This window comes from Calonectris borealis, chromosome 20 (assembly GCF_964195595.1).
Source record: "Calonectris borealis chromosome 20, bCalBor7.hap1.2, whole genome shotgun sequence".
In the NCBI taxonomy this organism is placed as follows: domain Eukaryota; kingdom Metazoa; phylum Chordata; class Aves; order Procellariiformes; family Procellariidae; genus Calonectris; species Calonectris borealis.
Genome location: NC_134331.1, coordinates 8,488,522 through 8,559,738, shown reverse-complemented (window position 1 = coordinate 8,559,738; position 71,217 = coordinate 8,488,522). Strand labels below are relative to the sequence as shown.

The following is a 71,217-nucleotide window of genomic DNA, read 5'->3' as shown; positions in this document are numbered from 1 at the left end:
TCTCTCTCTTTATCCTGTTTTGCATGCTAGAGGATGAATAAGACCTTTCCATTTTCTTTAATGACATTTCTACAAGTACTCAATATTATTTTTCAAACAGAAACTATAAAATCTCTACATTTATTGTTCAGAAAGACATTGGCAGCCTCATAAAAGAATACTTGTTATCAGATGTTTCAGTTGTACATGCAGTGTTGGAAACATACAGAAGTTCTTTAAAGCAGTGAGTTGAGAAGACTGGTGATCCTCTCTGACCCTTCTCACAGTGCTTCACCTCCCAGACATTTGAGGGAGAGCGTGAGCCTTCAGATTATGGTACAGAATTACAGCACCTCATCCTAACTCCATGGAAGAACTTCAAATAGCAGATCATACCTAACTCTTCGCAAAGGACGTGACAGCTCTGCAGGACCCGGAAGGTATTCACAGACACCTCACGAATCTCAAACTTTTATTATATAAAGCAGCTAGAGTGTTCTACTTATGTCTTTTTCCCCTACACCCTTCCCACAAGATATGTTACAAATTTTCTGCTGTCTGATGTGTATTTGTAGCACCAGAGGATATGGCCACACCACATTCCCTAGAGTGGCCATATCCTTAAAATTCTCTATGAATTGTTAAAAGCTGTGTGAGTGGCTTTTTTTTCCAATTACTTAATGCATCTCTTCCCAGGTTTACCTGATGTTCACCTTCACTGAGAACTATCATGCTTACTTTAAAAGCTATCTACACAACTAAGTTTGTTTGTACATGGATAAACAACGTGCCTGTCTTAAGATGCAAGGCATTGTCATTGATGTATCAGAACAAGTCAAGTGCTCTTCTTCCTCTATGTAAACAGCATCCAAAACCTTTGAGAATTTTGATTAAACTAATGATTTTTGTTTGTTTGTTTTAGAAATGACAAGGCATTTTAAGATTAAGAAAAAACTTCCTTCTTGATCTAGATCTGTATTCTTAGGGTGAGGTTTAGGTTACTTTTGTTAATACTTCCTGTTGAACAAGGCTTCTGGCAGAATAAATCTACCTAGAATACCTAGGATTTGCACTGGATTGCTATGGAAAAAATAAAAGTTGTGTCTACATCCACAGGTTAGACATGTCAAGACCCAGAGTCTCCCAGGAGTTCTCTAAATTTCTGTGGAGTTTGTGTTTGTGCTTGGGAAGGTTGGAGGAGGTGTGTTTATGATCTAAACCGCATTCTTGCATTTGGTAACTATAACCACTATCCAAGGTCTCTACAATAGCAGCAAATTGGTGAGCTAAAACTGCCAATAATCCTAAAAGACGAAGGATGCAAAATGCCAGTAACCACTGCTAATCTGACCTTACCGAAATTTCTGCTAGACATATGTCTGAGCAAATCAGCACAGCCAGATAGGGAGAACAGCAAAACAATACCTTTAAAATCCAATTTTAAATAGTAGCCAATTGGCAATACTTCAGAAGAAGGTAAAAGATGTAATTAAATGTATGAATCAAGGGGCATAAACAGTCTTCTCTCATCTTTTGAAAGTAGCCGGCAAAAAGATAAGGAGTTGTAAATAAGTGCAGTAACATAAACATGATACGGTTATCCAAACTTTTGGAATTAGACTATACTAGATTGTTCCTACTCTTTATTTCCAGAATATTTCAGAATAGAATCTCCCCAAAGCTCTTTGTAATAGTAATCCTTCTCACTACTGCTGAGTCCTGAGACACACAAATCTTATATGTCAAACCGCAATTCAGAGACAGGAGGAGAGAAGCCAACAATTCCAAGTCCCAGTGTCCTGCTCTATTTGCTGGACAGCACTTCCTCCTTTCAGATTCCTAGTCAAAATATTTATAGGAGATTTATTCACATAGCTAGTAAGATTTCAAATAATTCTAAATATATCCATGAGCACAAATGGGAGTCATGCACTCAGTCAAGTTTGCCAAACAATGCTTTGCCAAAAATTTTTTGCCCTAAGAAAGAGGAGGAGGGAGTTGTATGTGCAGACCGGAACCTATAAAAGTGCTGGTAGGACCAGTCTGTTCTGTCTCCACGGAAAACTTCAAGGTAAGAGTATGGAGGGCTGGATGCTGGCAGAACCCCACTGCATTCCTGCTGCCAGTGGAACTGCTTCCCTCAAAGGACTATCTGCACCAATAAAGATTTTCTTTCTGCTTTCAAGTCACTGGCATATTTTTGCCCTGTGACTTATCCTTGGGATTCTCTGCAAAAATAAGTAGGAAGTTGTCATTTCTGTTTTTCAGTATTGACCTGCTTCCAGCCTGAGAGCCAGCTGGTATCACAAGAGGTAAGACTCTGATTTACCTACTCCATAGGAATAAACTCTCCAAGATGTTTTTTTTATGCAGCTGTATGGGTACTTCCCATATCCCTTTACATTTGTGTGTACTAATGCAGTGCAATTCTACCTGAGCTGTGGGGTCGAAACCAGCAAATTTCCTTTCATCACTGGTTGGGCACATTTGTTCAGTACCTGCTGAGAAATAGTTGACCTCTTATCACACAGAACTGTTAACAGAAGATTGCCTGTAAAGAGAAATCCAGGAAAGAGAGGATGAATGAACAGCACACATATAGTTAAGATTTTGTCAAATCCCTCTGAGTGTTTTTTATTGAGAAGTTTTCCTCTTTTGGTACAAATTAATCTTGAAGGGCAGCTTGAACTGTAAAAGGCAGAACAACTGGAGAAGCTAAAACTCTGATTTCTAACTGAGGAAAAAGCTTTGCATAGACAATTCACACCTGTGCTTCTGCTTACTCCACACCTTTTTTCTTTTGTTGCTCCATCTTTATAGTCAATACAAATTACACAGCCTAAAATGTGCAAGAGAGAAAGGATATAAGTGGGCTTTCATAATTTCAATAATATGACTTCCCTTGGTATCTCTGCTGCATCGTATAGAAAATTTTTATATTGTGCCAATCAATCCAATTTTTCTATATAGCCTACTGAAACACTACAAGATCTAAAGAACTGAACGTGTAAACCAGAATAAGGGAGCGAATGTTAAAATAATCTAAATCAAAGACACCTATCTTCTTTAGGATCTAAATAAATTAAAGGATATCTAGGGTGGAAAGCAGATAAGACAAGAGAGGAAGACCGTAAGAATAGGCAAAGCAGAACACTACAGGGAGTCATGTGTGTGGTACAAAGGCATTTCTTCCTTTACTCAGCACTGTAGTATGTCTCTCTACTTCAGCCTTGTGCTGTGCTGCGCTCAATAAACTGCAGCCATGTCATCAGACTCTGAGATGGCCATCTTTGGGGAGGCAGCTCCTTACCTCCGGAAGTCAGAAAAGGAGAGAATCGAGGCCCAGAACAAGCCTTTTGATGCCAAGACTTCAGTCTTTGTGGTACATGCAAAGGAATCCTATGTGAAAAGCACAATCCAGAGCAAAGAATCAGGGAAAGTCACCGTCAAGACTGAAGCTGGAGAGGTGGGTAAAACGCAAGATTTACAAACAGCATTTAGTTCTCACTGTGGCCTCTTAGCTGACATGCATGTACCTTTCTTTCCTCTGACAGACTCTGACTGTGAAGGAAGATCAAATCTTCTCCATGAATCCTCCCAAGTATGATAAAATTGAGGACATGGCCATGATGACCCACCTCCACGAACCCGCTGTGCTGTACAACCTCAAAGAGCGTTATGCAGCCTGGATGATCTACGTAAGTACCAGCAGCAGTCTTCCTTTGGGAAGCTCGGAGGAACTGCTCTGCCAGGCTAGGTGGAAGCCAACATGCTGTCTCCCTTCCTCGCAGACCTACTCGGGTCTCTTCTGTGTCACTGTCAACCCCTACAAGTGGCTGCCGGTGTACAACCCAGAGGTGGTGTTGGCCTACCGAGGCAAGAAGCGCCAGGAGGCCCCTCCACACATCTTCTCCATCTCTGACAATGCCTATCAGTTCATGCTAACTGGTGAGTGGCTCTCACAGTGATTCTATCAAAAAGACATTTTAAAAGTAATCACAGAGTTCCCCTGATAAATATGCTGATATTTTCTTAACACATCATTAGAGTTTTATTTCAGTCATAACATTAATCACTGCTAATTTAAACAGGATTTTTTCATGTCAGTATTTCTCAAAAAGAAGTATAGTACTACAGATAGTGTGTCAGGAAACATGATTAAGCCAAATGGACTAGGTGGAGCAAGGAATATAATTATGTCTGTAATGAAAGAGTAAAAGTGAACAGCGTGTGAAATCCATATGTGATGTGAAAATTCTGTCTAATGATGTGAAGTTAATTCACCAAAGGGCTACAGGAAACATCAATATCACAAATGTTCAGATCTGTCTTGATAAAACCATGACATGAAAAAATGAAGTGGAATTACATATTGCTGCTAGTTTTGCTTCCACCTTTTCATTCTTTTTTTTCTCTGTGCTCTTGAGTTCAGAACTATCACCCATGCTCAGGATTCCTTTGTCATGGCTCCTTACTCTCCCTTTTTCTACTTCTGCTCTAAATACAGTCTGTGTAGCAGAAAATTAAAACAACAAAATCAGAAAAAATTTACTGTATGCAGGAGAAAAAAGACCATGCAGTAGGGAAGAAGCATATGACCCTTCAAGGGTTTCAATGTTTATGGAAAAGCATTATAGAATCGTAGAATCATAGAACGATTTGGGCTGGAAGGGACCTTTAAAAATCATGTAGTCCTTCTCTCCAGCATTGGGAGAGACATCTTCCACTAGATTAGGTTGCTCAAAGCTCTGTCCAACCTGACCTGGAGCACTTCTAATGATGGGTCATCCACAACTTTTCTGGGCAACATATTCCAGTGGCTCACCACCCTCATCATAAAACATTTTTTCTTTATATCCAATCTAAATCTACCCTTTTTCAATTTAAAACTGTTGCCCCTTGTCTGTCACTACAGGCCCGGGTAAAAAGTCTTTCTCTGTCTTTCTTATAAGCCCCCTTTAAGTATTGAAAGGCTGCAATAAGGTGTCCCTTGAGCCTTCTCTTCTCCAGGCTGAACAACCCCAACTCTCTCAGCCTTTCTTCATAGAAGAGGTGTTCCAGGCCTCTTTTCATGGCCCTCTTCTGGACCTGCTCTAAAAGGTCCATGACTTTCTTGTACTGGAGACCCCAGAGCTGAAGGGAGTATTCCAGGTGGGGGTCTCACAAGAGTGGAGTAGAGGGGCAGAATCACCTACCTTGCCCTGCTGGCCGCACATCTTTTCATGCAGCCCAGGATCTGATTGGCTTTCTGGGCTGCAAGTGCACATTGACAGCTCATATCCAATTTTATATCCACCAGTACCTCCAGGTCCTTCTCTGCAAGGCTGCTCTTAAGCCAGTCATCCCCTGGTCTGGACTAATATTTTGGACTGCCCTGATCTGGGTACAGGACTTTGCATTTGGCCTTGTTGAACTTCATGATGTTCACATGGGTCCACTCCTCAAGCCTGTCAAGGTCCCTCTGGAAGGCAGCCCTTCCCACTGGTGTATCAACTGCATCACTCAGTTTGGTGTCATCTGCAAACTTGCTGAGGGTGCACTCAATCCCACTACGCATGTCATTAATGGAGATATTAAATAGTGTCGATCCCAGCACAAACCCTTGAAGAACACCACTCATTAACAATTTGGACATTGAGCCTTTGATATAACTCTTTGGATGGGGCCATCCAGCCAATTCCTTATCCATCTAACAGTCTACCCATCAAATCCATCTCTCTCTAATTTAGAGGCAAGAGTGTTGCGGGTGTTTTTAGAGGTAACGATGTGGTGCAAATTGCTTTGCAAGGAATTGAAATTGAAAAAAATATTATTAGGAGTAAAAAAAGAAAAAAACACGGAGAATTTTTTTCGTGTCATAGCTTACATTTACTGCATTAATTTTCAGTCTTTTTGTGTTCTTCATTTACAAAGTCTATTCATTTCTGACTCTTTCACAGATCGCGAGAACCAGTCAATCCTGATCACGTATGTACACCCCCTGCTTGGGTCCCTGCGGGGCTGCCCAGTGCCAGGGGGACCTCCTGCCTGACCACACGCTCTCTGCTTCTCTCTGTGGTTTCACAGCGGAGAATCCGGTGCAGGAAAGACTGTGAACACAAAGCGTGTCATCCAGTACTTTGCAACAATTGCAGCGAGCGGAGATAAGAAGAAGGAAGAGCAGCAGCCGGCAGGCAAAATGCAGGTGAGGTCCTAGGGGTAGGAACCTGCAACTATCAAATTTATTTATGAGCTATATCATGACAATAAGATTTCTATTTTAGGGGACACTTGAGGATCAAATCATCAGTGCCAACCCACTGCTAGAGGCTTTTGGTAATGCCAAGACTGTGAGGAACGACAATTCCTCACGCTTTGTAAGTTGTTGCCTGGGACAAAATTACTTTTTTCCTATCAGCACACTGACTCAAATATTCTTGCAGTCTGGATTGGTAAAATAGATCTTGATTGACTTTTCTGCTTCTTTCAGGGTAAATTCATCAGAATCCATTTTGGTGCCACAGGGAAACTGGCTTCTGCTGACATTGAAACATGTAAGTGATCCTCCTGGCCTGATCCCTTTCCTTCCAGCCTACCTCAGTTCTTGTGCTAACTCTGTCCTACTGTCCTTGCTAGATCTGCTGGAGAAGTCCAGAGTCACTTTCCAGCTCAAGGCAGAGAGAAGCTACCATATATTTTATCAGATCATGTCCAACAAGAAGCCAGAGTTAATTGGTAGGAAAGATCACTAACTTCTCCAGACAAAGGTCATGCAACAACATTTAATTCCTTCATGTGCAATTACATTTGATCTATATGTGTTTTGTCCCTCTTTTCAGAGATGTTACTGATCACCACTAACCCGTATGACTATCAGTATGTGAGTCAAGGTGAGATCACGGTTCCCAGCATTAATGACCAGGAAGAGCTGATGGCCACGGACGTAAGTAACGCATGGAAGTTTTCTTAGGTGGACGCTGACCTTTAACAGGCACGGTACTTACTCCAGCGATTCTTTTGTTAGAGTGCCATTGACATCCTGGGCTTCACTCCTGATGAGAAGACAGCCATTTACAAGCTAACGGGGGCTGTCATGCACTATGGCAACCTGAAGTTTAAGCAGAAGCAGCGTGAGGAGCAGGCAGAGCCAGACGGCACAGAAGGTACCAGCACAATATATACCGGAGCACAGTTTATATGGGAACACTCACTAATACAGGCAGTAATTCAGGGTCAGAATCATTGACTGAGCCTGCTAGTATTGTAGAATATAAGCGTGTCCTATCCGGAGGACTTTCCTGGAAGAACACAACTCAGTGGAAGGCGAAGATTATTTTGAACTATGCAAAGTAGAAGGTCCAGTGAATCCTAAAGCACACTTCCATTGGCTGACACAGTAGGAGTCGGGCCGAAGAAAAGCAAGCTTTGCTGCTATACTGAATGGCAGCTGCCCAGTCCTGGCACAGAACCAGGAGCCTCTCTGCTCACTGACTTAAGTTTATGTATCCAGGTAGCTACTATCATTTACCATCAGCTGTAGTCACCTCCTCATGGTATTGTTTCCAAGTGACAAGAAGCCAGAATCCTGAAGCTGCTCTCTTTCAAAGCCCGTATGCTGGAGACAACTCACTCTCAGCCTGAACTGAGAGCTTTGTGCTACTTCATTTTACATGGGGGGTTAAAAAGGAACATCAGTTAATACTGCAGCTGTGGCTCATATGTTCTACATTTTATGTGGAGTCTCAGCATGTCTCCAGGAGTTCTGTTAGAAAAATAGACATCTAAGATATGTCTATCGCCTTTGCTTTGCCTAGAATTGTTCAAAAGTGCATTTCATTAAAGGTTCATGGAAGTATTCCCATGAAACCAGAGTTATTTGCATATATGCTTAACAGGTACTATTAAGGTGGGGGGGGAGGCGTTGAGTTGTTTTTAGTGTTTGCGGTTTGGGATTTTTTTAGGAAAGTTAAGACATAAGTGAAAATGACTGCAAGGAATACAATAGCAATGAATCTGATAATGTTTAATAGTAATAGTAGAATAGGCTACAAATAATAGCCATAATTTTACTTAAGTAATGGTATTTTGCTGACCAAATCTTGGAAATGTTTGGAGCAGTGTACATAACACTGATTCCATTGAAATCAGTTCTGTTGCACAAACACTGTAATCCTCTTCTGAGGAGTACTCTGAACCTGTGAATAAATTTCTTAGTGTGGCAAAGCCATCTTTTTTTTTGCTAGTTTTATTTGCTCATAAAGCTGGGAGAGGACTGTGACAGTTCACCTTCACCACCTCCTGTGGACTCCATTTACTGTGCAATCTTTCTTTCTTTGTCTGCTTTTGAAAACATTGAGGAAAACATGCAATCTATTCCAGTATGTCACTATCCTTACTCGCTAGAAATTTTCCCCCAATTTCTAGCCTAAATATCTCTTGACACAATTCCAGACTGTTAGATCATGTCCAATATTCATGCAGCAATCTGCTATACTGTTTTATCGTGATGTCGTATGAATTATATACGCATTGTTGAACAAACCATTTTACATACTCTGCCTGCTGGCAGAGTTTGAATTAAATAATAAAAGACATAGAAGAAGCCAAATTTTTTTTCTAGGATGCACTTCTAAAAATAGCCCTTCATCTAATATGTTTAGCTGTAGATTTGTAAAGGCATAATTGACACTCATGCACTGTGCTCTCTTGAGTATTAATTCTTTAAAGTTACCCTACCACAAGTCACTGAAACAAATTGCACTTTATTTGCTTCTGAGAGCATCTGCAATTGTCTGCAACCTGATCATCATCCCAGGCTTATCTTCCTTTTTTCTTTTTCAGCATTTATTATTGAGGGGTCTGCCTGCCTAAATGTCTCTAAACTCATCTTTCATTCAAAATTCAAAATAAACTAAGAATAGTGAAGAAAAAATAGCCAACATAAATGCTCCATAATTACTGGGGAATGTTGCTTATGATTAAATACAAATACGTTACTTTTTTATCTTAACTGATATTTTTATCTTTACTAGACTGCTTTTTTATACTTGTTTTAAAAGAACACTAATGTCCGCTGGTACCTTAACAACTGGTTTTTTTGGTCTTTAGTTGCTGACAAGGCTGCCTACCTGATGGGTCTGAACTCAGCTGACCTGCTTAAGGCCCTCTGCTATCCCCGAGTCAAGGTTGGGAATGAATATGTGACCAAGGGTCAAACCGTGCAGCAGGTAACAAAAATCCCTGTTTTATTGACAAATCCTCTGGACTTCCTCTTTTGCTCTGCATGATAACTGCAAGCCTTCTGTTTTTTATTTTAGGTATACAATTCAGTAGGTGCCTTGGCAAAGGCTGTGTTTGAGAAGATGTTCTTGTGGATGGTTATTCGCATCAACCAACAGCTGGATACCAAGCAACCGAGACAGTACTTCATTGGTGTCCTGGACATTGCTGGCTTTGAGATATTTGATGTAAGAACAGTGTTTTATTACCATGCTTTTAGAAGTAACACTTTAGAAGTGTGCCAAAGTACTTAAGAAGGAATTATGCCTTTTTTCTTTTTTTTTTTGCAGGAATGGTTTGATCATTTCAGATTACATCTAAAGCATCATGATTCCCACAGGTTTTTAATTGGGAATAGATTTTTATGTTGCACATATGCCAATGGAAATCCATAAATGCAGTGTTTTGACTGATTACAAACAGTAGACTAACATGGCGTTTGGTACCTAATGCAGAAATGCCAGTTCCATAGACGCAATTTGTGCTTAGAAGTCTTGGGACATGCTTTGAAATCAGCACTTGGAAACTTTGGATAAACTGTTGCACTGTGGACTTTCCCGTAAATGAATTAGCCCAGTCTAGTAGAAATCAGAACTGACAAGTCTGAAATATTAAAGTGGCTTAAGCTTCTAGGGGTCATAAACATATGGATAAAGTTTAGCTTGACAAAAAGGCGTAATGGCAGAAGTTCCAAACTCCTGGCTGAGGAAAGAAGGAACACTTGCAGATCCTCCTGTAATTTGGTACAAAAAGCCAGCACTGTTCTTTATCCCTAGCTTTCTAAATTTACATTAATAATAATCTCTCTTTGTAATTGTGCAGTTCAACAGCCTGGAGCAGCTGTGCATCAACTTCACCAATGAGAAACTGCAACAGTTTTTCAACCACCACATGTTCGTGCTGGAGCAGGAGGAGTACAAGAAGGAAGGAATTGAATGGGAGTTCATTGACTTTGGGATGGACCTGGCTGCCTGCATTGAACTCATTGAGAAGGTATTTGTGTAATTCATGATGTCTACTATTTTCAGAAATGCATTAATTTTTATGTATTTATAAATGTATCTTGAAAGGGTAAATGTTATATTATAAATACATAAGATTAGATTATTTTACAGTTCGCTCTGCTGAGCAGAAGAACAATCCCTGAGAGTGTTAATATTGTCCCACTCAGGAAGCTATTTCTTTCTGCCTTTTCACCTTTTCCTCCTTCCTTCTGCTTCTTCCAGCCCATGGGCATCTTCTCCATCCTGGAAGAGGAGTGCATGTTCCCCAAGGCAACTGACACCTCTTTCAAGAACAAGCTCTACGACCAACATCTGGGCAAGTCCAACAACTTCCAGAAGCCCAAGCCTGCCAAAGGCAAGGCTGAGGCCCACTTCTCCCTGGTGCACTACGCTGGCACAGTGGACTACAACATCTCTGGCTGGCTTGACAAGAACAAGGACCCCCTGAATGAAACTGTTGTGGGGCTGTACCAGAAATCATCAATGAAGACACTGGCCTTACTCTTTGCCTCTGTTGGAGGAGAGGCAGGTCAGTTCTGCGAAATTCATATTTTAATTTTTATTTAATGACTCTACAAGAGCCATGAATATCAGCTAAATTGTTCTAAAGAAACTGCATGTGGTACAGAGTCTCCCATGACTTGAATTTATTAATAAAGGAATAGATCAAATGTATTTCAGGCCTTCCACTCAGCCATGATAATCCCTTGGATTATCACACACCTTTGGTCCTGTGTTCCTATAGGTTGAGTGTTGACTCTGTTTCCCACTGCGTCCTATGTTCCTTTCTTAGCATGACTGATACATATGAACAAACTTCTTGCAGTCTCATAGACAAAAATTTCAAAAGTCAAAGTTGTAAACCCATCTTTTTTTGGTGTTCTTCAGAGAGTGGTGGTGGTGGCAAGAAGGGAGGCAAGAAGAAGGGTTCTTCTTTCCAGACTGTATCAGCTCTTTTCAGAGTAAGTACAGAAGTCATTCTCTCTTTTCTTTTTTCCTCCTTTTTTTTTTAGTTGAAGACTCTGAAATCTCACATTAACTCCAACAAGGCCATTTTACTGCACCTATCAACATTTTTCTGCATCAAGAATATCTCTTCAGTTATTCATAAAAGAGCTGACTGCAAGTCAGCTGAGGCCAGCTGAGGAAGATACATGTTGATCTAGCCTTTCTGCAAATGTTCGAAAAAGTACATAGGTCAGGCTACAGTTTCATTTACTCATGAGTACACCAGTTGGTAGGATCAAGCTCTTCCCCCTCTCCCTCTGCCTTGGGAGGACAATGGTGGATCTGACTACCTGCCTCAGGGAATCTCAAGTTTGGATTGGCACATACAAATGTATGTGCATTAGCACATGATAATACATAACACATAATACATAACACATAACTGTTTGCACATGATTATGCATATGAAGACAAGGCAATAGGAAAATGCCAAGGCTAGTTACCTTTCACCAATGGACAGAGCTTAAGGCAGGTGGAAACACTCTTGTTTCAGCACCTGTGGCATCTAGCTATCTGGCATCCTGAACAGTTTTTCACACTGTGCAACAGGTATTTGTCTGAGCAGCTTTGCCCCTGCTCCAAATCAGGGCTAAACTGAGAACTGTTAGGACCTAGCTAGTAAAAATGATTGCTAAAATCAGAGATAGTTCATGGGTTTGCTTTTAAAAACACTTCTAGAAAGGAGTGCTGTAAGAACCTGCCACTCATGCCTTTTCTCTATGACATACGACCCCCATTCTCACTGAACAGGGAGTCTTTCTCGTCTTCCCCTGCTCAACCTTTGTCAAATATATCTTCACAAGTAGTACCTAATGCCATTAAGCTTCCCTTTCTCAGCCTTCTCTGCAAACTTGGTCCTTGCCCCTCTTTCCTTTGGGAAAGTGTCTTCCATAGAGTGAAAATCTGGTGATTACAAAGAATCATCTTTCACTCAAAATTATGCCTTTTGCCATGAACTTCTGGTCACCATTCTCCATAGGTGTCCTGTCTGAGTGGGTGTATCCCTCAGTCTCATGAAAACACATTACACAGTTTTGTGACTTTCTCTCATGCTCAAGACTGAAAGGCAGAAGAAAATTCAAATTAGGGTGGCTATAGGTGGGAATAATAAATCCATTATTGCTTTCCAACACTTTTCTCACATCTGACAGTATAACTGCAAAGGTACCATTTGTTAATGAAAAATCTTTGCTCATGAACCCACAGGAGAATCTAAACAAGCTGATGACCAATCTACGGAGCACTCACCCCCATTTTGTGCGCTGTATCATCCCCAATGAAACAAAAACACCTGGTAAGAACCTCAAATAGAGAGAAATCATAGTACGATGCAGTCATTATTCTCTATGCTTTATCATGAAGTATCAAATAATTGTCTTATTTGCTTAGGTGCCATGGAGCATGAACTGGTGCTACACCAGCTGCGGTGTAACGGTGTGCTGGAAGGGATCAGAATTTGCAGGAAGGGATTCCCCAGCAGAATCCTCTATGCAGATTTCAAACAGAGGTCAGTCTCCTTTCTGCTCTTCATTCTGTCTTTACTGCCGAAGTTGTACTTCTTAACCATTTTAACATTTGTGGTTATTTTTTAATGCCAACTCTATCTGATTATAACTGAAAGAAAGGGAAAATGCTGAAATGTATAACCAAAGGCAACATGTATGGCTAGCAAAAGAGAAATTCTTAAAGAATTAAGAGACAAGGCAGGTGTCCTCACTGATTGCTGTTCATCAAACAGCTGAACTTTGCCAGTGTCTCTGAATACGGAAGCACAACAGAGCTACACAAGCCAGTCCTCACAATATTAAAAAATGCAGATTGGGATGTGGCTACAACACGTTCTTAGACACAAACTACAAACTCAAATAGAGTGCTTTGGCCATTGTATCAGCTGCAAGTTTCAGGGGAAGTTGCTTTCTTCCTATACACATAGTGGCAATGTTCCTCTCTAGCAATTTTCTACAGCATAGTTTAAGTGAAAAAGATACTGGACTGAAATGGCTGGAGATCAGTGTCCTCTTTTCATCTATGACTCATCACCTAAAGACAGTAAAAGTTTCTTTAATTTTGTTATCAGGTTAGGACTTCATTATAACTGTATCTGTAAACAAGGGATGGAATTCCAACTTCCTCAGCCTGATTCTGCTGCAAGGACTGCTGCTAATTTCAATAAACAGTATAACCTTATGACTTGAGATTGCCTTTGTTCATATTTCCTCTCATTCCACAGATACAAGGTGCTTAATGCCAGTGCTATCCCAGAGGGACAGTTCATTGATAGCAAGAAGGCTTCTGAGAAGCTTCTTGGGTCAATCGATGTGGACCACACCCAGTACAAATTTGGTCACACCAAGGTACAAACCCCCCTTGACTCACTCACTGTGTGCCTGTGCTTTGCTCTACCTGACAGTGATGTGCTGCAACATTCCCTTTCTCAAGGTGTTCTTCAAAGCTGGGCTGCTGGGACTCCTGGAGGAGATGAGGGATGAGAAGCTGGCACAGCTCATCACTCGCACACAGGCCAGGTGCAGGGGCTTCCTGATGAGAGTGGAGTACCAGAGAATGGTGGAGAGGAGGTAGACATTCCTCATCTTCAGTTAAAGTCACTGTACCTGGGGGAAAGTGTTGACACTCGTCACACTGAAAATACTCAATGTACATTTTAATTATGCTTCAGGGAGTCCATCTTTTGCATCCAGTACAACGTTCGTGCATTCATGAACGTGAAGCACTGGCCCTGGATGAAGCTGTTCTTCAAGATCAAGCCCTTGCTGAAGAGTGCAGAATCTGAGAAGGAGATGGCCAACATGAAGGAAGAGTTTGAGAAAACCAAGGAAGAGCTTGCAAAGTCTGAGGCAAAGAGGAAGGAGCTGGAGGAGAAAATGGTGAAACTGGTGCAGGAGAAAAATGACCTGCAGCTCCAAGTGCAAGCTGTGAGTATGGCCATTTATTTCTCACTCAGAAAAGGAGTCTACATTCAGGCTGCTCTTTCGCATATAGATGACCAGATGTCAGATATTTGTTGAATTATGCATCATATTGACTAAGCTGAAGAAACTAGTCTGTCACAGTAGCATGATGAGCTCTCTGACAGCCCGTACAAAGAGGCAGGGAGTTCCAAGTGGGAGTCAGTGCTCTTGCTTTCTGAGGAAGAAGCCGTCTATAGCTAGCCAACATGAAATACTCGGGAGAGGGTTGTACCTGAACCCCCAACTCCCTTTGAGCAGGTGAGTCCTGCAGGCAGGAGCTCTATCTCACCAGGATTAATTCATTTGGGACAGTAAATGCAACCTATAATTCAAATCGATGCTTGTAAATTCAGCCACTTAATAGCGAATGGATAATTGTTCATTCAGGAAGTGGGAAATATGGCTTGAAACTTCTCCTCAGTCTAAAAAGAAATTAATCCAGAGCTCCTGCTTCTGAACAAAAGTCTCATCTCCCAGGGTTGTTCTATGGTGTTTTACTATGCTCAAGAGTGCTCTGTATTCCCTGGGAAGATGAAAAGGAACAGGCAGATACACCCTGATACAGGCAGATGTTGAACCTCCCTGGTGAAATGGCTGTCCGAATCGTGCCTGTCCTGCTTTAATCCATAACCCTTAAATGCAAAATGTGTATACCAAATTTGGAGAGCATATGTACGTATAATAGTATTAAACCACCGTCTCTGGGTAGGCACTTCACACCTCTGTATTATTTAGACATAACTTAGTACAACGCAGAATAACAAAGCAGATGAGTAATCAAGCAAAATCTTTCATTTCTGAGTACTGTAGTGATTTGCAGCTGCAACCTGGATTTTCATCATATCCTGTGTGGTAGATTTGTTATTAACACTCTCCCATGAACCTTGTAGGCGCCTCAAATTTAGAAAAATATATAATTATTTTAAAATATATTCCAACAGTATTTGATATTCAAAGCCCATCTTACAAAGCAATTCTAAATTACTCATTAAATTATTAAAAGCACTGAAATTGCCAAATACATTCTTCACATTTCCCCTAGTTACATAGTGATTTGAGTCTTCAGTTAGAAAATGGGGAACCCAGAGTTTTTTCCTCAGTTTAAAAGAGAAAAAGAGATGCAGATTTTGATCTTCTTACTTATAAAGGTATCTGCGAATTAAACTCATTTAGGACAAAGCTATATAAGCAAATACCAAAGACCGAAGGAATAGAAAGCCAGCTGAAATCAGCATTGAAAACTCCAGACAAACAAGCTGGAAATATGACAACTATGCATGTTTTTTAAAAGACAAAACCTCTATAGTATGTGCACTAATTTTAATGAATGTAGAAGAGTGATAACTTTTTATCTAACAGTTTTTCTCCTGAGCATAATAAATCCTTTACATCCCCACGTAACACTGCGTTCAGCATCAATTACAAAAAGGAAGCCACTGATTACTGTGTGTGAAGCAAAAAACCTGCAAGTCCATTTCATTGAAAACTAGTAACAGAGATGGTCACTTTTTTGTGATGCCTGTAAGTGCGTGAGGAACTCTCACAACTACAAATTCTGAGAGATATTTTTGAAAGAGCCAAAAAAAATGGAAGTCGTTCCAAACTGAGAACTTGCATAACTATTTCCCAGACAGAAAAACTGACAACATTGTTCAGCTGTTTGAGTGGAAGGGCTATTTCAGGCATAGCTGTTACATATGTCAATTTAGTAAGATAGAAGATAAAGAAGAGAAACTTCCAAATATTGTAAACAAAGAAGATCTGTGTCTCCCCACCAGGAAGCAGATAGCTTGGCTGATGCTGAGGAAAGGTGTGACCAGCTCATCAAAACCAAAATCCAGTTGGAAGCCAAAATTAAGGAGGTGACTGAAAGGGCTGAAGACGAGGAGGAAATTAATGCTGAGCTGACAGCCAAGAAGAGGAAACTGGAGGATGAATGTTCAGAGCTGAAGAAAGATATTGACGATCTTGAGTTAACACTGGCCAAGGTTGAGAAGGAAAAACATGCCACCGAAAACAAGGTATGAGGCAGAACGTGTCACTCACGCTCCAGAAAAGAGCACTGTGCTGTTACAGGATTTCTGTATCTAATTCCTTTCTTTACACTTGGTCCCTTCTTCTCAAAGGTGAAAAACCTCACAGAGGAGATGGCAGCCCTGGACGAGACCATCGCCAAGCTGACAAAAGAGAAGAAAGCCCTCCAAGAGGCCCATCAGCAGACACTGGATGACCTGCAGGCAGAAGAGGACAAAGTCAATACGCTGACCAAAGCTAAAACCAAGCTGGAGCAGCAAGTGGACGATGTAAGCGTGGTTGTCCAGAAGAACAGGACAGGTATGGAGTTAGGCCTGGCTGGCAGAGCACTGATGGTCTTGTTCTGTTTAGCTGGAAGGGTCCCTGGAGCAAGAGAAGAAACTGCGCATGGACCTTGAGAGAGCTAAGAGGAAACTCGAAGGAGACCTGAAACTGGCCCATGACAGCATAATGGATTTGGAAAATGATAAGCAGCAGCTGGATGAGAAACTGAAGAAGTAAGTGTGGCACCTGAGTGCTGGGCTGGTGCACTTGACTTTATTCTTTGAACTCTGACATGGTTTGTTTTGTGCAAAGGAAAGACTTTGAAATCAGCCAGATCCAGAGCAAAATCGAGGATGAGCAAGCCCTGGGCATGCAATTACAGAAGAAGATCAAGGAGCTGCAGGCAAGTCTCTGTTCCTTCTAATCTTTCACCCAGCCTCAGGGCAAGTAGGAGGAGGGCATGGGTGTGAAGGGTCCGTAATGTTCCCCAGGCTCGTACTGAGGAACTGGAGGAGGAAATTGAGGCGGAACGAACCTCTCGAGCAAAAGCAGAGAAGCATCGGGCTGACCTCTCGAGGGAGCTAGAGGAGATCAGCGAGCGCCTGGAAGAAGCAGGAGGGGCTACCGCAGCTCAGATCGATATGAACAAGAAGCGTGAGGCAGAATTTCAGAAGATGCGTCGTGACCTCGAAGAGGCCACTCTGCAGCATGAAGCCACAGCTGCCGCCCTGCGGAAGAAGCATGCAGACAGCACAGCTGAGCTTGGGGAGCAGATCGACAACCTGCAACGAGTGAAGCAGAAGCTGGAGAAGGAGAAGAGTGAGCTGAAGATGGAGATTGACGACTTGGCCAGCAACATGGAGTCTGTCTCCAAATCCAAGGTACCTTATAGGCTCATTGACTCAGTGGACTACAATACAACTTCTTGCACCTGCTATTATTAAGAGTGTGGATGGTTAACCCCTCCTCTTCTGTACGTTGACACATAGGCAAGTCTGGAGAAGATGTGCCGCACACTGGAAGACCAGCTGAGTGAGATTAAGACAAAAGAAGAAGAGCATCAGCGCATGATCAATGACCTCAATGCTCAAAGAGCTCGTCTGCAGACAGAATCAGGTAAGACATACACACCTCTGATGTGCAAATGAATAATGTCAGAGAGTTAGTGCAGAAATTATCCTTCTGGCTACATCATCTGTCCAACATGCTTTCTCTCCCCTGTAATGAGAAATGCATGAAATCGGATCGCAAGCTTCTGCAAGGTCTGCTAACTATCTGGTTTTACAGCCCCAAATGTCCACAATACTGTCATCAACAGCAATAAAAGGCTTGTATATCTGCAAACTTTCCCAGGTGAATATTCACGCCAGGTGGAGGAGAAAGATGCTCTGATTTCTCAGCTGTCAAGAGGCAAGCAGGCATTCACCCAACAGATTGAGGAACTCAAGAGGCACCTAGAGGAAGAGATAAAGGTGAGAAGGCTTTCCATATTCTGTCTTATCCATTAGATTCCTCCTCTCTAAGAGGTGCTTCAGACATTTATGCAACTACAGAACTATCATGACGAGACAGAAAAAAACCCCCGTAGGTAATTCAGTGCAAGTTGTCTCATGTTAGCTATTCCCTGGAGTTTAGCCATTATTTCTTTTGTCAGTCCCAGCTTCTTTCCCCATTCCGCGTATTGTTGTCATTTTGCATAGAAGAATAATCCAATGTCCAATAACATTTCAGTCAGGAGATTTCCCAGGATATTTCCATTCATTGTCCCAATACTCTTGTTGCTGCAGGCCAAGAGTGCCCTGGCCCACGCCTTGCAGTCTGCTCGCCATGACTGTGACTTGCTCCGGGAACAGTATGAGGAGGAGCAGGAAGCCAAGGGGGAGCTGCAGCGTGCCCTGTCCAAGGCCAACAGCGAAGTGGCCCAGTGGAGAACCAAATATGAGACGGACGCTATTCAGCGCACAGAGGAGCTGGAGGAGGCCAAGTACGTGGGGAAGTCTGCCAGAGACTAAGAACAGAAATTTGAGGAGACCACTGTGATATTGTCAGGAAGAAGCCAATATTCTGCTTTGGGGTGTCATGGCAGGAGGATAGCAAATGCATCCTGTAATGCATGTGGGTTGGAAAAAAGAAAACAGGCAAACATGTGTAGGAGGCATAGAATGGCAGGCAGAAACCATGTAGTATGTAGACAAACAGAAGAGGAATGTGGACCACAGACTGTGAAGTGGCTAAGCATGTTGTTGAGAAAAGCACCACAGTACAAATTTCTCCTTGCTTGCTAACTGTGAGCTGGGCTTACCACCTCCCAGGAAGAAGCTGGCACAGCGCCTGCAGGATGCAGAGGAACATGTCGAAGCTGTGAATGCCAAATGTGCTTCCCTGGAAAAGACAAAGCAGAGGCTGCAGAATGAAGTGGAGGACCTGATGATTGACGTGGAGCGATCAAATGCTGCCTGTGCAGCTCTCGATAAGAAGCAGAAGAACTTTGACAAGGTCTTTTGGGCTCCAGGCCTGGGGCTGCTGGGCAGAGCGTCCCCTCCTGATTGCCACGTCCATATGGAGGTCCTGTTTCTTTCCAGATCCTGGCAGAATGGAAGCAGAAGTATGAGGAAACACAGGCTGAGCTGGAAGCCTCCCAGAAGGAGTCTCGCTCTCTCAGCACGGAGCTCTTTAAGATGAAGAATGCCTATGAGGAGTCCTTGGACCACCTGGAAACGCTGAAGCGTGAGAACAAGAACTTGCAGCGTAAGTCCCTGGCCCTCTGCTCCTGGCAGGCCTTTCTCACTCTCCACCACTACCCACCGCTCCACATGGGTCTGTGCCTGGAGAGATGGAGGTCTGCAAAGATGCCTGTCACCTTGGTGTGGCAGAGCCCCTCCCATTCGGCTCTGTCCCTGACCATGCTCTTGGTCTTTGTTCCCACAGAGGAGATTGCTGACCTCACAGAGCAGATTGCCGAGGGAGGAAAGGCAATTCATGAGCTGGAGAAAGTCAAGAAGCAGATTGAGCAGGAGAAATATGAAATCCAGGCTGCTCTGGAGGAAGCTGAGGTACGTGCCCATAATCATTGTTTTCCAGAGAGGGGTACTGAGGAGCAGTGTGAGAGACAAAAGCTTGGGACTATCAAGGAAAGTCAAGGCCTCGGTTTCCACATCACCCAGAGCAAAATGGTCCCATTTTTCTGTGTAGGAGGTAGTTTGGAAGAGAACAGCTGTAGGAAATATTCCTTTTATTGACATGGTGTTTCTCTCTTATTCAGGCCTCCCTGGAACATGAAGAAGGGAAGATCCTGCGCCTCCAACTTGAGCTCAACCAGGTGAAGTCTGAGATTGACAGGAAGATAGCAGAGAAAGATGAGGAGATCGACCAGATGAAGAGAAACCACCTCCGAGTGGTGGAGTCCATGCAGAGCACCCTGGATGCTGAGATCAGGAGCAGAAATGAAGCCCTGCGGCTGAAGAAGAAGATGGAGGGAGACCTGAATGAAATGGAGATCCAGCTGAGCCATGCCAACCGCCAGGCTGCAGAGGCACAAAAGAATCTGAGAAACACACAGGCAGTACTAAAGGTATGGCACAATGAAACAGGTGCTCACTGGTTTCTGAAACAGCTAGAAATTTTCCTGTGCTACAATTCTATCACTTCTATATTGCTGTGAAAATAGGAAATAAGAAAACAGGAAAAATAATCCTCACAATCTGTCTTGTCTCTTTTACCAGGATACCCAGATACACTTGGACGATGCTCTCAGAAGTCAGGAGGACCTGAAGGAGCAGGTAGCCATGGTGGAGCGCAGAGCAAACCTGTTGCAGGCTGAAGTTGAGGAGCTACGGGCAGCCCTGGAGCAGACAGAGCGGTCGAGGAAAGTGGCTGAGCAGGAGCTTCTGGACGCAAGTGAGCGTGTGCAGCTCCTCCACACCCAGGTCAGTATATAAATATATTTAGTATTTATATTTTTGCTCCATACATATAAAATAACTGCAGACTGGCTAAACAGTTACAGTATTTTGTAAAACGTATTGTAATTTTCACAGTATGGATAACAAATATTAAAAGTGACTTTTCAGCTGCATATACAATATGAATTTCACTAGACTACAGTGCAGATACCTTAAAAGTAATAAATTCAGAGAGATATGTGAGGTTCTTACTCTACAACTTAAGTGACTTCAACAGCTTTCACATTTACATTTGAGACTGAAAAATCAAACTTTGGTTGATCATTAACAAGATAGGAATACACTAATACCGTCATTAACATCATTTAACAATGTCATTGTAAGTATTCTATAGCACCGTTTAAAATTTTTACTGCCACTAGACTGAAAATGGTAAGGAAAGATTATGTCTTTTTTCTTTGTAAGTAAGTCTGAATTCCTTCTGTTGACTGAGAAACTGCGAGGAAAGACTTTATGGAGGATGTTCTTGAAATACTGAAGCACATCAGAGCTGAGAAACTAACAGCTACCACAGCAGCTCCTTTCGAACAGAATCCCATGTGACCTGATGGCACAATTTATATTAAAAAACAACATTTATGCAATGTTCTTGATATGATATTGGAAGGTAACAAAAACAAAACCATGATGTTGATGTTTTTCAACAGAACACCAGCTTGATCAACACCAAGAAGAAGCTGGAAACAGACATTGCCCAAATTCAGGGTGAAATGGAAGAAACAGTCCAGGAAGCCCGCAATGCTGAAGACAAGGCCAAAAAAGCCATCACAGATGTGAGTCGAGAGCTCCTTTCACTGCTGATGGTGGATGTATTCTCAAAATGTCTCCAGCCCCAAAATGGCTTTGACCCTTTTGCTCTCATCAGGCAGCCATGATGGCAGAAGAGCTGAAGAAGGAGCAGGACACCAGTGCCCACCTGGAGAGGATGAAGAAGAACCTGGACCAGACGGTGAAGGACCTGCAGCACCGTCTGGATGAGGCTGAGCAGTTGGCACTGAAGGGAGGCAAGAAGCAAATCCAGAAGCTGGAGGCCAGAGTGCGTAGGGCTGGTATTCGTGCCTGAGTGAGCATGTCCCTTGGAGAGATACCAGGGAAGCTCCAAAGATGGGCTTCTCATTGCAGGTGCGGGAGCTGGAAGGGGAGGTTGATGCTGAGCAGAAGCGCAGCGCTGAAGCCGTGAAGGGTGTGCGCAAGTACGAGAGGAGGGTGAAGGAGCTGACCTACCAGGTAAGGCAGGAGGCTTCTTTGTGTTGACATACTCTTCTTCCAGGAAGTCAACATGTTGGCATATTGCCTTCCAGAGGGATTTCTTTCTATACCTCAGTCAGTGACATAGTTAACAGTATTTTGACCTCTGTCCTTCTAGACAGCAATGCTCCATAAGGAATGTTACTCCCTCTATTTTACATTTATGAAGTTCAGAGAAAGAGGCAAACAAGGGTTTCTATTACTTGCCATTCTCTGTAGTCTGAGGAAGACCGGAAGAATGTTCTCAGGCTCCAAGATCTAGTGGACAAGCTGCAAATGAAAGTGAAGTCCTACAAGAGACAAGCTGAGGAGGCTGTGAGTACCACTCTGACCAAGGCCAGATTTCCTTCTGGTGGAGGTGGAATTCTGTGTTGGTGTTTTCTTCTGCCCAACTTTTTGAAACCTTGACTGTTTTGATGCATTTGCTGCTACAAGACAATGGGGAATGTAAGAATAAGAATTGCTGGTTTGGGGAGGAACTAAACTTCCCCAGCTCTATTTTTTTTTTCCTAAGCCTCGCTCCTGCCTCTGTTTCTTCCTTCCTACCGTACCCTAGGTGTCAGAAGCAGCTGCTAGTCTGTCTGTTTAGGACTTTGCCATGAACTCTGCATAGACCATGCTGTGTGTAACTTGGCCCTGGCCTTTTTGACACTCCAATGTTCTTTTCTCTTCTGGCACACTTAACACCCTGAGCAGCTTCTAACCTTGTTTTTTAACCTGCGCTGCTTGTCCAGCTGTGGCATTTAAATTTTTGTTTGCCCAGTTTTCAGATATTAAATGTCTGCATGCTTCCTATTGTTTTCACAACTCCCTCTCCCCACATAGGAGGAGCTGTCCAATGTCAATCTCTCCAAATTCCGCAAGATCCAGCACGAGTTGGAGGAAGCTGAGGAGCGGGCTGACATTGCGGAGTCACAGGTCAACAAGCTCCGAGCAAAGAGCCGGGAGTTTCATAAGAAGATAGAAGAGGAAGAATGAGGATCCCAAGGCTAGAAAGTGACCAGAGACATGCATAAAATGTAAATCTCTGTGTTGTTTTCTTCTGTAATTATCATTTATATCTAGGTAATAAAGATAGTAGAGAACTTTGCATATGAACAGTGATTAGCATGCTTTATTTATTTATTCTAGCATTCATTACTTTTGGAGTACGTGTACACAGTTCATATTCATATTTAAAAGTATACTAAACAGCAATAAATTTTTACATTTACATTTTTAAAAACGCATGAGGAATAATAACAATTATATGGATTCACTATTCATCTTGCAATGAGAAGTATGCATTTCTTTGATAGACTAGGACTACATTCTTTCAAGTTATTTTGATGTATTCTTAGCAAAAAAAAAAAAAAAAAAGAAAAAGAAAAGAAAAGGAAAAGAGATTCCTGCAGCATTTTTTTAAAAAATTATGTATTATTTTTATTAATTGAAAAATGTTGGTTATTTCATTAGTCTTAAGGGTGTGAGAAACTCAAATGCCTACTTTGATTCGGGAGACTGAAGTTCACTCCAAGCAACGTGGTGAGGTAGTGGCATGGAGAGATATCCTCACTCCCTTTCTCTGGAGCTAATTTGTTTCATACATAGCACAAAATGATAGCCAGTTCACAGACGGGGCAAGTGACAAGAATCCACAATTAAAAGGCTACGGAAGAAAGAATAGTTAAGGCTGCAGACTCCTGGGCATAGGTAAATCCAAGTATTTTATGGGCAACTGAAAGATAATTGAACATATATTAAGACAGATAAAGGTGATGGAGTGTTTTCTTTTTTTATTATAGATATAATATAATGTAAAGAAGTAATGTCATAGATAAAAAGAACAAGTTTCAGTGAAAATTACTTTCAAGAATGATAACAATTTCTACTGAGGTATTCGTATGGTATCAGGAAAGTCTGCTACACTTGCCAGAGATTGTATTTGCATATGGATAGGTATTTCTATATCATAAAAAAGAGAAATAATTGTGGAAATTGTGTTCTCATGTTGACTTCCCTCATACAGACTGAAGATCAAACACGATTGTGAGGTTTTGTATTTCTCCAACAAGCTGCTGTGAAACAAGAGGAGGTTGCAATCTACCATTGATTTTGCTAAGTAGTAGTATCAGAAGCAAATATTTAAGTGCAAGATAATCATCTCATAAGTGATAACAGGTTGATTCAGTTTAAAAGAAAGGATACACAGAGTTTACTTCACCTTTTTAGACAGTAAGGAATTTTTTTAACATAAAAATTGGTGGACATAAAAGTTTAGAACGTAAGAGGTGCAGCAACTATCAACAGTGGATGGAGATCTTTTACTTCTGTTGATCTACTTATATTTAAAAACTGTCTTCTGTAGAAGTCAAACATTGTTTCGTAATGAAATACATGTTCTGGATGAGATTCACCTGTCATATTCTGACGCAGAGTAGACACCTATCGAAGAGTTTATCTCATTTCACTGCTTCATTTCGCTATACCCTGCATGCATGCTTGCTGTAGGGAGACCTGCAAAAGAGTCTCTGTGAAAAGCAAACATACTCTTCAGGGTTTTCTATATTCTCCACATTCCGACATGCACAATTTGTCTATATCTGCCTCTCCTGGAGGAGCAGGACCAAGAGAAGGAAGTCCTGTATTAGAAGAAGGAGTCCCTGAAGAAAGATGCCCTGTGGAAAAGAGAGGAGGATAGAACAGGTCTTCCCTGACAGGTCAAGCCCAGCCAGCCAGTGTTGCATGCAGCAGCCCTGGGAGAAGATGGAATGTGAGGTACAGAATACTGCTTTCCTCATCTGGCAGTAAAGGAGAGAAATCAATCATGCACCCACACTAATCTTTACAGGTCTAAATCTTGGGAAGGGCCCTATGGTCAAGGACACTACAAGAGATACCCGTCAACAAGATCCCCAAATACATTGACAACTTAGCAACAAGTAAAACATCCGTGTGCTATCAACATTATTCTCATACTAAATCCAAAACACAGCACTATACCAGATACTAGGAAGAAAATAAACTCTATCCCAGCTGAAACCAGGACACAATGACATTAGGAAATGGAATAAAGCTGCATCAGGGGAAATTCAGATTGGACATAGGAAAAGGTTCTTCACTGAGAGGGTGCTTGGTCACTGGAACAGCCTCTCCAGGGAAGTGGTCATGGCACCAAGCCTGTCAGAGTTCAAGGAATGTCTGGATGACACTCTTGGTCATATGGTTTAGTTTTAGGTAGTCCTAAAGGAGCAGGAGTTTGGACTCAATGATCCTAATGTGTCCCTTCCAACTTGAGATATTCTATGATTCTGATTAATAATGTTGTGTGCCTCATTGTTGAGGAATTGCACTGATCATCTTCAGGAACCTCACTGACCCAAAACCTGATGGTAAAGAGAGGGCAAAGACAGCCCAGCTGGGGTACTGAATTATATGATAAGGGAGAAGTAAGCTGGAAGATGACCAGAGCCAACACTGGCAGATTTCTGCATTGCAACAGAAACTTTTCAAGGTGGCAAAAAATCTCTCCTCCTAGCTAAGAACACGCCCTTACCCCTCTTTCCATATGTGCATGCCCTCCTGCTCCATGACTAGTTCTCAACACAGGCCAAGTCCCAGCCAACTTCACATAAGTTGGACCTAAGTGATTCCAGCCAAAGTTCAAGGAATCTCATGCAAATACCTAAGAAAAACAATCCTTTCTTCAAGCTATTACATCACAGTAATGTCCTGTAATGTTGGACAGTAAAGTTGGACAGAAGCACAGCTAGATGGTCAGCTTAGTGGGACAACTGAGTGAGGACTATCAAATATACACAGTACATATCTCGCATGTAGTAGTGTACCTCTACCACCAAAGCAGGGAAAAGTGGAGAACTGTCTTGTGCTGTTCAATTGTGAGAAGCAATTACCATGGCTCGTCATCCAAAAATCATCAAGTAAATCAGACAATCATCATGGTGATATGTTTTGGCAGTGAGCAATGCTGTCTTAAGAGAATGTGTTAGAGGAGAAAAGTACCAAGGGGGATTCCTGGGAGCACATCTGTTCTCTGAATTGTCTCTACAAGCAGAATAGTCACTTTAAGGAGATCTCTGCTCAGGCCAGTCTCCTAAAAGCCTCCTACTCTCACAAACCGATGTCTTTGCTCTGAAATACCTTGTGTTGTCCAGTGTGTAGGGGACAGCAGAGAAGGCAAATATAAGGGACATCGTGATCATGGCTAGAGGGTCTTTCTACCATGCACTGTGTGGGAACACAGCAGAGCCAGGCTGGATAAAGGAGTGATACTTGCCACAGCCTCTGGGTTCCGAGCCCTTTCACCACAGGGAAGACTCACTGGGTAAATAAGGGGCAGAAACGACAGGGTGATTTTCCTCAAGCCCCTCATTTGTTTTTCACACTGCATTGCCATTTATTTCACAAGGTCCTTAGGGACTGAAGGGTGTCCTAGAATTGGTGGGCATTTGATTTAGCCATCACAGTATATTTAATCTATTTATAATTTGAGTCAAGCCCTCCCCTACTTTTCCAGAAGTCTTTACTCTTTCTCTTTGTCCAGGGAAAGTCTATTGCAGAGCCATCCAAGAATGGGCCTAGGAAACAGTGGTTTTACCAATGTCCAGATCCATAGCAAAAGCATAGCTACCTCCTCATAGAAGAGGAGTGACATGGCAGTGACTGTTGCTTTTGATCATTCACTTCTATATGAATATGCCAGCCAAGCAAGCTGGTCCTCTCTGTCAGATGCAGTGCCATTGTCTTATCACACAAGTCCACCACTATCTTCCTGCCTACACAACAAGCTCCAGGGCAGGGAAGCCTCCAGTCTGGGCAGTAGATTAAAAAATTTAGGTTTTTTCCCTGAATGATTAAGGCAAAGCCTTGACACCAGATGGAAGGAGTCTATGCTCGTTACCACAACTTGACAGCTAAGGCCAGCACCATGGCCACACGTGCCATGTTGTAAGAAATGTTAGGCTTCCAGACATCCACAAGAAATCAGCCAGTGAGAAGGGGGTGATGCTTTCATTACCCTCATAGCAGGTCAAGGAGGCTTGCTGCACTATGTGAAGATCCTCTATGAGCAAAATGAGCTGATCCTTTAGTCAGCCCACGGGTCCACTTCAAGCCTTGGGACTAGTGGCTTTGCCTTTCCTACTTAGGTCCACCAACTCTCCTGCCTTCTCTCTCCCCTCCTCTTCTCACCCCTTCCGCTCACCTTCCTCTGTCCACAGGCTGACTCTCTTGCCTGTTTATTGTCATTCTCAACATACTGGGACTGTTCATTTTCCTAAGAACAGATTATTATCCCAAAACATAATATTTTGTGTTAAGCTGAACTAGACATTCAGCATTTACATGTTGATTGCAAATGTAACATAGAATCATAGAATCATAGAATCATAGAATCATACAGGTTGGAAAAGACCTCTAAGATCATCGTGTCCAACCGTCAACCCAACACCACCATGCCCACTACACCATGTCCCTAAGGGCCTCATCTACACGTCTTTTAAATACCTCCAGGGATGTTGACTCCACCACTTCCCTGGGCAGCCTGTTCCAAGGCCTGACCACTCTTTCAGTGAAGAAATTTCTCCTAATGTCCAATCTAAACCTCCCTTGGCGCAACTTGAGGCCATTTCCTCTCGTCCTATCGCTAGTTACTTGGCAGAAGAGACCAACACCCACCTCGCTACAACCTCCTTTCAGGTAGTTGTAGAGCGCGATGAGGTCTCCCCTCAGCCTCCTCTTCTCCAGACTAAACAACCCCAGTTCCCTCAGCCGCTCCTCATAAGGCTTGTGCTCCAGGCCCTTCACCAGCTTCGTTGCCCTCCTCTGGACGCGCTCCAGCACCTCCATGTCCTTCTTGTAGTGAGGGGCCCAAAACTGAACACAGTATTCGAGGTGCGGCCTCACCAGTGCCGAGTACAGGGGCACGATCACCTCCCTATTCCTGCTGGCCACACTATTTCTGATACAGGCCAGGATGCCGTTGGCCTTCTTGGCCACCTGAGCACACTGCCGGCTCATGTTCAGCCGGCTGTCAATCAGCACCCCCAGGTCCTTTTCCTCCGGGCAGCTTTCCAGCCACTCTTCCCCAAGCCTGTAGCGTTGCCTGGGGTTGTTGTGGCCGAAGTGCAGGACCCGGCACTTGGCCTTGTTGAATCTCATACAGTTGGCCTCGGCCCATCGATCCAGCCTGTCCAGGTCCCTCTGCAGAGCCTTCCTACCCTCCAGCGGATCAACACTCCCGCCCAACTTGGTGTCGTCTGCAAACTTACTGAGGGAGCACTCGATCCCCTCGTCCAGATCATTGATGAAGATATTGAACAGGACCGGCCCCAAAACTGAGCCCTGGGGAACACCGCTCGTGACCGGCCGCCAACTGGATGTAACTCCGTTGACCACAACTCTCTGGGCTCGGCCGTCCAGCCAGTTTTTTACCCAGCGAAGAGTGTACCTGTCTAGGCCGTGAGCTGCCAGCTTCTCTAGGAGAATGCTGTGGGGGACAGTGTCAAAGGCCTTACTGAAGTCCAAGTAGACCACATCCACTGCCTTTCCCTCATCCACGAGGCGGGTCACCTGGTCATAGAAGGAGATCAGGTTGGTCAAGCAGGACCTGCCTTCCATGAACCCGTGCTGGCTGGGCCTGATCCCCTGGTTGTCCCGGACATGGCTCGTGAGCACCCTCAAAACCAACCGCTCCATGATCTTCCCCGGCACCGAGGTCAGGCTGACCGGCCTGTAGTTCCCCGGATCCTCCTTCCGGCCCTTCTTGTAGATGGGAGTCACATTGGCGAGCCTCCAGTCGTCCGGGACCTCCCCAGTTAACCAGGACTGCTGGTAAATGATGGAGAGCGGCTCAGCAAGCTCCTCCGCCAGCTCCCTCAGAACCCTCGGGTGGATCCCATCCGGCCCCATAGACTTGTGAACATCCAGGTGGCATAGCAGGTCATGAACTTCATCCTCTTGAATTATGGGGGGTTTATCCTGCTCGTCGTCCCTGTCTTCCAGCTCAGGGGGCTGAGTACCCTGAGGATAACCATTCTGACTACTAAAGACTGAGGCAAAGAAGGCGTTGAGTACCTCAGCCTTTTCTTCGTCCTTGGTGGCAACGTTCCCCCCCGCATCCAATAGAGGATGGAGATTCTCCTTGGCTCTCCTTTTGTCATTCACATACTTATAAAAGCATTTTCTGTTGTCTCTCACGACAGTGGCCAGGTTGAGTTCTAGCCGGGCTTTTGCCTTTCTAATTTCCTCTCTGCACGACCTAACGCGATCCCTGTACTCTTCCTGAGTTGCCTGACCCTTCCTCCACAAGTGATAAACTCTCCTTTTTTCCCTGAGTCCCAGCCAGAGCTCCCCGTTCAGCCAGGCCGGTCGCCTTCCCCGCCCGTTCTTCTTGCGGCACATGGGGACAGCCCGCTCCTGCGCCTTTAAGACTTCCTTCTTGAAGAACGTCCAGCCTTCCTGGACCCCTTTGCCCTTCAGGACCGTCTCCCAAGGGATCCTCTCGACCAGTGTCCTGAGCAGGCCAAAGTCCGCCCGCCGGAAGTCCATGGTAGCGGTTTTGCTGGCCCCCCTCTTTACTTCACCAAGTATCGAAAATTCTACCATTTCATGGTCGCTAAGCCCAAGCCGGCCTCCGACCACCACATCTCCCACCAGCCCTTCTCTGTTCGTGAACAGCAGGTCAAGCGAGGCATCTCCCCTGGTGGGCTCGCTTACCAGCTGCGTCAGGAAGTTATCCTCCACACACTCCAGGAACCTCCTCGACTGTTTCCTCTCTGCCGTGTGGTATTTCCAGCAGACATCCGGAAAGTTGAAGTCCCCCACAAGAACAAGGGCTAGCGACTGGGAGACTTCTGCCAGCCTCTGGTAGAATATTTCGTCTGCCTCCTCTTCCTGGCCAGGTGGTCTATAACAGACCCCCAGCAGGATATCTGCCTTGTTGGCCTTCCCCCTCATCCTTACCCACAAGCACTCGACCTCGTCATCACTACCATCGAGCTCTAGACAGTCGAAGCATTCCCTAACATACAGGGCTACTCCACCGCCTCTCCTTCCTCGCCTGTTCCTTCTGAAAAGCTTATAGCCGTCCATTGCAGCACTCCAATCGTGCGACTCATCCCACCACGTTTCCGTGATGGCGACTAAGTCATAGCTACCCCGCTGCACAATGGCTTCCAGCTCCTCCTGTTTGCCGCCCATGCTGCGTGCATTGGTATAGATGCACTTGAGCTGGGCTGCCGATTTCTCCCCCGACAATGGCGTGCGGACCCTAGGCTCTTCTCTAGAGAGCCTGGTTTTATCCCCGTCCCCCTTCGAATCTAGTTTAAAGCCCTCTCGATGAGCCCGGCCAACTCACACGCGAGAATCCTTTTCCCCCTGCGAGACAGCTGAACTCCGTCCGTCGCCAGCAGGCCCGGTGCCATGTAAACCTCCCCGTGGTCAAAGAAGCCAAAATTCTGTTGATGGCACCAGCCCCTGAGCCACGTGTTGATCTGATGAGTTTTCCTGTTCCTTTCGGTGTTCCGCCCCGCCACTAAAGGGATCGAGGAAAAAACTACCTGTGCTCCCGATCCTCCTACCAGTCGCCCCAGCGCCCTGAAGTCCCTTTTGATCCCTTCGGGACTTCTCCCTGCAACCTCCTCACTGCCAGCCTGTATAACCAGTAGTGGGTAGTAATCGGAGGCCTGCACGAGACTAGGGAGTTTCCTAGTAATGTCCTTCACCCGGGCCCCAGGGAGGCAGCAGACTTCCCTGTGGGATGGGTCCGGCCGACAAATTGGGCCCTCGGTCCCCCTCAGAAGGGAATCACCAATGACAATTACCCTCCTTTTTTTCTTAGCGGAGGCAGTCGTAATTTGTGGGGCTGGCTGCCTCTCCTCGGGCAACCCCCTGGATGGGCCTTCATCTTCGTCCTCGTTCGTCTGGCCCTCAAGTTCCAGAGCCCCGTATCTGTTGTGTAGGGGCAGCTGGGAAGGTTGAGGCGAGGAAGGCCGGCCGGGGGTTCGCCTGGCGCCCCGAGCAGGGACCTGTGTCCATTCCCCTCCGTCGCCTGGATCTCCTCCTTCTGCCTGGTGGCAAGAGGGCAGGGGTTCCTCCGCTTCTTGCGGAGCCTCCGTGTGCTGCCCTTGCCTCAGGGATGGCAGGGTGCGGCTCCACCAAAACATAAGATAAAGTACAGCATTTATGGTGTAAGGTGTCTAACTACTGATCACACTTTACAGACGGGTAGGTAAATTAGATCATTTGGGAATATATTTGATGTGTCTAAGGACTCCGGTAAATTAGAAGTGAAGCTGTATAGGGACTCCTGTTACTGCTAAATAAATTTGGTTTTGCCAAGCCACAGAGAAAGAGTGTGAGATTGACTTGGTTGGTATTTTTGGCATATGTGACAAGCTTTAGCAGCTACCTCAAATTTGTTGTTTATTTAAAGCAGGTGCTAAACATCTTTGGCCATCCCGCCAGAATTGTCAATCTCTAGCTGACCTTCATGTGTCATTTTTGGATATCTTATCTAATCCTCCAGCCAGACTTCAAGTGCTGGAAAAAAACACTGCCTTCAAATGCTAATGTTCTTAATAAAACATGTAAATAACATTTGGGCAGCAGAAGACAGATTGAGTTAGGAAGGGACACTACTCCGATCATTTTAGAAATGGTAGTTCAGGATCCATCGTAGCTGAGCATCTCTGGTGCTTTTAGTGCCCCCTTGAACTCTTCAGGTTATTGTGGCACCCTTTGTACGAGCAGCACCTGTTTTCCCTGTGACACTGGTAATGCTAAACACAACCCAACTGCAGCTGGAAGAAGCATCGCCCATCACAGGATTTGTAAGTGTACTAACATATACCCTGCTATTCTAAGGGTTCATCCATTAATACAGCACAGTTTTTGGTACTAGCCACATTTCAGAAAGGGTGGCAGGTGAACTGTTCTGCTAATGCACTTACTCGTTTGGCCATACACCAGGAGAGAGATCATTTTTATTTCCCCCGTAACTGCTCACCTATATCCAGCTCCTCTACCACAAAAGCAGGGCATGGGAGGAGGGCAGTGGGAGGCAGGCAGCTGGTGGTCAAGCGCAGCAGGAAAGATGGGAAGCTTCCGTCAGTGCCTCATGCCTCCCTCTCCTGTAGGGCAATGACTGGCTCTTGAGGACAGGGGCCCTGCCAGGGGAAGTGTGCAGGGAGGTAGGCCAGTGAATGCCAGCTACATACTGGTTTTAAAACCCCTTTTGGTGGTCTATTCAGCTCTCTGGGAATTTCAATTGTTCCCTTTCTCTTTTCACTATTTTTTCAGCCTCAGTCACCCCATGCTCTGCCCCTGATGCCTCACACCCAGCACCTACCTGAGCTCTGGTCTGGTCTCCTTGCCCGTGGCAGAGCCTGCCGCAGGCCTGGGCACGCTGAGGGCCCCACCAGCCAGTTCAGGGCCCTGCCAATGTCAGGCCTGTCCTTGTGGCAGTGCTGCACAGCAGCACGGGTGCTTGTCACACTGCTGGAGCCCCATAGATTGTCCACACTGCAACCTCTGCCTCTGGGGTCTTCTGCTTAGACGTGGTACCCATCCAGGTTGGCTGCAATCTCTGCATTGAGGCAGCAGGATGAGGGAGGGGAGCATGGGGTGAACCTGTCAGAGGTAGGGGATAAAGAAAAATATTGTGGCATGACGCTTATTTAGTCCTTTCTTCTACCAGTCAGAAATGACATTGCCTATGTAGTACTGGTGATGGTAGATAGAAAAGTATCAGTGACACCAATAGACACCCAGACAACTTCTGGGGTATGCCTAAAATGGGAAATAATTTATTTTGTCCTCTATATGCATTTATTCTTTTTTCTGGAATGTGTCATATATAAGCTGGTCTTCATGCCCTTTCAGTTTGTAGTAGATTGTTTAGTGAACGTTCAACAGCAATCAGTTGCAATTGCTCTCTGGCTGACATTTATCAGGGATTACAATTTATCATTGTTGACTTCTTGGAAAACTGCATTGTTAGCTCAAACTGAGCATGGTATAAAGGTAAAGTACGAACTAGTTATAATACAAAGGAGAAATTTTTATTGGCATAGTTTTTGCCATTATGCTCAATAGGCAAAACTTGTCCTTTATAAATGTCTCAAACACTTTCCTTTTGAAGAAGCCACCACCTCTCAGGTCTGAGAGCTGGCAGAAGAGGCTGCTCAGGGTTCATTTCACTGCAGCCCGCATTTCACTGCATCCTCTCTAGAAGGATTTATATGTTCCTCTGTGCTCAAAGTGCTGCTTCCCCTTTCTCAAGCAGCAGTGCAGCAATTTTAGCTTCAGCTTCATTAGCTGTTGCCAATGTGGACACCCTCAGAATGAATAAAGGGGCAAAATGAGCAGGAATTGGCCACAAGGAGAGAGGAATTTCAGTGATGGCTAGATGTGCAGTACCATGTTTAAGTTTGTTACACATGTGGGTGAGATTCAATTCCAAACTCAAATATCTACATTTAGTCATCTTCATGCCTAAATGAATAAGTAGGTGAGTGAGCTGAATGTCTAAACTCCCATTGCAGACACTACTATTAGAGTCAAGCAAATGTTTCAGTTCACTCTAAGGTAGGAAACCACATTAGGACAACTGAATCATTCTCCAGACGCCATTAGCTCAAGCTCCATCAATGATAACAGGATCTCAGACACCTAGCTCACAGGTATGACAGCATGTCTGCATACAGTTTGTTGTGAAGGGTTGTTGTTGATGGAAGACTTGAGCAAATGGGGAATGAATGTATACAGTAGGAGGGCTATACTTGTGCAGGTAGTAAGAGAATACTGGCAAAAAAATGCTAAAATGCCGTTTGTGAAAGGCTGTGAAAACTTGTGGCTGTTTTCATTCTGCTTGATTGAAACAAAACCATTGTATTAAAGGAAAAGATTGCCTGACATTTTGGAGGAGGAAAAAACTACATTTTTCATGAGTTGCCACAATTAATTTTTTTTAATTTTGACTTTTTTCCTTTTACTACCAAAGGTAGCAAAATAAGTTATATACAAGGCTTAATCCCCCACACACATACATACACCTTTTTTTTTCTTGATCTCCAGCTTTTACTTGTCTGTATTTTTTCCAAGTTTTTCCAATTCAGAAAGTCACAGTTTCAGTTTTTCTTTGACAGCTACAGAGTTTTTCCAAATTAAGAAAATTTTGCTCTTAAAATGACAAAAAGAAAAAAGTAAAAGCAAGAATACATACAGATAGAAAACCAATAGTCACATTGTATTCTGTTATATTGACTGGCAACATAAATGCAAACAAGAGCAAGGGAAAAATGTAAGTGAAAACAGACCAAGCAAAATGTTTCAGGTTCTGGAAATTTTCAATTTCAATGTAATTTTGAAAAATACTTCAAAAAATTATTTCTCATAAGTCCATTTGAGTTTTCAAAAAATTATGGATGATTCTTTTTCTATTTGAAAAAATCTTGCAAATAAAGGCTTTTAGCCAGCTGTCAGTTTTATGCCAGTATTACATATGACTGTGGGAAAACCCATGAGTTTTTCTTTTTTTGTAGCCAATTCCAATCCAGGTCAAAACTGCATGCATCAGCAAAATGAGACAACATACAGAGTCATTGAAATACCTGAAATTCACAGTGAATTCCAGATCTTAGACAATGTAATTGCAATAAAGACATGAAAGAAGTGCCGTTTTACACTCAGGTGAGGATCTAGCTGTTAGGGTTAAACCATAGGCCTCAGTCTTATTCTTCAGCATGAATTTACTCCAAATGTGAAGCTGACCTCTGCCAATTTCCTCCCCACCCCCAGGATTACAGTGCCATCACAGAGACACAGTCAGCTGAGAGAAGAGGAGGAAGGAATTTCCTCACTTATCCAGACCTCTGAGTAGGTGATGCTAAGAGGGAGTGGAGCACAACAGGTGCTGTAAGTGGGGAGGCAGTATGCTATGGGATCAGGCGAAGCTGCTGAGATGTGATTCAGTCCAGATTGCCTTGTTTGTCATAGGAACTGTCATTTGGAAAGTGAAGACCAACACATGAAAAAGAGCACCCAAATCAAGATCTGTTGCATGGGGATGAAATTGTTTCTCAATAAAACAAAGGGTTCTACTGCGCTCTTCATCACTCCCCTCCTTGTGCTGTTGCAGAACATGTGTAACCCCCTCCTTAATCTGCGTAGGGAACATCCCAGGGATCAGCCCAGTAGATTCGCTTTTTTCACATAGTACCGTGGGGTTCAGCTCCTTCTAACAATAACTGCCTCTCTTCCAGACTAGCATAGGACCTGACTGTTTCTCTTCTAGAGAATGTAAATTTATTAAACCTTCCCTCCATTAAACCTTCCCTCCATCTAGCACATTTATCCTGCAAAGGTAGTGCTGAATAACTCCCCTATATTGAGACAGCACCTATTTCTCCCTTCTTCCAGTGGGATACATGTCTTAAGTTCAGTACAACAGTCCCATAGTCCTGTTCATATGATTGTTGAGACCCTTCAGCCCCAGAAACAAGAGTTGGATTTCTATGCCTTTCCTCTGGAACCTAACTCGATGACTTCAGCCTTAGAGGCTTCTGTCTTCAACTCTAGGCTTAATTTGTTTTGCCCTTTTATTTGTCCTTGTGTCCATGGTGACTTGCTGTTATCTGCTTGGAATCACACCTCTATTTACTTCCTCTTCCTTAATCACATATCCTTCCTTATCACTACCTTCAGACTCATCCTTCCCCCCTTCTCTTGCTTTGGCTTTGGTCCATTTTGCTACTTGGTCATTCATATCATTCCTTGATTGTCTCCTGTGACTTCTGTTCGTATTCAGATGCTTCCTCCTGCATTGGGATTTCCTTCCTCTAACAATGACGCTGCATCTCAGTAGGACCCCTCATGCTTTTCCAGATTGCAGATTCAGAACATTTACAGCATGCGGGAGCCTGTGCCTTCACCTCTCCATCCCTACATGTTTCCTGTTACAATACACTGGCTCTTACTCTTCACTTTCTCTGCTCGAGTCAGCATCCAATGGATTACAGTACCACTGTAGCCCCTTTCATCTCCTTTAGCACACCCTCCTGCTTCCCCCCCCCCCCCCCCCTTCTCAGGCTCTCTTGTCAAATTATTTATAGGAGATTGATTCACAGACCTGTTATGTCTAATTATATCCATTCACTTCTAATATGAATGGCAATTCTGCTGGGAGTTAAGATTGCCAAAAATGTTTTGACCTAAGAAAGAGGAGGTGGTGGCTACATATGCAGATCAGACCCTATAAAAGTACCCTGGGATCAGTGTGTCTTGTCCTTCCTCAGAAATCTCTAAGGTAAGAGTGTCAGAGGCTTTGGACTGGGGAGGTGGGGAATGAAAGGAAACTGGCCTTGCATTCCACAAGCACCAGTGCATTCCTACAGACGCTCACATTTGTTCAATGAGGGACTGCCAGTGTCAGCTGGGATTTTCAGTCTGCTTTCAAGGCATCCGTATGTTTTCTGTCTATAAATTTTCTCTGGAATTCTGTGCAGCAGTAAGAAGGAAGTTGCTAATTCTGTTTTACAGTACTGACCAGCTTCCAGTCTGCAAGCCATTCATCTTGTCTCACAAAAGGTAGGATCTTGATTTATTGACTCTTTAGGGACAGATAGAGATGGTCTAAGGTAGGACTTCACAGGTGTGCTAGCAAACCTTGTATTCCTTATATTTATGTCCATTGTATAAATATAGTACGAGAATTGGGCTGGATTGCCAATATCTTTGCCACAAGATTCTCAAACACCGTGGTCTTAAAAGTACTGATCACTGCTGCATTGCCTACATTCTCAGGATTCTTCTATAGAAAGCGGTTTCCTACATTAACAGACATTAGGTCCTAAGCTTAGGAGAAACTGTCCTAAGAAGAAAAACCCCATCAGGAAGTAGTTTCCAATTATTTGTCCATAAATTAAATATATTCTTGAAACACACAATTATCTTTTTTTTTTTTTTTTGCATTTACCTCAAACATCAACAGTCATTGGCACTAGCTGTGAAGCAACAGGAAAAGACATACATATTTAAATAATGTTAATATTTTCTTTTTTCACGGGGAAGCTTGGGGAATGGGGTTAGAATGTTATGTATCAAAACATCAAAGTGCTAAAAGAAAGCATATCAGTCTGAGCTTCCTTATAAGCTTGCTTGTGCCTATGAAAATATTGCACAATTGTGATATAATTATATAAACAAATATTAATAATCACAGGGAAATGAAGAAAGGATGATACTTACTTGGATAACTAGAAAAAGAGAGATGGAACAGCAACTAAATTCGAAGTTTTAAATATTTGCACCCAGGAAAATTAACTGTTCATATTTACTTTTTACATTAATTTATATTAATTTTGTCAAATATTGTCACTGGAATATATCCCTCAAAATTATAAAATGCCAACAAACTATCATGTGTAAAGAATATAACTAGCATGCTTTGAATAAGTGGAGGAGAGTTAGCATATCATTGATTTCAGGAAAAATCATATAAAACAGTCAAAAGAAAATAGTCACCAAATACTTTTAAAAGGCAGTCTACTTACATATTATATAGTATATGCTAACATAATGCATACTAACCTACTATATATACTATACATTGTAATAATACCATAAAGATACATTGTAATAATAGCATGTGATATCTATAAAAAAATACAATATACAATACATATGCAGTATACATAATATACTATAATATATACTAACATAATATATAATAACATAGTATATACTAATATACTAATATATATAATATGCTTGTATTATATCTGTTAGGAATCTTGTAAGAAAATGTAAGATATTATAGCAATGATAAAACTGCTGGTGAAAAACTGGGTCCATTTTACAATCTTATGTAATTATTTTGTGAAATGGTCTCATGTGATTAATAACACTTTAATGAAGTGGAAAATCATGTAGTTAGAAACAAAACCATCAGTCAGAAGATTGTACCCATGCATTTGAATTGATAACGCTAAGTTGTGTCATGAAATCTGTCTTAGCTGGCTAAGAAGGCAAAGCAATTTTTTTCACGTTTAAGCAGTGGAATACTGAGTGGAACGAGTTTTATAATGTACAAAAATACTATGATCATTATTTAAATATTATTTCTGTTAGGCTGGCCATACTGCAATAATGAGGTTGCTAAATGGTAAAGGGTTCAGAAAAGAATTTTAAAAAATATTCTAAGCTCAGAATATCTTTCCTGCAATCAAAGTGAAACTGTTTCTCAAGGAAAAGTTAACCAATTATATGATTTTCACTCTGATGTCTGTCATAGGTGGAAGTGTTGATAGAGAAATGAGCTGCTTAATTTATTCAGAAAAGCTACTCAAAATCCAAATTGTAGGTGATGAACCTAGATTAAAAAAAAAAAAGGCTAAAAATAAAAGGATAAATTTGGAACAGTATTAATTTTGGAACAATATAGCTAAATTCCAGCTTCATAATTGCATGAAACTTTTCAGTTAATACAATTGTTTGGCAATAATAAACAGGGTTACTGATAATTTTTTTTTAAATAATAGTGAATGAATGCAAGATTACTCGGTTTCTGTTATGAAAAAGATCAAAGCGAAGAATATCAGCTTTGTTAGCAGATGGATCTGTGGAATAATTGAAATATTTGACAACTTGGGCTATTTTATCCCAAGGGAATGTCTTTAATGAGAAGTGTTAATAATATTAGATCTCTGCATATCCAGCGTACTGTGCCTCTTCCAGTGTTTTGTTGTAAACAAATCTCATAGTCTGAAAGGTGCTAAACAAAAAAGACACAAGAGGGCTTTCATAATTCCAAATTGGGACTATCTAGTGAGTGCAGTGTTTGGAACCTTGGAAAGGATCTGTTTATCCTCTTAATTCAACAATTAAAAAAAAAAACCACCACAGAAATCATTCCTCTGTAAATGCAGTCATCCAGTAGGCCTAGAGATCTGACTACATAAAATAGAAACAAAGGAAAGAAAATTATAGAACAGAGCTCTGAATTAACAGAAAAATTAAAGAGTCAATTCAATCAGTTGATACATAGAGCAGAGCACCATTTAATCCACTATGTTGTAAGAGTGTTTCTTCCATCATGCACTATTGTAATGTGTTTTCTAACCTCACAGATAATTGCTGCATTACCCCTAGTAAACAGCAGCCATGTCATCAGACTCTGAGATGGCCATCTTTGGGGAGGCAGCTCCCTACCTCCGAAAGTCAGAAAAGGAGAGAATCGAGGCCCAGAACAAGCCTTTCGATGCCAAGACTTCAGTCTTTGTGGTACATGCAAAGGAATCCTATGTGAAAAGCACAATCCAGAGTAAAGAAGCAGGAAAGGTCACTGTCAAGACCGAAGGTGGAGAGGTGAGTAAAAAAAAATTCAAGTCTTGAGAATACAATTTAATCCTGCTGTGGACTTTTAGATGGCAAATATGTATCTTTCTTTTCTTTGGCAGACTCTTACCGTGAAGGATGACCAAATCTTCTCCATGAATCCTCCCAAGTATGATAAAATTGAGGACATGGCCATGATGACGCATCTACATGAACCTGCTGTGCTATATAACCTCAAAGAGCGTTATGCAGCCTGGATGATCTATGTAAGTACAAGCAGAAGGAGATGATTCCTGCTTTTGAGGAGTTGAAAACACCTTTCAATCTCTCTGAAGAGCTTCCTGACTTCTTGCTGCCTTCTTTCCTCATTTTTCTGTTTCTTCTTTCTTTCTTGCATGTATTTTCCTCTTGCTGTCTACATCCTCTCCCACTTCTTCCTTCCCACTTTTACTTTTCCTCGTCATATGCTATATCTCACCCATTCTCTGATAGGTCATTCTTTATTTTCTTTCACTACCCTGGTTTTCCCCAGAACATCATTCACTTCTGCCTTACCTGTAACTCTCTTCAGCTTCCCAAAATCAGCATCCTGTCCCCCTTCCTTACAGACTTACTCGGGTCTCTTCTGCGTCACTGTCAACCCCTACAAGTGGCTGCCGGTGTACAACCCGGAGGTGGTGTTGGCCTATCGAGGCAAGAAGCGCCAGGAGGCCCCTCCACACATCTTCTCCATCTCTGACAATGCCTATCAGTTCATGCTAACTGGTGAGTGCTTGACCTCCCTCACACCAATCTAAACCAAAAATCCCCACTGATCTCACTGAGCTTGTGACAAGCCAGCTAAAAACACCGTGGAGTTGTATGACTGTTGATCAAGTTATGCAGTGAAACAGACCCAGAAGCATGCATGGACTCAGCACTGTGTATTATTTGCACTTTATTGTGTGAAATTCTACACTCTCCCACTCCAGAAATACTACCTGGCTTTGTTTGCTGCTTTTTCCCACTGATGGGACAGAAAGAATTATTATTGCATATAATCCCCTATTTTGAATACAGATGGGCAGTTTAATTAGATTTCTTGATGAGAATTGTGTGAACGGCAAGCGGGTACAAAACTTGTGTGAGGACCACATGCCTCTGACAGCTCTATGCATCCATTTCGGCTTATACTTTCTACCATTGGGACCTGGAAGGGAGTCAGGTAGTCTTGGACTACTTGGCCTACTATTATACTATTCTTGGAAGAAGCCCCAGCTTCCGTTTACAGCTTTACTTCTCATTCAGCTTAGTGTTACTCAGGACAACTGCTAACACTATCTTTCATTCTGCCTCTTTCACAGATCGCGAGAACCAGTCAATCCTGATCACGTATGTACACCCCCTGCTTGGGTCCCTGCGGGGCTGCCCAGTGCCAGGGGGACCTCCTGCCTGACCACACGCTCTCTGCTTCTCTCTGTGGTTTCACAGCGGAGAATCCGGTGCAGGAAAGACTGTGAACACAAAGCGTGTCATCCAGTACTTTGCAACAATTGCAGCAAGCGGAGATAAGAAGAAGGAAGAGCAGCAGCCGGCAGGCAAAATGCAGGTGAGGTCCTAGGGGTAGGAACCTGCAACAAGTAAATTTATTTATGAGCTATATCATGACAATAAGATTTCTATTTTAGGGGACACTTGAGGATCAAATCATCAGTGCCAACCCACTGCTAGAGGCTTTTGGTAATGCCAAGACTGTGAGGAACGACAATTCCTCACGCTTTGTAAGTTGTTGCCTGGGACAAAATTACTTTTTTCCTATCAGCACACTGACTCAAATATTCTTGCAGTCTGGATTGGTAAAATAGATCTTGATTGACTTTTCTGCTTCTTTCAGGGTAAATTCATCAGAATCCATTTTGGTGCCACAGGGAAACTGGCTTCTGCTGACATTGAAACATGTAAGTGATCCTCCTGGCCTGATCCCTTTCCTTCCAGCCTACCTCAGTTCTTGTGCTAACTCTGTCCTACTGTCCTTGCTAGATCTGCTGGAGAAGTCCAGAGTCACTTTCCAGCTCAAGGCAGAGAGAAGCTACCATATATTTTATCAGATCATGTCCAACAAGAAGCCAGAGTTAATTGGTAGGAAAGATCACTAACTTCTCCAGACAAAGGTCATGCAACAACATTTAATTCCTTCATGTGCAATTACATTTGATCTATATGTGTTTTGTCCCTCTTTTCAGAGATGTTACTGATCACCACTAACCCGTATGACTATCAGTATGTAAGTCAAGGTGAGATCACGGTTCCCAGCATTAATGACCAGGAAGAGCTGATGGCCACGGACGTAAGTAACGCATGGAAGTTTTCTTAGGTGGACGCTGACCTTTAACAGGCACGGTACTTACTCCAGCGATTCTTTTGTTAGAGTGCCATTGACATCCTGGGCTTCACTCCTGATGAGAAGACAGCCATTTACAAGCTAACGGGGGCTGTCATGCACTATGGCAACCTGAAGTTTAAGCAGAAGCAGCGTGAGGAGCAGGCAGAGCCGGACGGCACAGAAGGTACCAGCACAATATATACCGGAGCACAGTTTATATGGGAACACTCACTAATACAGGCAGTAATTCAGGGTCAGAATCATTGACTGAGCCTGCTAGTATTGTAGAATATAAGCGTGTCCTATCCGGAGGACTTTCCTGGAAGAACACAACTCAGTGGAAGGCGAAGATTATTTTGAACTATGCAAAGTAGAAGGTCCAGTGAATCCTAAAGCACACTTCCATTGGCTGACACAGTAGGAGTCGGGCCGAAGAAAAGCAAGCTTTGCTGCTATACTGAATGGCAGCTGCCCAGTCCTGGCACAGAACCAGGAGCCTCTCTGCTCACTGACTTAAGTTTATGTATCCAGGTAGCTACTATCATTTACCATCAGCTGTAGTCACCTCCTCATGGTATTGTTTCCAAGTGACAAGAAGCCAGAATCCTGAAGCTGCTCTCTTTCAAAGCCCGTATGCTGGAGACAACTCACTCTCAGCCTGAACTGAGAGCTTTGTGCTACTTCATTTTACATGGGGGGTTAAAAAGGAACATCAGTTAATACTGCAGCTGTGGCTCATATGTTCTACATTTTATGTGGAGTCTCAGCATGTCTCCAGGAGTTCTGTTAGAAAAATAGACATCTAAGATATGTCTATCGCCTTTGCTTTGCCTAGAATTGTTCAAAAGTGCATTTCATTAAAGGTTCATGGAAGTATTCCCATGAAACCAGAGTTATTTGCATATATGCTTAACAGGTACTATTGAGGGGGCAGGGGTTGAGTTGGTTTTTAGTGTGTGCGGTTTGGGGTTTTTTTAGGAAAGTTAGGACATAAGTGAAAATGACTGCAAGGAATACAATAGCAACGAATCTGATAATATTTAATAGTAATAGTAGAATAGGCTACAAATAATAGCTGTAATCATTGCATGAATATAACCAAAGGAAAGTGGTATAGAAGGGTATAATAGAATTAGATTACCATTTAATTATTGAAAAATAACTCTACAAAAGTGAAATAAAACCTAAGTTCCAATTTTGTTTTTGTTTCATACCTTTCACTCTTTCTAGTGATAAAAGTACATTAAACACTTAGTTGTAGATAACACATACAATAGAAGCATCTCAAAATTAACATCCGTATATATATTCTATAATGAGGTTTGACCTTCACACATTAAAGGACTCTGTAAATAGTACTCGTGCTCACTATCATCTTCGCTGTGAGAAGAGACAGGCAGCAAAATGGAAAGTGATGACAGAGTATATCCAGTGCTCTAGTGCTTGTATTAAATAGTTTAGATTCAGAGAAAATGAGAGCTGGAAAAGACCTATGTGTGTGATATTTATCCTTAGGGAGAATGTGGTTCCACTATGAATGTTGTTTGAGATATCTTATTCATACTTTTGGCATAATACTTCACTAATCTATCTATCTCTCTCTAATGACAGTAGAGTTTCACTGACTACAATTTTTAGTACAGTGTATTTCAATACTAACAAGTTTCCTTTTCTGTTTATTCAGAAATTGTGACTTTTTTGACCTGCCATTTTCATGGCCCTGTGCCCTTTTGTCTGTCTAGTCACTTGTTTCAAAATTTGCATGTTCTTTGTAAAGGCATTTGGAACAATCTTTACATTTACAAATCATCTAAATTAAATGGGAAAAAAATCAGTAAATCAAGAAAAAATACAATATATTAAAGTATGTGATTTAAAGTATATGTGGCTTCTGCAGAAACAATTCTGAATTACTACAAGATATGTCTACTGGAGAGCTAATATTCGATCCTGCCGTATGCTTTTTTCCTTAGTTGCTGATAAGGCTGCCTACCTGATGGGTCTGAACTCAGCAGATCTGCTCAAAGCCCTCTGCTACCCCCGAGTCAAAGTTGGGAATGAATATGTGACCAAAGGTCAAACCGTGCAGCAGGTAAGAAACAAGTGATGATAGAAAACAAATGACATGAATTAAAAACTTTGAACTTCCGGATGGTAATATTTCTTTTACTTTCCTTTAGGTGTACAATTCAGTGGGTGCCCTCGCAAAATCTGTCTTCGAGAAGATGTTCCTGTGGATGGTTGTTCGCATCAACCAACAGCTGGATACGAAGCAGCCCAGACAGTACTTCATTGGTGTCCTGGACATTGCTGGCTTCGAGATCTTTGATGTAAGAGGAGGATCTTCATACAAGTTCCTGGAAGGGACATTAAGAAACTGGAATAGTTTTGGGTTTGGGTTTTTTTTTTAATTATGGATTGTTTTTATTTGTTGGATAATCCTGACATTCCTGTAGGAATAGCACTCTTCTGGTTCTCATAGAATGTATTATCCCACAAGGACTGCAGATTTTTATAGATGTCTCTTTTTGCACGGAGAAGTGAAAATTGCATTGAAAACTGATATGAAAATGTTGAACAGCTAACAGGTAGTAGCAGAGGCAGATTTTGAGGAAGTTAAAATATGCCATCTTGAAGGAAGATTTTGTTAATGCTGAAGCCAGATTCCCTCTGAATGCTTGGGAATACGCTGGCAGTGTAGATAAATTCAGTAGATTAAAAGCTGGACTTGCACTAAGCTCTGCAACTCTTTCAGAGCTCAGAAATACGTTGAGGTAGTGCCAGGGCCTGAAAGGGTAGATATATTAGAGGATGGAATATGCCAGTCACCTGCCAGTCCCATGACTAGGAATTCAGAATCCCAGTCATGGAGACCTTAATGGGTTGAAAATAAAACCTACTGGAAGATGGAAAGTGTTCCTGGAACTGAACTTTTCAAGTAAGTAAATCTCTTTGCATTCTGCAGTTCAACAGCCTGGAGCAGCTGTGTATCAACTTCACCAATGAGAAACTGCAACAGTTTTTCAACCACCATATGTTCGTGCTGGAGCAGGAGGAGTACAAGAAGGAAGGAATTGAATGGGAGTTCATTGACTTTGGGATGGACCTGGCTGCCTGTATTGAGCTCATTGAGAAGGTTCTTGGGCCCTACACACCTAATTAGTTTTCCAGATGTAAAATGTAAAAGGAATCTTCTATGCTTAAATTAGACCACTCTAATCTGTGGCACTCACACTTAATGCAGTACATAACATGATTTTTTCTGGGCTCCAAGTATTTCATATACATTTTAATTTGTCTGTTACTTCACTGCCTGTGGGATTCTGTTGTGCAGTACATATGATTTACATGGGGCAAAAATTTCAGTCCCGGTCATTGTTCTGGAGTTCATACTCAAATGCATGCTGAGTGAGTAAATACACTGAGCAACTTCTATTTTAATACATTTAAAGCAATTTTCTATCTTGTTTCCAAGAAAAAGCATTTAGGAAGTGTAAACTCTTCCTTACATCTGAATGCTACTAATTTCATTCATTTCCATCTTCAACTAACATGCACATAGTGAATTTCTACATGATAGATCTTTATTACATCACATTACATTACTGAAACATATGGGTGAGCTTGTTTTCATATAAGTGATGGCATATCCACTAACAAAATGCCCCTTCTGGAAAAACATAAGATTACACATTCTGAGGAGGGTTTTTTTCATCATTTTTATCTTCCATTCCTCTCTCTCATATACCTTATCTCTGCTTCTTGCTTCCACATTTTCTTTCTTCACGTATTGCTATTTCTTCCAGCCCATGGGCATCTTCTCCATCCTGGAAGAGGAGTGCATGTTCCCCAAGGCAACTGACACCTCTTTCAAGAACAAGCTCTACGACCAACATCTGGGCAAGTCCAACAACTTCCAGAAGCCTAAACCTGGCAAAGGCAAGGCTGAGGCTCACTTCTCTCTCGTGCATTACGCTGGCACTGTGGACTACAACATCTCTGGCTGGCTTGAGAAGAATAAGGATCCCTTGAATGAAACTGTTGTGGGGCTGTACCAGAAATCATCAATGAAGACACTGGCCTTACTCTTTGCCTCTGTTGGTGGCGCAGAAGCAGGTAATTTCTTTGAAATCAGTTCCACTATAATTTACAGAAAAAAAATCTTGCAATAGTATTTTGCAATAATATTTTGCAATAATATTTACATTTCAAAAATTGAAAACCCAAAACCTCATCTACTTTTTGGAATTCAGTCACTCAGACTAATAAAAGATGTTACATTTCCGTAGAGACCTTAATAGATCTGTAGGTTTTAAGACCAGACAGCTATACTACAACATTAACACAGGCTAGCTAACAAACCGGATTTCTGCAATATGGGGCATTCCCACATACTTCAGGGAATACAATCAAATGTATCAATATGTTGCTAAATTTATGCATAACCTTAGATGTAAAGATACATAAAGACTGTCTTTGGTGTATTCACTAGCAATTTATTTAATTCCTTAAATATGTTACTATGCAAAACATTACATTTTATTTCCTGTTTTCTTTTTCTTAACTTCAGCTTGAAGTCATTAGATTTCATTCTGCTATCATCCAAAAAAAAAAATTGTCTCCCATTGTAACTGTATGCATTTGAAAATTTTGATCATATTATTACATTTTCTATTTTTTTAAGACAAACACACAAAGCTCTTCAGATTCTAACTGCGTGCTTTTGTTGTTCATTTCTTTTTAAAAAATATATTATTGTTTAGAGAGTGGTGGCGGTGGCAAGAAGGGCGGCAAGAAGAAAGGTTCTTCTTTCCAGACTGTCTCGGCTCTTTTCCGGGTACTGTAGAATAATCATTATAAATTTTACCACACTGTGAAAAAAATATAGAAAATTCAGTTCAGAAAAGCTTTAGATTGATCTAATATACAAAATCTTTATGTTCAGAAATGATAAAGGCACGTGCTTCTTAATAAAAAAGGATTCTCATTGAATCCTTGGAAGTATTCTTTCAGAACTGCCCTCAAGTTCTGTAAAAAAAAAAAAACTGATCATGGCTTTATTGCAGTGTTTTTACTCCATCTAATATTGAGATTGTGTAAGTGACATTTTTAAAACCCAAGTCTTTGCTCTTGCTCTTAAGGAAAATTTAAACAAGCTGATGAGCAATCTGCGAAGCACACATCCCCATTTTGTGCGATGCCTTATTCCTAATGAAACAAAAACACCTGGTAAGTTGTTCAAGTTCAAAGATGTGATAAATCTGTTCTTCTCTGTGCAGTACAATGAAGTACCAATTCATTATGTCATTTATTAGGTGCCATGGAACATGAGCTGGTGCTGCATCAGCTGCGGTGTAACGGTGTGCTGGAAGGGATTAGAATTTGCAGGAAAGGATTCCCCAGCAGAATACTCTATGCAGACTTTAAACAGAGGTCAGATTCCATGTCATCCACTCTCCACCATATCCACCAATTCTGAATAATTTGCATTTCTTAATTGTTTTAACTACTGTGGGAGTTATGGGAGAGGTTCATTGTATCTACCTTTAGGCATACAAAAGTCAATTTTCCAAGTTATTCATCCAGTTTCTTTCTATAGCTAACTAAAAGAACAGGCATTTTCAAAGGGCAATTATTTATTCCTGATCTTGGTTCATATTCTGGTATGGGATAAAACATTTTTTAATTAACTGTCCAGAAATGACTAGCTTAGACTTAGTTAACTTCTGAGTAGCAAAGTAAGATGACTTGCAGCCATCAGCACAGAAATGTGAATAAAGAAACTACAAGATATTCTAGATTAACTTGTTGGAAAACCAAATAAAATAAAAAGATCTTGCTTCTGGTTCTATATCAGCTGGAAAATACTTAGGTAGTATGTACTGCCACTATTTTGGATGAAGAATTGCTTCTCCTTTCCACATATTTTATTCTTGAACATAAAGTTCTCATTTGGAGATAAGGCATTAGGTAACAGGGTATGTGAAATATGTCAGCAGTTACCCATCGAAATTAGTACCCATTCTGTGTCAAGCATTTCTGGACTAAGGAAAGTGCAAAGTTTTTCCTAAAAACATATTTACCCATGAAAACATGATTTCTAAACAACGGAACAGAGTTCAGACTTATTTAGAATCATAGAATCATTAAGGTTGGAAAAGACCTCTAAGATCATCGAGTCCAACCATCAACCCAACACACCATGCCCACTAAACCATGTCCCTAAGCGCCTCATCTACACGTCTTTTAAATACTTCCAGGGATGGTGACTCAACCACTTTCCTGGGCAGCCTGTTCCAAGGCCTGACCACTCTTTCAGTAAAGAAATTTCTCCTAATGTCCAGTCTAAACCTCCCTTGGTGCAACTTGAGGCCATTTCCTCTCGTCCTATCGCTAATAGAATCATAGAATCATTAAGGTTGGAAAAGACTTCTAAGATCATCGAGTCCAACCGTCAACCTCTCTTCATTCTTGATCCCCCTTCAGAGAATCCTAACAATGGCATCAGTTGGTATGGGTTTGACTGTGCTTTAGGGAATCTGACCTTCTTCATATTCTACTTCTTCCCATAGGTACAAGGTGCTTAATGCCAGTGCCATCCCTGAGGGACAGTTCATTGATAGCAAGAAGGCTTCTGAGAAGCTTCTCGGATCCATCGATGTGGACCACACCCAGTACAAATTTGGTCACACCAAGGTACAAATGCTGCTTGACTGATGTACTGTGCTTGCAATACCTGACAACTATGTACTGCAACATTCTCTTTCTCAAGGTGTTCTTCAAAGCTGGGCTGCTGGGACTCCTGGAAGAGATGAGGGATGAGAAGCTGGCACAGCTCATCACCCGCACACAAGCCATGTGCAGGGGTTACCTGATGAGAGTGGAGTTCAAGAAAATGATGGAGAGGAGGTAGATACTTGGCCTGCTGGGCCAATCATCATCAGATACCAATGACATGAACAAAACTGAAAATAAGCTGCTTCTTGCCAAATCTCATTTATTTCTCATTAATTCAGTTTACCAATATGGATATATTTGGGAGTATGAAGTAGTATAAAATCCCAAAATGTAGATGAAGCAGTATAAAATCCCAAATTAGGAAAAAAAATACTGTTTTTAACATATATGACCCTTTGTACTAATTTTTGCTAAATTCAGTAAATGGCTATATTATATATATGTCCAGTAACCAGATATCTAGTCTAAGCTAATTATTTTAGGTCACCATTATAATCAAATGTGAGAAACACGTACTTCTAGCACAAGAGAAGTATCCTCTTCCCTTGGATAACTTTCATGAAGGGGACCAAGTCAACTTCTGGAGGTGTTCCTTTTCTTTGGCTATGAAAGTGAGCCAAACATCTGGACTTCAAAATTGTCCATAGAGGTTGAAAATCTGCATCACACTAGGCAGTTTTCTTCAGAGATATATATTTTTATATATAATAAATATACTAAATATTATTAATAAATATATATTTAATAAAATACGATAAATCTTTTATATACACAGATATATAGAACTATAACTATAAAGTATTATATGTAGAACTTCATGTTATACATATCAATATATACAATTAAATATGTATTATAAATTCTAAAATATGTAACATAATGTATTTTTTTATTACCTTTCAGGGAGTCCATCTTCTGTATCCAGTACAATGTTCGTGCATTCATGAATGTCAAGCACTGGCCTTGGATGAAGCTGTTCTTCAAAATAAAGCCCTTGCTGAAGAGTGCAGAATCTGAGAAAGAGATGGCCAACATGAAGGAAGAGTTTGAGAAAACCAAGGAAGAGCTTGCAAAGTCTGAGGCAAAGAGGAAGGAGCTGGAGGAGAAAATGGTGAAACTGGTGCAGGAGAAAAATGATTTGCAGCTCCAAGTGCAGGCTGTGAGTATTGCTAATGTTTTTGGCTTGTAATGTCCTGTGTAAAATGATCCCAAATGTCTCAGTAACAGACACATTATCCCAAAATACTATTTATTTTAAAAATATTTTTTATAAAATAGGAAGGAAGATCACATAGAAACGCTAAGCTGAAATATAAAAACATTAATAAATTTGCAATGAATTATTGCAGCTGGTTCCTCACATGTGTAAATCAAGAGAGAAGTAATCAATTTCCAGTTAGTAAAGACTACAGTTTACAGTGTGACATTTTAAATTATACATGGCAATTTACAGTAGCAATTATCATGTCTTTATAAAATTTTATATACTATATAATTTTGATATGTTATCAATGAAGATAGACTGGAGGTCCTATTAACACCTTTTATTTGGAGAATCACAAATGGATTCAGGTGGAATAGGAGGGGCTGAAAGTGTCAGGCATTTCTCTAGCATTTATGGTCCCTGTCTTCTCAGGAAGAACAGTGATGAAAGTGGAATCCTCCCCTTTTTCCCTGGAAATAAAAAGGTAGCAACAATAATCCCCTTACAACTGTCTTTACCAGCAAGGATTAGGATTCATCTGACCCCATTTTGGTGTCTACAGTCTAAAAGTCTACGTCTGAGCTGGTAGTCTCAAGTTCTTTTCATCTTCAGCAACAAGAAACTCATCCTTTTAGAGTATGCTAAAATTCTTCAAAAAATGTAAATTTTTTTTGTTGAATGGCCTGCATCTTGATATCATGGCAGATATCTAAATCTACATGAGACAAACCCAAACCTAGCTATCTTGGTGAGCTACAAAAAGTCTTCTGCTTGGATGGTATCATTGCTCTTCACTAGAACAAAGAGAAAAAGAACAAGCAGTATGTAGAAAATAAAGATTACTTCTCAGTAACTTGCATCTTAGAATGCATGTAAATTCAGGTAATTGATACCGCCCTGGTAAACACCAGTCTCCCCTCCAAACTGTTCTTCTTGACCACAAGGGCTAGAAACATGCCTGGTTCAAATACTGCCTTTGAAACAGTGATCTTAACACAATATTTTGCCAAAAATAAAAATTAAATTCATGCTCAGTAAATGTTTTTGGAAGAGTTGTAATGAGATTTTGGAGTTGGAGTTTTTAGAATTCAGGTTTTAAACACTGTATGCTAAAAAATCTGCCTACATGGTTCTCTCTAGTAGAACTCTATTCCATTTTCCAGTCCAGTCAAATGCAACATAAATAAAATGATGAAAAGATACAGGGGAGATACTGCCATATCTGATTTCAGGCTCTACCTTCAAATTAATGTTGGAGTTGCATGAGCAGTTAAAGAGTTTAAAAAAAAATGCTTAAAGACTATATTCATAGTGTGGTAATATATTCCTTTGTTTTCTGGGTTGGAGGCAGTCTGAAACAAATAGATATTCATATAATAATGAGTTTTAACAACAAAGGACATTGTAAAGCTGCTTTGAAAATAATCATTCCTTGTTTGAAAATCAATAAGAAAAAATAATTATTTGAAAACTACTTTATTTAAATGGATCATATGTAGGAAGCTGATGGTTTGGCTGATGCTGAGGAAAGATGTGACCAGCTCATCAAAACCAAAATCCAGCTGGAAGCCAAAATTAAGGAGCTGACAGAAAGAGCAGAAGATGAAGAAGAGATGAATGCTGAGCTGACAGCCAAGAAGAGGAAACTGGAGGATGAATGTTCAGAGCTGAAGAAAGATATTGACGATCTTGAGTTAACACTGGCCAAGGTTGAGAAGGAAAAACATGCCACCGAAAACAAGGTATGAGGCAGAACGTGTCACTCACGCTCCAGAAAAGAGCACTGTGCTGTTACAGGATTTCTGTATCTAATTCCTTTCTTTACACTTGGTCCCTTCTTCTCAAAGGTGAAAAACCTCACAGAGGAGATGGCAGCCCTGGACGAGACCATCGCCAAGCTGACAAAAGAGAAGAAAGCCCTCCAAGAGGCCCATCAGCAGACACTGGATGACCTGCAGGCAGAAGAGGACAAAGTCAATACGCTGACCAAAGCTAAGACCAAGCTGGAGCAGCAAGTGGACGATGTAAGCATGGTTGTCCAGAAGAACAGGACAGGTATGGAGTTAAACCTGTCTGGCAGAGCATTGATGGTCTTGTTCTGTTTAGCTGGAAGGGTCCCTGGAGCAAGAGAAGAAATTGCGCATGGACCTTGAGAGAGCTAAGAGGAAACTCGAAGGAGACCTGAAGATGAACCAGGAATCCATAATGGATTTGGAAAATGATAAGCAGCAACTGGATGAGAAACTGAAGAAGTAAGTGTGGCTGTGTGGCACCTGAGTGCTGGGCTGGTGCACTTGTCTTTATTCTTTGAACTCTGACATGGTTTGTTTTGTGCAAAGGAAAGACTTTGAAATCAGCCAGATCCAGAGCAAAATCGAGGATGAGCAAGCCCTGGGCATGCAATTACAGAAGAAGATCAAGGAGCTGCAGGCAAGTCTCTGTTCCTTCCCCTCTTTCACCCAGTCTCAGGTCAGGTAGGAGGAGGGCATGGGTGTGAAGGGTCCGTAATGTTCCCCAGGCTCGTACTGAGGAACTGGAGGAGGAAATTGAGGCGGAACGAACCTCTCGAGCAAAAGCAGAGAAGCATCGGGCTGACCTCTCGAGGGAGCTAGAGGAGATCAGCGAGCGCCTGGAAGAAGCAGGAGGGGCTACCGCAGCTCAGATCGATATGAACAAGAAGCGTGAGGCAGAATTTCAGAAGATGCGTCGTGACCTCGAAGAGGCCACTCTGCAGCATGAAGCCACGGCTGCCGCCCTGCGGAAGAAGCATGCGGACAGCACAGCTGAGCTTGGGGAGCAGATCGACAACCTGCAACGAGTGAAGCAGAAGCTGGAGAAGGAGAAGAGTGAGCTGAAGATGGAGATTGACGACTTGGCCAGTAACATGGAATCAGTCTCCAAAGCAAAGGTACTGAAATTTTTCTTTATAGTAATTCAAACATAATCAAGTACTTATATTTTAACATAGAAATTTAAGTTAGTCATACTTTAAATTGCACTTTACAACTTGAATTTGAGTTTATATATTTCAGTATTAATATAATAATATGTATTGTATCCTTTGGGTGAGAGCTAAAAATCTTCACCTGAAGCACCTAACCTAAGGAACTATGGGGTCTCATTGCTTGGTTCAGAATATTATGATAGTGAAATGAAAGACACTGACCTTATCCGCTTTTTAGTTTCTTGTAAAATAGAAATTACTCCTACCCTACCCTTTCCTTTTTATTTCTATTTTTCTTTTCCTCCCTCAAATACTTCAATGACATAATCACTAAGAGCCAAACAGGAATTTAAAATAATTCCTCATGTTACAGTGTCCCATCATCCTTTTTATCTATTGAAAAGATGGAGTGTACATTAATAAATTATACAACTGTTGGCATTAGGGATACAAATTTCATAGAAAGATACATCAGTTAACTGAGACATTTTGACTTTACTTCTAAATCATTGGCTTCTTTTTTTGCCCTTCGTAAGACTTCAGATTCTCAGTAATTATGTGTTGAACCACCAGTCATGTTTCATTCTGTTCTTCATGCAAATAGGCAAATCTAGAGAAGATGTGTCGCTCCCTAGAAGATCAACTCAGTGAGGTTAAGACAAAGGAAGAGGAACAACAGCGCACAATTAATGACATTAGTGCTCAGAGAGCTCGACTCCAAACAGAATCCAGTAAGACATTTGTGGTTTTTAAGAGAACACTATATATGACCTGGGTCTTTTAAAAAAACCTGGGGATCTTAGTGGAAACTAAGTTGAAAATGAGCCAGAAATGTATTCTTGTGGCAAAGAAGGCCAACAGAATCCTGAGCTGCATTAGAAGTAGGGTTGCCAGCAGGTTAACAGAGGATGATCCTTCCCCCTGTTCAGCACAGGTGAGGCCACACCTGGAGTGCTGTGTCCAGTGCTAGGCTCCCCAGTACCAGAGAGGTGCAGACATCCTGGAGCAGGACCAATAACATGTTTAAGGGACTGGAACAATCAGTCATGGGAACAATCTCCCCAGGGGTGTGTTAGAGTCCCCATCACTGGAGGCTTTCAAGATACAACTGGACAGGGTGCTAGATAATCTCATCTAGGCTGCCTTTGCCATAAAAGGTTGGACCGGATGACCTTTCAAGGTCCCTTCCAACCTGGACGGTTCTATGATTCTGTGACTGGAGTTTCAAAGAAGAATTCATCTATCTCATAACCTAGAATTCATCCTTCTGTTTCCCAGGAGACATTCAGGAGAGGACAGTGAATATCTGAGCACATATACCATAGAGTACTCATTCTGTAAGCTCGAGGCTTGAAGTGACCACTGGACTTAGTGCAAACATACAGTAAGACTAGTCAAATATTGGACAGAGATATGGATATCAGTGATTAGGTATCAGTGATTAGGATTCCATGAAAGAAATAAAATTTTGTTTAACTCAAAATATTTTTATGTGCATTTAATTATCAAGGTTAACACTTTTAAATGTCATAAAAAGGTTCTTTTACTCATCTGAACTCTCCCAGGTGAATATTCACGCCAGGTGGAGGAGAAAGATGCTCTGATTTCTCAGCTGTCAAGAGGCAAGCAGGCATTCACCCAACAGATTGAGGAACTCAAGAGGCACCTAGAGGAAGAGATAAAGGTGAGAAGGCTTTCCATATTCTGTCTTACCCATTGGACTCCTCCTGCCTGGGAGGGGCTTCAGATACATACGAAATTACAGAATTAACAAGATGAGAGGGAGAAAAAAACCACTTAGGTAATTCAGTGCAAGTCTTCCCATATTAATTTTGCTCCCCCTTCCATGCAGTCTATCCATTAATTCTTTTGCAGATTCCCAGATCTTCCCTTCTCATTCAGTAGCTTGCCATCACTCACAGCAGAATAATCCAGTGTCCATCAACATTTCGGTAAGAAGATTTCCCAGGATATTTCCATTCATTGTTGCACTACAATTTTTCCCCCAGGCCAAGAACGCCCTGGCCCACGCCTTGCAGTCTGCTCGCCATGACTGTGACTTGCTCCGGGAACAGTATGAGGAGGAGCAGGAAGCCAAGGGGGAGCTGCAGCGCGCCCTGTCCAAGGCCAACAGCGAAGTGGCCCAGTGGAGAACCAAATATGAGACGGACGCTATTCAGCGCACGGAGGAGCTGGAGGAGGCCAAGTACGTGAGCAATGTGGGGAAGGCTGGCAGAGACTACAAATGGAAATTTGAGGATACCACTGTGATATTGTCAGGAAGAAGTCAATGTTCTGCTTTGGGGTGGGGTGCCAGGAAGAAAGAAAATATAACCAAGAGCAGGTATGAATTGGGGAAAAGCAGAAGCAGCAAAGCTCTTCAGATGCAGAATAGCAGAGAGATGCTAGTGTGAATAGCAGAGGGAACAGCAGAAAGCGAATTGCTGCAGCCCAGGATTCAGACATGGAAATACAGTGGCTGGCTGCGAGAGGTCCTACACCTCTGTGTAAATGGGGATTGCACACTACCAAGGGGCTAAGTGTGCTCTTGTGAAAAATATACTGGCTGCATAACATAGGCTCCCATTTGCTTCCTCTCCTGGACCTGTGCTTACCACCTCCCAGGAAGAAGCTGGCACAGCGCCTGCAGGATGCAGAGGAACATGTCGAAGCTGTGAATGCCAAATGTGCTTCCCTGGAAAAGACAAAGCAGAGGCTGCAGAATGAAGTGGAGGACCTGATGATTGACGTGGAGCGATCAAATGCTGCCTGCGCAGCTCTCGATAAGAAGCAGAAGAACTTTGACAAGGTCTTTTGGGCTCCAGGCCTGGGGCTGCTGGGCAGAGCATCCCCTCCTGATTGCCACGTCCATACGGAGGTCCTGTTTCTTTCCAGATCCTGGCAGAATGGAAGCAGAAGTATGAGGAAACACAGGCTGAGCTGGAAGCCTCCCAGAAGGAGTCTCGCTCTCTCAGCACGGAGCTCTTTAAGATGAAGAATGCCTATGAGGAGTCCTTGGACCACCTGGAAACGCTGAAGCGTGAGAACAAGAACTTGCAGCGTAAGTCCCTGGCCCTCTGCTCCTGGCAGGCCTTTCTCACAAGCTTGTCTACTGAGCACTCTTCATGCGTCTGTGCCTGCAGGTCTGCAAAGTTGCCAGTGTGGCCTTGGTGTGGCAGAGCCCCTCCCATTCGGCTCTGTCCCTGACCATGCTCTTGGTCTTTGTTCCCACAGAGGAGATTTCCGACCTCACAGAGCAGATTGCCGAGGGAGGAAAGGCAATTCATGAGCTGGAGAAAGTCAAGAAGCAGATTGAGCAGGAAAAATCTGAACTCCAAGCCTCCCTGGAGGAAGCTGAGGTACACAGTGTTATTTATTGCTCTCTTACACATCTTGGATCTCTACCTCATTATAAGTGCTTTGAAGTCATTCCCAGACACAAGAGGAGAAGAGTGTTTGTATAAAAATGTAGAGATACTATCTAAACATGGCACTACTTTTTACTCAGAGCTTCACATTCAACATTTGTCACATAAAAAGTATTCTAATTTATTTTTGTCTAGGCCTCCCTGGAACATGAAGAAGGGAAGATCCTGCGCCTCCAACTTGAGCTCAACCAGGTGAAGTCTGAGAATGACAGGAAAGTAGCAGAGAAAGATGAGGAGATCGACCAGATGAAGAGAAATCACCTCCGAGTGGTGGACTCCATGCAGAGCACCCTGGACGCTGAGATCAGGAGCAGGAATGAAGCCCTGCGGCTGAAGAAGAAGATGGAGGGAGACCTGAATGAAATGGAGATCCAGCTGAGCCATGCCAACCGCCAGGCTGCAGAGGCACAAAAGAATCTGAGAAACACACAGGCAGTGCTAAAGGTCCGTTGAACAAAATTGCCTACAGAGAAGTGTCTTAGTTGATATTTTCAGTGCCAAACAGCTCTGAATCTGCTATAATTTCTTTCAATGGCTCTACAGGATACCCAGATACACTTGGATGATGCTCTCAGGACACAGGAGGACCTGAAGGAGCAGGTGGCCATGGTGGAGCGCAGAGCAAACCTGTTGCAGGCTGAAATTGAGGAGCTACGGGCAGCCCTAGAACAAACAGAGAGGTGTAGAAAGGTGGCTGAACAGGAACTGATGGATGCAAGTGAGCGTGTGCAGCTCCTCCACACCCAGGTGAGGTCACTTGGTGAGGAATGACATGCTTGGTAAGTAGGAGAACACTTGTATGCTTTATTCCAGTCACCACTGGAGGCTCAATTTTGAAGGCAAGAGTTATCTTTTCTGAAGTAATCATCATGATACTAAAAGAGATCTTTGCTGAAAAAGTGTGTACACTGGCTGTGTTCCCAGGTTACATTCAATGCTTCTACCTTCTTTGCACCCTAACATAATCTCCAGAGGAAAGACACTTAGTCATATGGACCAGATTTTTTAGTCACACATGCCAAATGGTCTGCCATCTGAGCAGTCAGGGGCTGAAACTCTGAGACTACAGCAACATTCATTTCTTTCTTAGTTGAAATGTAGCACTAGGGAATCCTCATATTCTTTCAAAAATTTCACTGTCCACTCTCGCAAGGAAGTGAGGATGAACTCCTGGCTCTGATGTAGCCTCTGTCAAGCAGTCTTTGACATGAGCTACATGTCATAGCAGTCATCCAGCAGTCAAGTGCCGAAATCTATGGAAAGTGTCTGGTTTCAAATGCTGAAAAGATTCTGGAAGGAATCAACCCTGTCTACATTACAAATTTTTCTCTTTTCAGTTGATGAGAGTGGATTACTCTTCCCTAATTATGTTGAAGAGAAGGCATTTCACTGACTTCCCTCACTCTGTTTTTAATACTTTCCTGTGCCAGCCTTGGTGGGTGAGATGTGGCACAGATTATATTTCTAAATGCTCTTTTTCAAATTAAAAAAATTAATTGTTGGAGAAAAAAAAAGCATTGTTCCCCAGTGATAAGAAATTTTACAGAAAAATCTGTGGTATGGATTTTTCACATAATTATGTCTGAAATCATTCAAAATCCTATAATGTTCTTGATTTTAAATAATGAGCTAACAAAACCAAACCTCTGATGCTGCTCAACAGAACACCAGCTTGATCAACACCAAGAAGAAGCTGGAAACAGACATTGCCCAAATTCAGGGTGAAATGGAAGAAACAGTCCAGGAAGCCCGCAATGCTGAAGACAAGGCCAAAAAGGCCATCACAGATGTGAGTCAGGGCTCCTTTCACTGCTGATGGTGGATGTATTCTCCTCCAATCTGTCTCCAGCCCCAAAATGGCTTTGACCCTTTGCTTTCATCAGGCAGCCATGATGGCAGAAGAGCTGAAGAAGGAGCAGGACACCAGTGCCCACCTGGAGCGGATGAAGAAGAACCTGGACCAGACGGTGAAGGACCTGCAGCACCGTCTGGATGAGGCTGAGCAGTTGGCACTGAAGGGAGGCAAGAAGCAAATCCAGAAGCTGGAGGCCAGAGTGCGTAGGGCTGGTATTCGTGCCTGAGTGAGCATGTCCCTTGGAGAGATACCAGGGAAGCTCCAAAGATGGGCTTCTCATTGCAGGTGCGGGAACTGGAAGGGGAGGTTGATGCTGAGCAGAAGCGCAGCGCTGAAGCCGTGAAGGGTGTGCGCAAGTACGAGAGGAGGGTGAAGGAGCTGACCTACCAGGTAAGGCAGGAGGCCTTCTTGGGCTGACCCACCCTTCTTGCAGGAAGCCAAAATGTAGCCCTTAGGGAATTCTTTCTGTCCTGAGTCACACAGTTAAAAAGGAGAAGACTGAGAACATCAGAAGAAATTATCTTTCTTGTCATGTTAGGAAGATCCAGCTTATCCCGTGTGTCTTACTGGACAGCAATGGTCTATATGGAATGTTACTCTCTGTTTCATGTAGAGGGCATTTAAAGAGGAGGGGCAAAGAAGTGCTTCTCTTTCTTGTCCTTCTCTTTAGTCTGAAGAAGACAGGAAGAACGTTCTCAGGCTCCAGGATCTGGTGGACAAGCTTCAAATGAAAGTGAAATCTTACAAGAGACAAGCTGAGGAGGCTGTAAGTATTGCTGCATGCAGAGTCAGTCTCCATCCAGATGGAGGTGGAAGTCTGTGTTGGTGTTTTCCCCTGCATAGCTCTGTTCGAACCCTTAACCTTTTTGTCTTTTTCTCGCTGTGCACTCAGGAATGAACAGCTGAATAGCTGTTCTGGCTGGACAGCTCAGGGGTCTAGAGGGGTGTAGAATACATTTTCTGTGAGCATTATTACATCACTGGGAAGAGCAGTGAAGGCTCAGGTCAACATTGTGGGAGTAGGTCTCTGCTTTCTTTCACTTTCTTCATTTGATATTTCTGCCCAGCTGGAAAAAAAAATTACCTTCAAAAATTGTAATACATAATTTTATAGCAGTAAATAAATGGAAAATGATTTAATGGAAATAACTGTAATTATATATGATTATTCAAAAATTCCAAAGTGCATTAAGACTTCATATCCAGAGAGGATTCCTGGTATATCTTATTAACCATCTAAACATTTAACATATAAGCTATTTCTTTGGATTTCTCCTAGAAGTATTAGAGAGAATTACATACTAACTCACATTCTTTTTTTTTTTTTTCATTTTGTAAAGGCAAAATACCACAGCATGTCCAGTGCAGTGCTACAGTAAGAACATTATTAAACATTTTAAAACCTATTTTATCTCTCTTCCTGTCCCCAGGAGGAGCTCTCCAATGTCAATCTCACAAAGTTTCGCAAGATCCAGCACGAGCTGGAAGAAGCAGAGGAGCGGGCTGACATTGCAGAGTCGCAGGTCAACAAGCTCCGAGCAAAGAGCCGTGAAATTGGCAAGAAGGTAGAAAGTGAAGAGTAAACGCCTCCAGTGGTGCAAAGTGAAAGAGAATTGCACAAAATGTGAAATTCTATCACTTTGGTTTTGTAATCACTGCTTAGTCCTCCATCAATCTCTAATTAATGCCTAGATAATAAATATTGTAGAGATTTTCCCACAGAAATAATGAGAAGTTCACTGTTGTATTTTAATCATTATCCTGAATTCTTATAAGGTTTACATTTTTCCTTACTTATTTAAATTAATTCAATTAAAAATCTTGCTTCAGTTATTTTCAAAGTGTTTCAGCCACTGTTAAAGTGGTCTAATCAGACATCCTGCTTCATTCTCACCATGGAATTTCATCTAAGATTTCCTTAAGTGAGAAAATCATTCTTTCTTTGTAACAGAATGTAATTATCCCTTATAACTTTTGCTTTAGGAATACAATAGATTTTAACTTAAAGGTTCTGTTCAAAGAATAAGAATTTACTGCATCTTCCAGTAATCCAGTCTAATAACTGATTATTCTATTAAATCAAGTGTCTTATTTGCAAGAAGATCTTTTTCAGGTTAAACTTCTTCAGTCCTTCAAGCCACTTTGAAACATAATTTAGAGCACATTTAAACATAAAATGAGATCTACTTTTAACTTTCATTCATGAAAGTGATGTGCAAACCAACATTCCAAAGGCAGCACAACCGGCTACCTCATATAGTCGTTCATTGTCTATATTCTGTTCCCAAAAGTCCCCTGAATCTTCTAAGCTGGTCAGGCAGCCACTTAGCTCCTATGTAATCTCTAGGGTAATCCAGAGAACTTTGCCTACGTTGGCCTCACTCAAAATGTGGGTTTTCATTCTTCGTAGATATCAGCATACATCAGAGAATCCATGGTCACCTCTTCGAAAACAAGGAGAAATAGGTGTCACTTTCTCTGTCATAATCTAATACTGAGAGCAGTTGTCCTTCCACAGTCTGAAGGGATTTGAACCACTGAGACCTTCTCAGGATTGTGTCATATTCCCCCTGGAAATAAGATAATTGGTGATGCCAAATCAACCATTCCTGTTGAAGATGCACTGCTATGCCTTCAGGGATAAAAAATAATTATCTACAATGAAAAATGTCAAAATGGTCTCTGTAGGATAATAGAGAAAATACTCATCTTGGAAAAGGATGACTGCATTTGATAGACCCATCAGTACCACCGAATGGCTGGCAATTCATTAGCATTACATGGGCCTGTCCAACTCCTTTTTTGATTGGTATGATGAACCTGATGACTTGTCGGAGTTCCCAAACACCAAGGAAATTCAATTATCTTCATTTTGAGTTGGGCCATACCCTAAAACTTTCTTCCTCATCTGTCCCATCCTCTCAGGTCTCATATCATCTTCTTCCTTTCATACCCGAGTGTTAACTGGACAATGAGGCTGTGGTGCTACCTGCAGTGTTTTGAAGAAGCCCAGAGCAGGCGGCTATGATAAACAACAAAATGTAGTCACTTTCCTCACAGTAGGCTTCTGTTTGTAGTTTCTTCATTTGGCTGCTTCTGAGAGGAGTGCTCTAGCCCACAACACGTGCCATTTGGTATTGAGACACCACTGTCTCAGATGAATCTTACAGCCATTGTACTTCTCAGTGAGCACAGATTAGACTAAACAATATTGCATGTCTCAGAACTGATCATCATTCTAAATGGTTTACTAGCCATTCACAACCCTCCCATTTCCTCTTAAAAAAAATAATTATTAAGCTTCCCAACCATTGAGTGGTTAGAAAAAGACAGAATTATGACTGGTGTTCAATCCACCACAGTCACTTCTGATTATGTATTAGGTTATATACCATTTAGGGTTTTTCTACAGGTGTGATTCTTAATTTAAGACACATGAAAGATGGCATTCGGTGACTGAGAGCTATTCAGTAATTTTTCCCTTTTGTTTTCTGTTTAATGAGTATTATTCAAACCAAGCTTGAAGATGGAAATACTAAATTCCTCATAGGCTTTCCAAGGTTATAAGATACATGTATGAAACATTATATATGAATGTATTTACTGTATGCAATTTATGCATACATATATATCTTTGTGTGTATATATACATACACACATATGTGTATATATATGCATACATACACACACACATATATGTATATAAAGTTTCCAAAGCTATTTTTTCAGCAGCAATCCAGTAACATGAAGATGCATGTTACTGTTTCATCATTGATATGTAATCAAGGTCAAAACTAGTCACTATTTTTAGTGTTCAATTTCAAGACTTTGATAAGCATTTTACAGCTTTACAGGACAGCTTCCCCTGACTGCAGTCCTAGTTGAGTGTCACCATATCTCCAAACCCATTCCCAGAGTCACATGTCAGACACTCCACTCTGACATCTGTGGGATTGATTGCCACTTGTGAAAAGTACTGCTACCAAGTTCCTTTTGCAGGAAGAAAAAAGGTGACAAATCAGCATGCAGCCTTTATACTGTTTTCATGTATGCCACAGAAACAAAAGCAGTAGAAAGCCTCCTTGCTCAGAAACCCCCTTGCCTGCCAAAGAAATATTTGGGCTTTTGGGGGCCCTGCTTCCTACTTTTCATGATGTTTTTTCCCTGTCTCTGATTCAAGCATCTTTTTCTTTCAGGGACTGTGTGGACTTCTAACTAGATCGTAGTCCAAACCATTACTGTCCACAGATACAAACTTTATAGATAGTAGCTACCTTCTTTGAAAATAGCTTTGCTTGCATTCCAGTGTAAAGACAGGATATCTACTTTGCAGTGTATGCACAGGATGAAACCCTGGATTAAAAAACATGGGTTGCAAAAGCCCTCCAAACTCTGGGATCTGTATCAGTTTATTGCAGAAACCGAGGTTGACAGGTCCATTTTATCAACCTAACAGGGCAGTTCAGCTATGAGGGGGAGATTGTAAGCCCACTAACAGCAGCAGATAACATTATTCCTGTGGGACAGACAGCACCTCATCAGCTGGTGTGGTCACAGGGCTGCGCAATGCTGTGGCAAGTACAGTAAACCTCCTCTGACTGTGGTGCTGCAGGTCATATGTACACTTCAGCTGTGTCTAGCAGGCTGACTGTGAGTTGTCAAACCCTGAAGAAGAGGCTGGGCAACAGCTTCTCCCTCTCTGTGTTAGCCTGCCACACCTTGCAGACACTGTGCAAAGACACTGGTGAGCTATGCCAACCAGAACGGTTGCAACAGATCTGGTCTCTTCAGGTTCTGTACGGTATTGGGCCATTCAAGTGACACCACCACCAGAAAAAATGTGAAAGCTGTCACCTAGCCTATCTGGCATCACAACATTCACAAATGGCACAACAACATGCTGATGATGCCTCAGACATTATGCTAACACCAGTAAAAACACTAAGTTTGACTCTTTCTGCTTCCCCTCCAAATGCATCTGTGATTTACCCCATCCCTGTCACGTGATCACGTCATAGCTGTGTGTTACCAGCCCTGCCCTCATCCCTTTTTCCATGCTTGCTCACACTCTGTGCTACCAAGCCTCTACACCCCCATCAGCCTAGTTCTGCCTTCGGTGCATCAGAGGTAGTCTGATAGGGGGACACTGTCTAATATTCCCTGAAGAGACTATTGGAATGTCATACTATGCCCATTACAAAGCAGTGCCTTGCTGCAGATAAGTCTTAAAACACAACAGCAATAAGGAAAAACATCTCTGGTCTGGGCAAACATTTCCAACAGACATTAAATAGCTAAAACAATTCACTCACAACCATCACGCCTCAGCTAAGCCTGAAGGAAAGCAAAAGCAGTAAGCGGAAAAGGCTCAGTCCTACTGTCCTGGTTTCGGCTGGGATAGAGTTAAATTTCTTTCTAGTGCTGTGTTTTGGATTTAATATGAGAATAATGATAACACACTGAGGTTTTCAGTTGTTGCTAAGTACCCTGTCAAGGACAGCTTCCGTGCTACCAAGCAGAGGCTGGGAGGGAGCACAGCTGGGACAGCTGGCGCAGCTGGCCAACGGGGTATTCCATACCATGTGACGTCATGCTCAGTATATGAATGGTAGGCTTGATCCAGGAAGTAGTGATCGCTACTTGATTATCGGTCAGTGCGGGTGGTGAGCAATTGCATTGTGCATCACTCATTTTGTATATTCTATCATTATTATTATTTTCCCTTTTCTGTTCTATTAAACTGTCTTTATCTCAGCCCACAAGTTTTTCTCACTCCTACCCTTCCGATTCTCTCCCCGTCCCACTGCGGGGGGATGGAGGGGTGGGAGGAGTGAGCGAGCGGCTGCATGCTATTTGGCTGCCTGCCAGGTTGAACCACAACACCTACTCATGATTTTACAGAAAGAAGAAAATAGGGCTTCAATCTGGTTCAGCCATGACATTGCCTCTATTTGGCTGTCTTCTGCTGAACCTCTTCAGACATGAGGCTGCAGCTAGGGTTCTTCCCCACTGGTATGATGGACAGCAGAGACTGGGATTGACTGAGGAGCTTATCCCACCCCTGGAATAGCTGACACCAGCAACTTCTTGGAGCAGGACAGTCACAGAAATGAATCCCAAAACATCATGAAAGATCTGTGTGTGCCTCTTAAGGTCTCTCTTCCACCTCCTATTGCAGATGCCATGTTGTTCCCACAGAGGAAGCCCAGCTAGCATGCAGGAGACATCTGAGTGGCCTGTGTTAGATTATGTGATAAAAACTTGTCTGCACCTCACAAAGCAGCACAGAGAGACAATGGCAGGAGGGGGAGCCCAAACAACACCCTGCCCAGCTACTCCCAGGCCCATCACAGGAGCCATCAGCCCGTCAAAGGCACTCCTCCTCCAGCCCAGAGGAGCACAGGGTGCAGCGGGGACCCCTGAGGAACAGACACCTTTGCCAGGCCCCTCCCAGGGCTGTCCTGATGCAGCACAAGGTCCAGGATCCAGGTGTGAAACCCACCCCCACGAGCCACAGGGAGCAGCTCTCCTTTTGAACTGAGGAGGTTTGCTGCTGGAGGGTGTGGGGCACATTGTGGGATGCAGGGGAAGAGCAGTTGGTATCGCACAAGGCCAGTGATGGGATGTTCAAGGGAAGAACAAAAGGTGTGGAATAGGAAGGGGTTAGGTAATCTGGGCAGGAATAAACATAGGAAAATAGAGGGTTAAGGAGATAAAAAGGGCCAATGGCATGTAAATAGTGGTTGGTCAGTACACTCGTCTGGCCATGCCCTGTGCCTGATCATTGCAGTCTGTTCTGTCTTGTTATTAAACTCCTTTCTAGCTCTGTCCTGGGTGAGGGTTCCCTATTCAGTGTGTATGGGGTGTAAGTGCAGCACCTGGAGTCAGACCACAGGCTAGAGGGCCCGTGTGTCCATGATGCAATAACTGAACTGGGTGTGGGTGTGCAAGTGTGTGTATTTGTAGTGAAGATCAAGCCAGACCAGCTGGTGAGCAGGTGAGATGGCCTGGGAGCAAGGGGTGAGTGGGCCTCCAGGGGCCAGCCCTGGGCGTGAGAGCGCTTGTGTCTTGAGGGGCAAGAGCATGGGAGGGGGCTATGGGAGCAAGGGAGTCCTGGTCAGCTGCATGGGGGTGGGCAACAGTCTGTACCAGCACCTGGAGTGGGGCTGTGGCCTCGGGGATCCTTATGTCCAGGTGCCATCAACTAGGGAGACTGGGATCCAGGGACAGCTACAGACCGAGTGTCTGAGCCCAGCTGCTGGAGGGATCCACATTGTACATATGTATTTATGTTCTCGCTAGTAGACCCCCATCCTGCTCAGAGGCGGGGGCAGGATGAGGCTGTCGGTGCTGTCTGTGTTTGTGTAAGCACTCTAAGTGTCTGTTTGTGACCTGTAGGTCCAGTCACATAGATATGTATATAAGTATGTATGTATATATGTATGTATATATAGATTTATATATGTATAGATGCATTTATGTATGTAAATGCATGTACGGGGCACATACTTTTCTTCTTTTTGTGTTTGTGCCTCCTGGGAATACATCTTCAACCTTGCTACAGGGGACCTGGACCAGGGGCAATGGATCTGGAGGCACAGAGTTGCAGCAGCCTTGCCTCTCTCAGGCTGCCGGATCCAGCATGGTGTATGTTCCTTTAATATCTGGCATAGTCAGCAGGAGCCAGCTGAGCTGTGAGTATTCTCGAAATAGCAGATTCAATATTCCCAATATGGGGAGGGAACTGATCTTTTTGCAAATGTGTTCTGTTATAATTATTTACCAAACCTTTGGAATATTGTGAGGGAAACCCCTGGACTAATCAGGGTGATGGACTGAGATATACGTACAGAATGTTGCGTATGTGAAGACTGGTGTGTAAATTGGCTTTGCAAGTAGAGTTGGTTTCTTTTGAAAAACTGTTAGCCACCATAAACTGAGTCCTAACTATATTGACCATGAAGCAGGTCGAGATTGGAAAGCTAAGGCTAGGTTCTCTGCAAACCACTTGTCGGAAGTTGAGTTACGAAGAGGTATTGACAATTGCAAATGAGTGTCCTCAATTTATGGAAGAGTTTCTAATTTTACGAAGTCTGGTAATAGGGCTCCAGTTCGTACAGGAACACTATGGGCCTTTAGGAGGGATGAAAGGTGAAAATTTCAGCCTCACCTTCCTACTAAGGATTTTGTGCTTTTTGCCCTTTCTCTACCTCCTTTGTCTCTACACCCTGCCTTTTTAATTCTTCCTTTGAAATGAAACTTGTAGCTGTAAGTACTGTAAATATGGAGATAGTGCATATGTGAACACTGTCAATAATATGCAGAGTGCAGCTGTGCGATTCCCTCACGGGGTGTATACATGTGCTCTGTGTGTGTGTGTACCTGCTGGGAATACTTCTGCAGCCTCAGTACTGGTTGGCCCTGAGGGCATGGAGCTGTGGCAGACTTGCTGCTCTCAGGCTATCCGATCCAGCATGTTACATTTTCCTCTAAAATCCTGGGCTTGCTGAATTGCTGTCACAAGAGTATCCAGGAGTTCCTTCAAATGGTTTCATCTGGGAAGAAGGAGAAGGGAGCTAAAAACAGTTGGTGCAGGGTTTTCCCTGTTAAATATGGAAGAAAAGGACAATATAAACTTTTGTTTGTTTTAAAAACTAGAGAATTACAGCACATTTCACAAATGCCACTGTTTCCTATATCCATCCTCCCAGACATTTTCACAGCAAGGAGAGTAGCAGTGCTTGAGGGAGCTGGATTCAGCTTAGATCCACAAAGATGCCTTGGAGAGCAGCTTTGGACTGGATGACTGGCCAGGTAGTGCTGAGTGGCCACCAGAAGAGCAGAGCCCTGGGGTCAGCTCAATGACCTCTGCAGCTGACTGCTGTCGAGACTACAGAAGAAAGGTGAAGCAGGTATGGGCAATAGGAGGGCAATAGAGAAAAGCAATCTTGAGTGTTTCAGAAGGTCACTTCTCCACTCTGTCTTTACTGCCTACTTTGAATAGGAAACAGCTCAAGCAAAGCGCAATGCTGATGTCCCAGATGTAGAAGATATTTTACAAAAAGCAGTAGCGTCCTTAGCACTAGGCGAGATCCTTCTGACACCCTGGTAATCATTACTCAGTACATTAATGACTTAAAATAATGCTAGCTGTTTCATAACCTGCTAGCAGGCTCTACAGCAAAGGATAGCAAGGGTATATGGGACATTACTTAGGAGGGGTGTGAGGTTACAAAAGGAGTGTGAGGACACAAGGCCTGTTGAGGCAGTACCGGAGGGCTGTGCTGGGCTCTAATGCAATATATATATATAAATAGAGCTGCTGGACTGAGCTTTCCCCCAAGCTGCTCCTGGGATTTGCTTCAGATCAAGCCACTTTGGACACTCAGAGACCATCCCCAGGGACACTCATATGTTTGCAGCAATGATTATCGGCCTGTCCTTGTCCAGGATCACTTCTCAGAACTATCTCATGACAACACAGACACACACTTAGCTTCTTTAAGAAAGGTGATATACCTTCTCACATGGCTTTTAGATATTCATTAAGGCAATACCAGCTGGTTCTTCCACCTATCCACTTATTTTTGATTCTCCACTAGGTTTGTGGAATACAGCTTCCCTTTACAGATGCTATTTTCCTCAGTATGTTATATTTACCAGTGTGTCCTCAAATTCTACTCATTATTAGCTTCTACTCTTTTCCCAGTACAGGCACCAGGTTTACTGGGCCACAGTTCCCTGAAACACTTTTTTAAAATTAGCATTTTACTAGACAACTTCCAGATCTCTAAAAGCAAGGCAGTTTTAGTAAGAGCCCACACACCACAGCCAATAGTTCAGCTGTTTCACCCCTGTGCCTTTTTGGAAATCTTGTGTAAATCCCATCTGGTCTTGGCCACTTGTTACTATTATTTTGTCTGTTTGGCAACAGACAGAATGTACAATCGTCGTCATTTTATTAGCTGAACAATTCTGGCATGGAAGTCAAGCTGTTTTTTCGCAACACCATTTTTTCTCTCTGCTGCTACTAGATAACATTCTAAATAAGGAATATAATTTGCTCTTGTAAAGAAGCTGTAAGGAGAAGCTCTGTAAGGAGACAGTACAGGTGTGAGACCAGCTCTAAGTAGGAGCAAACAATCTGTATTGTTTCAATTGCTCCTGCCTCTACTTCTGGTTTTGCTGCCAGAATTGCCTGGGAAAAAAGTGGTTTGTTGCCTTCACAATGCCAAGGTACAAACCATGGCCTGGTAATGAATTGCTTTCTAGTTTGGTTGCCTCAGGAAGGGCAGAAGGAAATAGAAAACCTGTCATTTAAGGTGAAATAGCCCCACAGTCCATAGGGTAATAAATAGTTCTTGTCAGTAACTTGCACAGAATATGGATTGCTGCCAACTTTACAACTGCTGAAACAACCTGAAGATATGATCATATCACTGCTTTATGCTGGAAAAAAAGATAGAACAATAAATTTAGGATAGAGATCACCTTTCCCCCAAAATACACAATATATATAATTGACCATTTTGCAGTGTTCAGCAGTCAGCTGAAAGATATCTTCAATGCCCATGTTCCAGTATTACAACAGGGGTAGTTGACAGCTGTGAAAAAATCTTGCAAATATATTTTTAGAAAGGAATCCCTCAAAGATTATCATTAATTCTATTTGGCCTTGGTGCAGTGTCAAACTCATGCTCCGTGATGCAGAAAAATCAGCATGCAGTATCATACACTTTTGACAAGTTTAGATTCACTTTCTTTTCTCTTTACATAAATTATCTTTCAACTTTCATTAGAAAAGAGTGTCATTTAAAGTCAGGCTGAGAAGATGAACTTTTAGTACATATTTTCAAAACTCAATACATTTGTTTCTGTTAAATGCAGGAACACTTGCTGAGTTCAAAAACGTGTTTGAAGATACATCTTTTCATGAATATGCATTTATTCTACCATCACTGATCATTTGAGCCTAAAAATCATTCTGTCTAATCTGAGAAGAGCAATTCTCACTCTTCTGCCTATGGAATAGGAGACTGTATGCCAAAAAGCTTTCAATAAACAGAACATTACCAAATGAAACTGTGGGGTTACCATGGCATTAAATTGCAATGAGTCATGTCACAGTTCTGCGTCTTGTGGATGGTGTTTCTTTTCCTCCTTTTCTCCAGAACCAGTCCCACACAACTTTGCAAATACATAATTTATAGCACAGGGAACAGGTTTTATCCCATAATGAACGCTGATAATGTATATGATAGAGTATCATTGTGGCTTTCAGAGACCTGCATGAACAGTTAAAGATACAGTCCAAACTTACAAAATTACTAGTGATTAATGATCTTAAAGGCCAGGCAACTTTGCATCACTGAAGATGTAATGGAAGAATCCTACATGAAGGCTAAAGCCACGAAAAATTGTATTTTCAGAAGCTGTTTAAATTGATGGGGGACAACAAAAAGTTAGTTGCCTCTCTTCCCCTTTCATTCTTCCTGGTGTGCTGCAATAACAGCAACACAATAACCTGTAAGATGCAGTGATAAAAAATCTGAAAAGTGGATGGTATGAGGAACAAATATGTATCGGCCTACGAAAAGGGGGTTGGGTATGAAACATGAAAATAGCTATACTAGTTCAGACCAAAATGTCCATCTGTCCCAACGGTGTCAGACAGTTGCAGATATAGCAACTTATCAATCAGTGGTTTGGGGACTTAGTATAGGCAGGTTTACTTCACTGGCCACTTCTTGTACTAGGAAAATTATCTCTTCATGAGCATCCGATGGAAAAGATACTGGGTAACTGTAATAGGATCAAAGCTATTTAGTGCTATGGTGTTGCATGCCGCACTAAATGCAAGGAACTGAGTCATCCTGCCAAAAGCACAGGAACAGAGAAAACAAACACTTTTTTATTCACAAAGAGCAAAAAATTTATGAGATAATCAAATGCACAAATTTTGCAGGTTGTGCTTTGCATGGTATCTAACCTTTCAGCTACCAAGACAGGCTTATATCTACATTTTACATATTGTTTGACAAAGCCAGAATTATGAGAACTCATGAAGAAGTTGTTTGCGTGATGATGCCTTGATTGATCAACCCATGTAAATAGCAGAACTTACAGAATTCCATGAATAACAGAATTTACAGAAACCATGCAGATGAATCAGCTGGTACAACACATGTTTAGAAACTGACACAATAAATGTGGCACATTTCTTGACAGATAAATTTCTGTAAAAGACTCCAGCCATACTTATGCTTTTGATAAATTCATATCTGCGTATCTTATGTGAAAATAAGTAGTATGAACAACAGAACAGTCAAAATGGTCAATAGACTCATATCAATATCATATCTATATCTGCATAGATATATACAGTACTTCTAGAACTTACCTGGTATGTTTACCTGAATTGACTTAAAATGTACTTTCAACAAATCTTCCTGGTACATGATGTTTTCTGAGTCTTTACATGCAACCCGTTTGGTTGATTGTTTTTTTTAACTTAAACTTTGAACGTTCAGTTTATCTAACTAATTTTTACTTGGCCACAAAAGAAGTCGTCTTTTATATTTCATTTGCCCAAAGGAGACATTATTCCCCCACTCATACAGTGGGAAGCAAGGTAGACATTGAGACCCCTAAGTCATTTAGCTCCTCAGTGCCTTACTGGGATGCCCCAGAAAGTCAGCATGCTCAAGGACACACATACAACCTTTCCTTGTCTCTGTACACTCTTCTTTCAATGTAATGGCCCTACAGTCACAGGAAAGCAGGCCTATCGGACAGTTATCAACAGGGGACACTCTCCTTCGGGAATAACACTGATGTCCACATATATCCAGGAACTTGGGAGCCCTCTTAAAGGACAACTATATGCTCTGGAAAACAAAAAGAAGCAGCAATTGTGGATCTGTCTGTTTTATCTAGAAGATAAAGTTCCTCCTCAGACTGCTCCTGAATTTTTTTGTTGCTTCGTAATGTCCTGTGTAAAGTGGGTACCCCCAAAACATACATTCCCTTCCCATCACCAGATCAGAGTTCCTGAAGGACGTGAACAACTCTAACCTTGGGTCACAAGAGAGATTGAGAAATGCTGGGAAATCGTGCTTATGCTCTGCAAACCAGTCCCATCACACAGTACCTCACAAGAAGAGTCACAAGAACAATGGGGCTGCCAGCCATTTTCTGGGGCCACAACAAAGTGTACACCCCATGCTATTCCATTGCTGAACTTCGCAGTGCTACTCTCCAGCCACTATAGCCTACAACGCCTCCAGATCACAACTTACCCTCTTGTGTCCATTTTGGACAAATGCCTCTGCACTCTGGCTTCTTCCGTCTCTCCTTGAGGGACTCTTCTGGTTTCCCTGCTCCTCATGCAGGTTTTCAGAGAAAACTGTACCTGAGACAAAGATAGTGAAGATACAGTGTGCCCTGAAGATGATATGGACCTGTCTCCACCATTCTAGTTTGGTGGAAGCAATAATGTTTTATTTTCAGTATTCCAGAGGCATAATAAATGGTGTGCAGAGGTGCAGGGCTTCTTTACACATATTTGGGGTTTCCTGAGGGAGGCAGTGTCAGACATCATTACCTGTGAAGAAAAGAGAATTAATT

The 71,217-nt window shown here is 42.4% G+C and overlaps 2 protein-coding genes across 2 annotated transcripts; both read left to right on the top strand.

The window, feature by feature from the left end:
- The first annotated feature begins 3,241 nt into the window (after positions 1-3,241).
- On the top strand, positions 3,242-22,704 carry LOC142091025 (myosin heavy chain, skeletal muscle, adult-like). The gene is made up of 38 exons (XM_075169742.1): positions 3,242-3,445; positions 3,534-3,677; positions 3,771-3,927; positions 5,919-5,946; positions 6,046-6,163; positions 6,243-6,335; positions 6,449-6,512; positions 6,595-6,693; positions 6,798-6,901; positions 6,983-7,121; positions 9,067-9,185; positions 9,276-9,425; positions 10,060-10,230; positions 10,464-10,774; positions 11,134-11,203; positions 12,456-12,543; positions 12,639-12,756; positions 13,480-13,603; positions 13,689-13,825; positions 13,927-14,182; positions 15,997-16,239; positions 16,345-16,521; positions 16,604-16,749; positions 16,829-16,919; positions 17,008-17,397; positions 17,506-17,632; positions 17,870-17,988; positions 18,304-18,500; positions 18,829-19,012; positions 19,099-19,264; positions 19,445-19,569; positions 19,779-20,087; positions 20,239-20,442; positions 21,126-21,251; positions 21,344-21,514; positions 21,601-21,705; positions 21,946-22,041; positions 22,552-22,704. Exons 1-38 carry the CDS (start codon positions 3,242-3,244, stop codon positions 22,702-22,704), a joined length of 5,823 nt encoding a protein of 1,940 aa, XP_075025843.1.
- A 16,182-nt stretch (positions 22,705-38,886) lies between these two features.
- On the top strand, positions 38,887-59,174 carry LOC142091027 (myosin-1B). The gene is made up of 38 exons (XM_075169744.1): positions 38,887-39,090; positions 39,183-39,326; positions 39,669-39,825; positions 40,404-40,431; positions 40,531-40,648; positions 40,728-40,820; positions 40,934-40,997; positions 41,080-41,178; positions 41,283-41,386; positions 41,468-41,606; positions 43,396-43,514; positions 43,603-43,752; positions 44,388-44,558; positions 45,229-45,538; positions 46,186-46,259; positions 46,564-46,651; positions 46,738-46,855; positions 47,995-48,118; positions 48,195-48,331; positions 49,064-49,319; positions 50,864-51,106; positions 51,212-51,388; positions 51,471-51,616; positions 51,704-51,794; positions 51,883-52,272; positions 52,913-53,039; positions 53,874-53,992; positions 54,318-54,514; positions 54,934-55,117; positions 55,204-55,369; positions 55,543-55,667; positions 55,872-56,180; positions 56,280-56,483; positions 57,400-57,525; positions 57,620-57,790; positions 57,877-57,981; positions 58,262-58,357; positions 59,022-59,174. The coding sequence occupies exons 1-38, from the start codon at positions 38,887-38,889 to the stop codon at positions 59,172-59,174; spliced, it is 5,826 nt and encodes a 1,941-aa protein (XP_075025845.1).
- Positions 59,175-71,217: the final 12,043 nt, after the last annotated feature.

Bases quoted from the DNA above. Each gene is read 5' to 3' on its own strand.
- LOC142091025 (XM_075169742.1), top strand. From the start codon at position 3,242: ATGTCATCAGACTCTGAGATGGCCATCTTTGGGGAGGCAGCTCCTTAC. The intron at 5,947-6,045 runs GTATGTACACCC...GTGGTTTCACAG, and splicing joins AACCAGTCAATCCTGATCAC to CGGAGAATCCGGTGCAGGAA. The intron at 13,826-13,926 runs GTAGACATTCCT...ATTATGCTTCAG, and splicing joins CAGAGAATGGTGGAGAGGAG to GGAGTCCATCTTTTGCATCC.
- LOC142091027 (XM_075169744.1), top strand. From the start codon at position 38,887: ATGTCATCAGACTCTGAGATGGCCATCTTTGGGGAGGCAGCTCCCTAC. The intron at 40,432-40,530 runs GTATGTACACCC...GTGGTTTCACAG, and splicing joins AACCAGTCAATCCTGATCAC to CGGAGAATCCGGTGCAGGAA. The intron at 53,040-53,873 runs GTAAGACATTTG...GAACTCTCCCAG, and splicing joins TCGACTCCAAACAGAATCCA to GTGAATATTCACGCCAGGTG.